The sequence below is a fragment of the Trichosurus vulpecula genome, chromosome 6 (assembly GCF_011100635.1).
Source record: "Trichosurus vulpecula isolate mTriVul1 chromosome 6, mTriVul1.pri, whole genome shotgun sequence".
Lineage (NCBI taxonomy): Eukaryota > Metazoa > Chordata > Mammalia > Diprotodontia > Phalangeridae > Trichosurus > Trichosurus vulpecula.
This window is the reverse complement of record NC_050578.1, coordinates 40,337,410-40,409,498: the sequence shown is the minus strand read 5'-3', so window position 1 is coordinate 40,409,498 and position 72,089 is coordinate 40,337,410.

Here is a 72,089-nt window from a genome sequence, read left to right as displayed (position 1 = left end):
TCAGGAAATCACTTAAGCTCTGTGGGCCTACAGTTCCGCATCTGAATAATGAAAAGGTTTGACTCCTTAATCTTTAAGGTCCCTGACAGTTTTTAATCTTTGATACTATGATCTGTGATCTCATTTATGACTGCCACCTACATAACCCGTTCTCACCCTCTAAACTTTTGGAACTTTTTGGTCCATGACTTTATGTAAACTCTCAACAGAAGATCTAACATGCCACAGACTTTTCATTGTGCTGTTTAATTCTCTGGATACTAATGCCAGACTCAGGTTTTCATTTATTTAGTGTGATAAGTATAAAAATGGAGGCTCTGAGAACCCAATGTAACCCAGATGAGAACAGGCAGAACTGAGATCTGATTCCAAAAACCACTGTCTCTCTTCCTCTGTACTGTTGCCATTCCAAAGGGTATTTTTAAAATAAAGCAACAGATGCACTGAAGTAGGCAGCGACAATGTTTTGATTTCAAAAGCAGATTCTATTAATTTGGCATTTCAACATTCAGTCACTAAATCTCAAACATTCTATCCCTTCAAACTTGATAATTCACTTAGGAATATTAATGGAATTCAAAGTGTATTCATGGTACGTATTTGGTTAGGTTAACCTATACAATGAAACCAACATATCCCCTAGTCTCTAGTGAACCACACTTAGCCACTCATTTATAGTGAACTTATAATCTGCTAAAACAACTAGATATTCTTTTGTTTACCCAGAAAACTATCTATCCACATCTCTTTCTCTGTATTTAGTGAAGTTTATTTTTAAACCCAAATGTAAGACTTTACATTTGTCTGTATTAAGTTTATTCTAATGATTGCATTCAGTTCAACATTTTAGACTATAAGTTCTTTCTAGATTCCAATTTTCCCTAAATTCTCCCTGGGGTGGGGGGAACTTATGCAGATAATTCTAGGTTCTATGAATGTAAAACAAACCTAACATTATTGGCTTACTCCCCTTAACTCTCATTTCAGTTGTTGAGTATAAGTTCATTATAAAGATATTTATTACTTTCCACTTGGGACATATAATTTTAAACATCTAATTTGGCCTATCTAGTATCTGGCATATGAGGAAATCATTTCCTCATATAGTACAACCCTACTTTTCTTCTTTCAGACCTACTTAAACATTCCTTTTCTCTGCCAAGGCAAAATGATCAATTTTTTAAAATGGGTTATTAAGTAAATGATTATTAATTGCAAATTTTTTTTGAAAAGATGATGAAGACATTAGTAATCTTTTCTGAGCTTGTCTAGCCTTGTCAACTTTCTGGCATTTAGCATCTAAATCAGGGAATGGTATTCAGCATAGAAATGGTAATAAAAATCTATGAGATCTGATGAGATCACCAAGTGAGGTCATACACAGGGAAAAGAGAAGAGAGAGGGGAGGGGAGGGGAGGGGAAGGGAGGGGAGGGGAGTGGAGGAGAGAAGTGAGCCCAGGACTAATCCTGAGGAACACCTACAGTTAGAGGGCATTATCTGGATGAGGATTCCGAAAGGAAACAGAAAAATAGTGGTCACTTAGATAGGAAGAAAACAAGAAAAAGAGTCTTGTCCTGAAAACTTTGAAGGAGGAGAGAGTGATTGGCCACGTTAAAGGCTACACAGAGGTCAAGAAGAATGAGGATAGATAAGATAGCTCAGTACTAAAGTCTTTCAAAGTTGTTTATCTTTGCACTGCTGTTTTTGTTGTACAAATTGTTTTCCTATTGCACTCTCAATCAGTTCATATAAATCTTGCTGAAATTATCTCTTGTGTGATTTCTTACAGTAAAATCACATTCCATCACATTCATATACCATAATTTGTTTGATGTCTACTTTTCAGTTTCCAGTTCTTTGCCACTAAAAAAGAGCTGAGTTAGAGATTTATAGATAAGACTCCTTTTCTTCTTTCTTGATAATAATTGTAAAGGACTTAGAATAATACCTGGCAAATAGTAAATGCTATATAAATGTTACTATTAAGATTATTAATAATAGTAGTAGTTGTAGTAGTAGCAGTAGTAGTCTGCTGAATATTTATATCTGAATAATTATCCTGAAACTTTTCAATACCCAAGCTTGTCTCAGGAAGGACATTCAGAGCATCAGAGTTGAAAGGGACCTCATAGGTCATCTAGTCCAACCCCTTCATTTTACAAATGAAGGAACTAAGTAAGGTTCCAGGAGATTAAGTGAATTACTTAAGGTTACAAGGTCAGAATCATGACCCTTACTATACAAAAAACAAAAATCCTTTTGGTATTCATTAGTTTACTCCCAATAACCCCATTAAATGATTAGTACAAGTATTATTTGGCACCATTTCATGTGGAGGAAACTGAGGCTCATTAGAGGTTAAGTTATAATACTAATTCCATGCTCACACAGCTAGTAAGTGTCAGAAATGGGATTTAATCTCTCCTGATTCCCACTCTACTCCTTTTTCTGCCACACTATATTTCCTCTCATTGTGACAAGTCAATAAGCGAGTCAACAAGCATTTATTAAGCACCAGTTATGTGTCCTAGCACTGTCCTGAGTGCTGAAGTTACAAAGAAATCCATGAAAGCATTTCACGCTCTTTAATAGGTTATTGTCTAATGGGGAAGATGGCATGTAAGTGACAATGTACAAGCAAGATATAAAAGGAAATATTGGAGCTAATCTCAGAGAGAAGGGACAAAGGTTAGAGAGTAGCACTCCTCCACTTCTATTTCATAGGATCCCTCATTTCCTTAAGAGACAGTTAAGATTATCACCTTGTATATGAAGCCCTATCCAAATGCTAGTTCCCACAGTACATTGTATTTAGCTACCCCATAGTATTTATTCTGCACCCATTTACTTTGCATATATATATATATATATATATATATATATATATATAAAATCTCTCTATTAGGATGAAAGCTTTTTTTTTTTTTTAAACAGGGACACTTTCATTTGTCCTTGGACAAGGTGGGTCCTTTTGGAAGATTCTCTGTGAACAGAGAAGGGGCCATCAGAGATCTTAATGTTTTAGCAGACTCAGTTGTGGTGAAAGGGTATTGGGCCAGTTTATTATCTCTGGTTGTGATTGAAGGCACCCATACTGTAAATGAATACTTGATATCTCCAAACCCTGGGGTGTGCTCTGTAATATACCCTCTGTCCACATAGAGTCAGGTCCAAATTTGAAGGAGTGAGCACAGAGTAACAGGCATAGACCCTCCTAGCTCATTACAATCCTTGTTTGCTCCTAAATCAATGTCAGTCCCTCCTGAGTCTTGCTTTTCATCAATCATTCTAACACCGGTAGCCAGTCAGCACTAGCTGAGGGTGGAGAACCATTGCAAATAATAGGTAGAAGTAAATGTTAAAGTCATTCTTACTTTGGAGCCCACCTTTTATTTAGCCCAGTAGGGAGGAAGGAAAGATCCAAGCATTATGTGCCAGATATTATGCTAAGCACCTTACAAATATTAACCCATTTGATCTTCACGACAACCCTAGGAGATATATATGATTATCCCCATTTTACAGTTGAGGAAACTGAAGTAGAAAGAGGATGAATAATTTGTCCAGGATTATACAGTTAGTATCTGAAGCTACATTTGAATTCAGGTCTTCCTGATTCGAAGTCTACTATTCTATCTGCTCTGTCTTTTGGCTGCCTCCGTGGTAAAAAGTAATTCCACCTCTTTCTGTGTGAATTGACTGTCAAGTGAATGTGGGACACTGAAAATGAGATGGCTGTAATTATGCTGCAATTGTAAGGCATACAATCGTACTGAACTAAGTGATTTACATTTGGGTCCTTATTTGAGTATTTAATTCAAATCAACATACACTCTATTAGGCAGGGCCTTTCATAGTCTGTTTTTGTTAGTGTTGTACATGCAGCAGCAAAGCGGTAACAGCATCTGGTACTTGAAATCCTTTTCTGTCATTGACCTCAAGAGGTCTCCCTTAATCATGGTAAATATGCACCCTTGGCTCCCAATATAGACACTGCTGACAGGCACTTCTCTCATGGGAAGATAATACTAGGATGGTGATAAGAAGATTGGAAGTTCAAAATCCTCTTGGGCTCTTTGAAGGTCACACCTCCTCCTCTGGCCAAAGAGAGGTAGGGAAGAAGAACCAGGGTTAAAGTTGAGATCTCTCCTTTACCAATTCATTCCCTCCCCTCTCTGCTACCCCCTCTCCACTACACCCTCCCCTCCCTACTCCTCCTCTTAGCAGTTCCTTCCTAGGGGTTTTAGATGGAATACCACACTTGTTCCACTTTCTGGATTGTTTTCAATTCCAACTAAATTTATATATACATACACATACACATACACATACACATACACATACACACACATATTATACAAGGCGTGACAAAATCCCCCAGCCACTCAGAACAAACTTCCTATCTGGCATCATTTCACTTTAACCAAATGGCTTTAAAAGATAGTTATGAATGATTGACTTTCTCTCCTGGTAAAGATTACAAGGCTAAAAGATTTGGGTTTGTCTTTAGCTCACCCTTCAAGTGGCATTTGTATATTACAATCATTTGTATATGTACGATATCCCCCTAATGAACCATAATATTCACAAGAGCAGGAAGTACTTATCTAAACTTTCTATCTCCCTAATACCTAGAATTAGGGTACTGGTTACTGAATAAATTCAGATTGATTGGTTGGTTGAATACAAATTTCATGAAGGGCTTTCTCTGTGTGGAATGCTATGCTAGGTATTGGGGAAGATGCAAAGTTTTGATAAGACGTTTATCCCTGTTCTCATAGATTACACATCATCCTGTCCCCTTCCAGCTCTATCATTCTATGAATCCTTCACCTTGCAGTAACTTTAAACATAATTAAAATGGGTTCTCTCCACTAAGGGGAGATCAAGGTCTCAGGATCTAGTGTTAACTTCCAAGTTAATATGTTTTAGAATTTTAACTAACACCTTTTGTATTTTCATTGAATTTTTTAAAATTAAAAAATACTGTTTTTTCTTGAAGTTAATTCTCATCTTCCTAAGGAGGTTGAGAGGGGGGTGACCTCTTTGGAGGGGAAGATAAGCTTATCTTTGAAAAAAAAAAACATGTGGAATTACTCTGACTTTCTTCACTTTGGGTCTCAACTCCATATAGTTCTAGAATAAAATCTAGCCTCCTTCTTCTCCATGATCTGAGATCACAAATATATGTCTTGTGTCTCTACTGCTGCTCCTACTCAAGCAGCTTATATTCTTAAAACAAAAGTACATAATATATGAATGTATATAATATTATATTCTATAATAATGATATGCTATTAGAGCAATAACATTATATATTAATATTATGTATAACATTCTGAACTTAACAATCAGAAACAAGCATTTCAAAAAACAGAAAACAAAAAATGGATTGTTCATGAAACCATGCATTCTGTTCTTTGCATTTTTAATTTTTAATTTATTTTTGCTTTTCAACATTCATTTCCACAAGATTTTGTTACAAATTTTCTCCTCATCTCTACCCTCTCCCCCAGCCTAAGATGGCATGTATTCTGATTGCTCCTTTCCCCAGTCTGTCCTTCCATCTATCACCCCACTACACCCCCATCCCCTTTCCCCTTACTTTCTTATAGGGCAAGATAGATTTCTATATCCACTGCTTGTATATCTTATTTCCCAGTTGCATGTAATAAACATTTTTTAATATTTGTTTTTAGAACTTTGAGTTCCAAATTCTCTCCCTTCTTCTGTCTCCACCCACCCTCCTTGAGAAGGCAAGCAATTCAATATAGGTTGTACATGTATCATTATGCAAAACACTTCCATAATAGTCATATTGTGAAAGACTAATTATATTTCCCTCCATCCTATCCTGTCCACCTTTATTTGGTTTTCTCCTTTGACCCTGTCCCTTTTCAAAAGTGTTTACTTCTGATTACTTCCTCCCGCAATCTGCCCTCCCTTCTATCATTCTCCCCCCTTACTCCCTTCCCCTCTACTTTCCTGTAAGGTAATAGTCAATTGAGTGTGTATATTATTCCCTCCTTAAACCAAATCTGATGAGAGCAAGGTTCACTCATTCCCTTTCACCTATTCCCTCTTTCCTTCCATTATAACAGCTTTTTCTTGCCACTTTTATGTGAGATAATTTACCCCATTTTATCTCTTCCTTTCTCCTTCTCCCAATATATTCCTGTCTTATCCCTTAATTTTATTTTTTAGATATCATCTCTTCATATTCAACTCACCCTGTGTCCTCTCTCCCCGCCCCCCATATATATGTATATATATATATGTATATATGTATGAGTGTATGTATGTATATTCCCTTCGACTGCTCAAATAATGAGAAAGGTCTCATGAGTTACAAATATCATCTTTCTATGTGGGAATGTAAACAATTCAACTTTAGTAAGTCCCTTATGATTTCTCTTTCCTCTTTACCTTTTCATGTTTCTCTTGATTTTTGTATTTGAAAGTCAAATTTTCTATTCAGCTCTGGTCTTTTCATCAAGAATGCTTGAAAGTCCTCTATTTCATTGAAAATCCTTTTTTTCTTGCCCTGAAGTATTACACTCAGTTTTGCTGGGTAGGTGATTCTTGATCTTAATCCTAGCTCCTTTGACCCCTGGGATATCAGATTCCAAGCCCTTCAATCCCTTAATGTAGAAGCTGCTAGATCTTGTATTATCTTGATTGCATTTCCATAATACTCAAATTGTTTCTTTCTGGCTGCTTGCAATATATTCTCCTTGATCTGGAATTTGGCTACAATATTCCTAGGAGTTTTCTTTTTGGGTTTTTTTTTTTCAAGAGGCAATTGGTGTATTCTTTCAATTTCTATTTTACCCTCTGGGTCTAGAATATCAGGGCAGTTTTCCTTGATAATTTCTTGAAAGATGATATCTAGGCTCTTTTTTTGATCATGGCTTTCAGGTAGTCCAATAATTTTTAAATTATCTCTCCTGGATCAGTTCTCCAGGTCAGTAGTTTTTCCAATGAGATCTTTCACACTGTCATCCATCTTTTCATTCTTTTGGTTTTGTTTGGTAATTTCTTGATTTCCCATAAAGTCACCAGTTTCCACTTGCTCCATTCTAATTTTTAAGGCATTATTTTCTTCAGTGATCTTTTGGATCTCCTTTTGCATTTGGCTAATCCTGCCTTTTAAGGCATTCTTCTCCTCATTGGCTTTTTGGAGCTCTTTTGCCATTTGGGTTAGTCTATTTTTTAGGTGTTATTTTCTTCAGTATTTTGGGGGGTCTCCTTTAGCAAGCTGTTGACTCATTTTTCATGATCATGATTTTCTTTCATCACTCTCATTTCTCTTCCCAGTTTTTCTCTACTTCTCTTACTTGCTTTTCCAAATCCCTTTTGAGCTCTTCCATGGCCTGAGACCAATTCGTATTTTTCTTGGAGGCTTTTAATGTAGGATCATTGACTTTGTTGACTTCTTCTGGCTGTATGTTTTGGTCTTCTTTGTCACCAAAAAAAGATTCTAAAGTCTGAATCCTTTCACTCTATCTGCTTGTTTTCCCAGCCAACTACTTGACATTTGAGCTCTTTGTCAGGGTATGACTGCTTCCAGAGTGGAGAGTGCCCTGTACCAAGCTTGAGGGGTTTTCAACTGCTGTTTTCAGAGCTACATCTATTTTGAGGTGGTATGATACTCCTCTCCTGGCCTGTGCTCTGGTCTGTGAGTACAAGCACTTCTTTCTGCCATGTAACTACCAAGAGGACTCCTTCTCCACAGCCACCACAAGCTTTGCCACATCAGTGCTCCTCCTCCCCTAAGGACCACTAACCAGGACTGTGACCCAGATCCAAGCAGGGCAAAGCAAGAAAATCCTGCCTCAGCATCAGCAAAGAGATCCCTGCACTCCCACTCTGATCAGCAGCTTGATTCCCCCCACCATCTGTGGGCCTGGAGTTCTGAAAGCAGCTGCTGCCACCCCAGGGCTGGGGCCAGATCTTACTCTTCTCTCACCCAGGTCCAACAATTTTCCCACTGACCTGCTAGATTGTCTTTGGTGTTGGTGGGTTCAGAAGTCTGTAAACTGCCACAGCTTAGTGATTCAGTGCCGTTAGGCCTGCTCTCTCTGATCTACTCTGGCTTGGTCTGTGCCAGCGCGGCCCATGCTGGGCTGCACTCTGCTCCCAGCACATTGTGATAGACCCTTCCCAGGGACCATCTAGGCCATCTTGGGTTGCAAACTTGTTTCACTCTGTCATTTCATGGGTTCTGTAGCTCTAGAATTTGTTTAGAGTCATTTTTACAGGTGTTTGGAGGAATATAGAGGAGAGCTCAAGGGAATCCTTGTTTTCATGCTGCCATCTTGGCCCAGGCCCTCTGTTCTATGCATTTTCAAAGGTATATATTAAATTTAACATAGTAATTCCAGAGAGACAGGATAAGTAGAGAGCCTCAAAGACAAACGACTAGCATTCAAGTTTTTCCTTTTCTTCCTTCCTTCCTTCCTTACTTCCTTCCCTCTCTCTCTCTTCTCTTTCTTCCATCCTTCTTTCCTTTCTTTCTCTTTCTTTCTTCTTTCATTGAGAAGTTAACTGATTTGCCTAGGGTCACACAGTTAATATATGCCAGAGACAAAACTTGAACCCAAATCTTCTTAACTACGACCATTTCTCTGTGCAACATGCCAAGCTGCCTCTCTTTATAACACTCTGCCTAGATATTTTATGTAGACCACTATATTAAATGCATATTTTCACCAAATTGTTTTCATTGCTTGAGATTTTTTGTGTATCTAAAAGGAAAGTAGGCTGCCCTCAAAGGAAAGAAAGGGTTTAGGGGTCTGCTTCACAACCAGCAGTCAACTGGTATTTTCAGACAATGTTAGAAGGTATTGTAATCTCCCATGCTGCTTGTGGTGGTTTATATATGTAGTGCTGAGAAAAAGCGGGGGAAGTATCTCAGCTTGTTACATCAAATTGTTAGATGTATTATTGATATTTCCAGAGACCTCCTGTACTCTTTTGTTTTATAAAGCAGTATGATTGTCATTTTGACTAACCCTCTTTGTTTTATTCCTATTTACTCTAAGAGGTGAAGGCTCAGACTGTGTTCTCTCAGACAGAAGTCTGTGATCCAGGCCAACACCTGAACAATAGGTATCCAATCAAGATGTCATCCTTCTAAAGCAGTAATGTTGAAAAGCAAAGATCTCTGCTCAGTCATAGTATATGAATCAAGAGAGGTCAAGTTTTCCTTTAGCAGATACTTCAAACCATCATACCTTGTAACAAAAATGTACACCCTAACTCTATTCACAAGGTTTTTAATTGGAGCAGTCAAGACCTTGACCAACAAAAGACTATCCCTTAGAACTGCAAGTCATTTACACCTTCTTACAGTGAAACCAAATAATGTTTCTATTTATTATTCAATTAAAGAGTTCAGTAATCAATGATTAGTGCCCTCAATAAAAGGAAGTATTATTGCTGTCTTCCAATTAAGACTCAGAGCATATTTTTTGCAATTGAAATATTTGCAGGTTTTCCAACATTTTAGATTAAATAGTCATTGCCTTTACAGATATTTTATTTCCAATTTACCTTAGGATTCTTAACAACTATGTAACGCCACCATCTAACTCCCTAGAACTTTTCTTAAAGGGGATATTTCCTCCTATTACACACCTCCCCCCACCCCCAAGACAGAGGCCATTTGCCCTTATTTTCAAAATTGGGGAAATATAACAATAAGCTCATGATTAGAGCTGTGGAATTTGCCCAGTCATTATGAAAAAAAACATTTGAAATTATGTGACAAAAATTAAAAATTCTAATCTTGGGCATATTTTCCAAGGAGATCCATGACAGGTACCATGGGTAAGAAAAATATGTGAACTGTGTTCTTTGGGCTAAGAAAGACTTGGAAATGAAATGGGTACCAAATATTTGGGCAATAGCTAAAAAAATTAATCCAAGTTTTTTTTAATATTATTGCCATAGAAGAAATGCTGAAATGAGAAAACCAGAGAAAAAAGTGTGAGTTGTATGAAGTAAGGCTGAGCAAAAAAGCCAGATTCAACACATTGTAATCCATGATTACAATTACATAAATGAAAATTTAAAAAAGGAACTTTTACTTTAATTATAATGAACAATCTCCATCTGGGAAAACTGATTAAAGACACACATCTCTTTCCTCTAATAGAGAGATGGGGACTTCAGAAGTGGATGTGGCATGTAGCATAACAGGGAAAAATAAAGAGAAAAGACAAAGGCACTGTGTTAGTTAATCTTGATGAAATGTTTTTTTCACTTTTACAAAGAAGAGTTGGGAAATTGAAGATCAGACAGGGAGGTGTATGATTGGGGAGGGATAGCTGTTGTAAAAAGAAACAAAACAAATAATAACGTGTGAAACTAATGGAAACTTACATTAACTTTCTTTTAAGTTTAAAATAAAAGCATCCATGTAAGGCTACCGAATCTCAGCTCCTAGTCTATCCTATCAAGTTGCTGCAGTATCCTGTCAGGTAAATTGTTTATTGAAATATCCCTTAACCTATTACCCAGCCCTGTATTTTGTGTGTATCTTCCCATTGTTGAATGTTTATTTGCACAGAGTAAGATTGTCTCATACTCCCTACACTTTCCCACAATACAAATGCACTATTTTGTATTGCATTTTAACTTGCTTATAAAGAATCCATAGTTTCAGCACTGGCAACTGGTTCCCCCTCTGTTGTTGTCATAGGAAAAAATTTTATTGCCTATTATTTTAGCACACAAGAACCTTAAAAAACACAGAAAATGAAAAGTTATCTTCCCTAAAGATATTTTTGAGTGACTTTTTATTCTATTTAACAGATGCCTTTGTTTGCTCTTCATTTGGAATAGATTCCAAATTGCTTCTTCTTTTTTTTCTATACGGGGGAGGAGAATATCTCTAGAAGTGGGAGTTCTGAGTGTGAAAATAGATTATTGCTCATTCATATTCTGATTCAATTCAATAATCCAATACAGCCTTTATTAAGCTACTACTGTATGCAAAACACTGTGCTAAGAGACAGAAAGGCAAAACAAATCAAGTTGTTTTTTTTTTCCCTTTGAGAAGCACACATGCTGCTGTGGAAAACTAACACATATATTGCATACAAATAGTACATATATATATTTGCATATACACATACAATATCCATTTATAAATCTTTTTATCTCTCTGTCTGTCTAGAGAGTATTAAGTAATTTCCAGAGAGAGGGTGAGGGAGAATTGTAACAACTAGGGATATTAGGAAAAGTCTCAGATTGAAGGTATTGATAAAATTCCCAAGAAAAAATAGCAGGTGGGCAATTTTGTCGGAATAGCACACAACTGACTCATTCTTGAGAATCTTACTTTTTTTTTTTAACCATACCAGTGATCACTATAGGGAACTCCCACTGAGTTAGTTCCTTCTACCAATGCAGATCAACAGTTACCTAGGGGCGTTATGAAGTTATGTGACTTGCAACATCACAAAGTCAGTCTGTATGCATGGGGCAGGGCTTGACACTGGGTCTTCCTAAATCTGAGGCTGGCTCTCCATCCGTTATGCTACTTTGTGCATCTAGACACACTGAGCTTTCCACAAGAAGGAGATAATTGTATTCAGTCAAAAATCTTAACATAGTGACTTATTTACATCTTCAAAGTACTTCCCTTTCTAAACATCCTTTCACTTTTATACAGCTTCAGTGCTCTGCATGGTTTGCTATTCAATCATTTTACAGTCAGGTCCGTTAGCTATCCCTAAAAAAAAATTTTTTTCTCACAGAAGGTGTTGCAAGTAGAAGCTATGCTTTGTCATAAACAACAGAATTTATAGATCAATCCATATAAACCTTATATCATTTGTTTTAAAACATCTAAAAAGAATTATCAGTTCATAATTGGAACATTGGCTTGGAGACTTCAGAATTCAGCCTTACTACTAAAACTCAAAATTCTTTCTGCCTAATTGAGCTTTTGCATTGAATGATCTTCCCTCTGGTGGTTTAGAATGCATGCTTAGGAAGATGCTCTTACCCTACCAGAAATGTTAACTCCAATTTCTCTTTTCTGAGTTCCTTTAAGTTATAGAACTACTATGCAATTTCCATTCCAACCACATTACACTGAACTTTGCAAAATGCTTAGTTTCCTTAATTTTTTAAAAAAAATTTATAGAATAAAACAAGCATTTCCATAACAGTATAATAAAGATGACTGCACATGAAACTGTAAATCTGTTATGTACCACTTGCTATTCCCTTTTAAATATATAATAAAGTTATCATGTAAATTTCTTTTTTCTTCCTTTCTTCCCCCCTCCCCAAGAGATGGCTACCATTAGACACAAATAGGTGTGTGTATATGTGTATATATATATATATATATATATATGTATATATATATATATATATATATGTATACACACATACATATGGAAAATAATCCTATACCTATTTCTTCTTCCTCTGGATGCAGATAGTGTTTTTCTAAAAGGCTTGTTTTCAAAAACTGTAAGTGAAATCCAATTACAAAGTCTTCTTTCAGGCTTTGCCTTTCTCCAGTTCCAATAAATCAGTTGTCAGATTAATAAGAAGCAAACTAAACTCTAACACAACTGTGTATAATACAGCCTACTATCTTTGCAACAATATAACTTAATTACTAAAGAATAAAATATGGAGGAAAAATTACCTTTAGCTTATTAATTGTCCAGAGTTCAGAGGTCTCTTGTCTGTTTTCAGTTTTGTATAGTATTATATAAATTACCACTTCCTGTTTGGCTCTTAGCCATGAATTTCCTGTCTCCTGCATGTACAATTCTATACAGGCATTTGTGGCTTAAGTGTTTTGGGTTTTTTTTTTTAAGGCCATGTCAAAAGTACAGCATGCGATAAGATAAGCATTGTAGATTAACATGTGTGTGTTGAGAGGAAGGGGAGGACTACTCTCAATTACATCCTTTCCTGTACAGTAAGTGGGGAGCAACCACATATTCTCTAAAATACCTTTCCCCCCATTTTTCCCATAAAAGAACTTTATATTCTCCTATAAAAATGAATAGGAAAGACACATAGCATTTTTAATCATTACTGGAGAACTAGACTAGTGAGAACCTAAAGTAATGTGTAGCCCTCATTCATAATGCAAAATAAAAGAAAACCACAGACTACTATAATTTTATCAGTCTCCAATCACTTGGTGCTGCAGCAATAACCCTTGCCTCTGCAATGTTTCAGACACTTGCCTTACAAAATTTGATCAAAAGGGAATATATTTTCTGAGTAAATGAATGAATAAAGGTGAAGCTCCTAAGTATTCAGCCAGACTTTTAAATTAGAAGACTAGTTTAGGATTTTTTTTAAAGAAAAAAACTAACAAACGAAAAAACAAGGAAGTCCTCCTTCCTGATGGCAAACTTCTCTCAGGTTCTTTTTTTTTTTCTTTTTTTTTTAAGAAAAGACTTTTCTTGATTTTCTTTACTTTTCTGATCACCGTCTTGTAAAAACATGATTTACATTTTAGAAAATATTTGGCTGTCACATTTCCTCCCTTTGTTTTTCCCTTAGATTCTTATCTATTTTCTAACCCCACCAAATTACTTGTATGTAAACCACCCAAACAGTCTCATGATGGAGCTGGCTGCTTTTAGCCTAGCCTCTTACTGGCCAGCTTTTTTATCCATTTCAAGTCCCAGTCCTGGAAGAATAAGGAAGAAAAAGAAGAAAGGAGAGCTTTATAAAGAGGAACTGTGAAGACAAGGGGTGAAATTGAATGAGAGACAATAGCTGCATATATCGGATTTGCATTTAGGCCTCCTTGCTCTTTTCACTTTTAATACCAAACTCAGGCTCTTGAGTAGGTTGAGGAGTGAGATGGCTGATGCTAGTGCTGGCAGAGCAGGGGGATCCCAGGCCTGGAAGGGCCCCATAGCAGCGCATTGATCCTGCCCAAGAGAAACTGAGCCCACCCCTGCTGGATCTTATGCAGCTCTCACAGTGGAAGAAACACTTCTTCTTCAGCGGGGCCAGAATATCTTGACCAACCTGAGCATCTGGGCCTTGGTGTTGGCCATTTGTAGCTATACATTCCACTCAGTGGCCCAGGTATGGTTCCTAGATGATTTGGAAGACAAGACCAAAGCTGCTAGAGTGAAAGCTGCTGGGACTAACAGCTCCTAAACTTCAGCTCCCTCCAAGAAAAAGACTCTTACTGGAATAAGGAGTGTTTTGGCCAGTCTGACCTTGGGATGTTGTTTGGTTATGGAGTCCCACCCTACTTGCGGAATTGTGTATCCAGCCAGTTTGATGGGAACACCTATTCCTTCTCCCCTCCCCCCCAAAAAAACTGAGCCTTTGTCACTACAGTGGGGAGGCACAACTAGGTCACCCCCAGCTTTTTCAGTAGCACCATATTCGTGTCTTCATAGCTTCTTTCTACCCTAGAGATTTAAAGCCATTGTTGGGAGGCAAGTATGGTACAGACTCTTCTCTTTGTTGAAACCTGATATTGCAATGATGGTGATCAAGATGAGGGCTGATTCATAATAAAGTGAATCCAATACTAAACTCACTTTTTCCACTTAGTATTTCTGTAGGAGGGACGTACAGGGGAAAAGGCATTGTCCCTGCTCTCCAGATCTTAGTTGGAGAGGCAGTTTGAGTACTCAGAAGATCATAGACTTAGAGCTACCAGGGATGCTAGATACCAATGATTCTAAATGCCAATCATTTCCCACTGCATCCTTCTTTAGTCTCTGATGAAGAAATGTCCCTTCTTGGGGTCAAGACCAACCCTTCTGTACATGCCTTTCATTTTGTCCCCTCCTTTCCTTATTTCTATTTCTTAGAATACCTACCTTCATTCAAGTCTCACCTCTTTGGGAAACCTTTCCTGATCCTACAAATTGTCTGGTACTTATCTATGTACATGTTGTACCCTGATCCCCTCCAACTACAATATGAGTTCCTCAAGGCCACCTCATCTTGTTTTGATTGTTTGTTTTTTATAACTGCAGTAACTAGCAGTAACTAACCTCGTATATCATAGGTATTTTTGTTGGATTGGATTAAATGATAGGATCAGAATCAAAAATGATCTGGAGACCACTCCACACTAGTCCCTAATATAGATATTTTCCTTTGGCTGTCTCCCATCCCTAAAATTCTCTCCCTCCTCATCTCTGCCACCTGGCTTCCCTGGCTTCCTTCAAGTCCTAGTTCTAATCCCATCTTTTACAAGAAGACCTTCTTGGGGTAGCTAGGTGGCACAGTGAGTAGAGCCCTGGAGTCAGGAGGACCTGAGTTCAAATAGGGCCTCAGACAATTGACACACTAGCTGTGTGACTTTGGGCAAGTCGCTTAAGCCCAATGGCCCTGCCTTCCCCCTCAAAAAATAAAAAAGAAGACCTTCTTGATCCCTCTTAATGCTAGTTCCTTCCCTCTCTTGATTTTTACCTGATTTATCTGCTATGCATCTTGTTTATGCACAGTTGTTTTCATGTTATCTCCCCTATCAGAGTGCTTGCTCCTTGAAAAAAGGTATTGTCTTTTGATTTTCTTTGTATCTCTAGTGCTTAGCACAGTGTCTGGCACATAGTAGGTGCTTAATGGATGTTGGTTAACTTGTTGACTAGAGGCTGGAAGAATGGACTAGATATAACAAGATGATTTTTTATAGATATAAAAGTGAAGTCCTACTTTTGACTTGAAAAATCAATTATATATGAACAGCATGGGGAAGATATAGCTAGACGATAGTTTATGCGAAAAAGACTTGAGAGTTTTAGTGAATGACAAGCCCAGTATGAGGCAAGAGTGCATTTTGGCCTGGTAAATAAGTAATTTAAACTTAGGCTCTGTTAATCAAAGGATAATATTCAAAGGGAAGGAAAGAATTAAACATTGCATTTGTTAATTCATTTAGTATCCTAGTTCAACTACTTCTTCCCCTTCCTCAGGGCAAGATCTTTCCAGAGAAGAATTGAGGAAACTTCAGTGTCACTGTTGTTACTGTAGGACTAATGATATCAGGAGGGTGATGTCTTGACTTGTAAGTGAGGCAGGGCTGTGCAAAATCATCAGCCTCGCTCTCTCCTCCAGAATCATCAGGTCCAGTGGCAAGACACAGGGCAGGACAACTGGAGATGGACCCAGATGCAGTGGGGGATCTTGGTCTTTTTAAACTAAGGTCTTTCCTAGGTCTCGGTTTGTCTGGGACAGCACCTATTCAGTAGTTAAGGGCTAGGTAAGAACTGAGGCAAAAGATGGTATAGTTTGCCTTCACAAAAGAATCAGTCTGGGAGGAGAAGATCCTCAGGGTTTCTGGCCAGGGCATAAACAATTGCTATTTATACTCACTGGAGCCATCTCAGTCCAAACAATGAGCAAGGGAGGCTTGGGCAGGGACCTCTTATTGGCCAATTTAGTGAGATCCAGAGTGATTTGAGTTTAAAGGCATAGTCAAGTAGCTCCATTTGAATATCAGTTAACTTTATCAAAGCCTGGTTTTTCAGAGCTACATTTCAAGACATCATAAATAAAAAAGTACCTATGACAAAAGAGTTAATTGTCCCAGTTTTGTTTTGTTTTGTTTTTAATGATAGGGAGGAAAAAAAAAATCTAGCCTCTAAAACCCAAGCTATCAAATTTATATTCCTTGATCCAGATAGTCTGTGTTGTGGTCTAGGTGTGCTAGGAACCCCAAAACATAAGGGTACAGTCAAGTCTTTCAGTCAGAGACAAGGTTTATTTTGTGGCCAGTAGAAGTGGGTCAGATTTTAAGAATCTGTGCAACTTAATGGGGGCAAGATTGATATTTTACACAGAAAGACTGTGGGAAGATCTGGATGGGATCTAGGAGTGGCAAGTAGGGAGGTAACACAGAAAGGGGCCTGGGTGAAATTAAGGAGCATCAAGCAAGCTAATTAATTAAGTAATCCAGGTAAGCTGGGGTGGGCCAGATGCCTCACGCAAATGCCAGGGGCTGGGCTGTTGGGAAAGTCCAGGGCCTTTTAGGGGTTCATCATTAGCACTCCATCAGTCGAAAAAGACAGACTCTGATCTAATAGGATCTTATCATCTTGGTCTTTTGGTGTCTAGTCTCTCCCTAATTTGTAAATCAAAGGCTCACTAAACCAACTTTTTCTCCCACACATTAGACATTCTCTATCTCTGTCAGGCCACTCCCTAACATAACCCATTATAAACAGCCTCACTTCAAGCATATCTCTTTTTCAAAGACAAAGTATATGAGAAACACACTTTCACTGAAAACCACTTCCTCTCTTAAGCTACTGTCATACTTACAGTAACCAGGCCATTCTCCAAAATACCAATAACATACACTAGTCCTGAGAATTCTTGCCATTTATAAATACTCTTCCCCTCATTTCTGTTTTTCTTTAAAAACATATGTATAATGGTAGGAAAAGCAAAGAAAATTTTCCAAGAGCCTCTCTCTCTCTCTCTCTCTCTCTCTCTCTCTCTCTCTCTCTCCCTCTCTCTCTCTCTCTCTCTCTCTCTCCCTCTCCACCAGAGAACAGAGCAGAACTAGGAGTGTATGGGTAGAAGAGGCAGAGTAGAAGCCTTAGGGCTCAAAATAGAATCAATTTCTTCTAAAGATAGTGGATTCCCCATTCCTGGAGGTCTTCAGGTAGGGAATAGATGGCTATTGGTTGGGTAAGTTGTACAGGGGATTCCTAATAAGTTATAGGTTGGACTAGAGACTCTCTAATTCCATGCACAGAACATATGTGAGATAACAATACAAAGCAGTAGATGATGAATAATAGATGAATGAAAGATATGAGGGCTAAAGGAATTTTTGTGTTTTTTTTTAAAAACTCTTTACCAAAAAGATAGCTACTGGTCAAATATTTTTTAAATTCAACTACTTGGATATGTTGCTGATCAAATGACTATTTAATAACAGGGATGTAAGGGATGGAATTGAATCTTCTTTCCTTGAGGTTATGTGCTCTACAACAGGGGCTCTCTGGGGTAAACAAGAGCTATCTATGCCTCTCAGAGAATTGAGTACTCCCACCCCCACTCCCTTCCTTGACCTCGTTATGAGCAGAAGTGTTAATCTTGCTGGTCTAAGCATTTATCCAATTAGACTCTTGATTCAGCCTCCACCTGCCAGAAAAGTACTGCTCCTACTATGTTTCTTTTCATTTCTTCCTCTCTTCATTTTTTTCTTTGATTTTTTCCTTCCCTCCCCTCCTCTTTTTTCCTCTTCCCTCCCTTCCCCTCCTCTCTCCTTCCGTCCCATTTTCTGCCCTCCCCTCCCTTCTCCTTCCTTTCCCTCTTCTCTCCTTCTCTCCTCTCCTTTCCAACCTAGGGCAGTCTGTCCCTCCTTAGATAGTCTGATGGACATAGTGTGGACACCAGATTCAGAACCCCTATACTCATTCTAGTAGCATTAGCCTTCTCAGTAGCAGAGATTACAGGTGTATGCAACCCTATCCAGCCATGTTTCAAAGGACTTAATACACACAAACTTGGTTTAGTGGTATACATATACATCTCTAACCATAGCAATAGAAGAAAAGGAATGAAAATCAATGTATTAAAAACTTAAAAGCCTGTGCCTCCTTCCTAGGCCAAGTAGAGCCAAACTAAGAAGTTCAAAGAAGCCAAGCTGGTTGAATAAGTCACTACCTTCCTCTTGAAACTCTTTATAGTGCCCCCTATACTACTGATATTTGATGTAGGGTAGAGAGATGTGATTCTAGCACAACTCTATAGCAATAGGAGAAAAGGAATAAACATCAATACATTTGAAACTTAAAAGACTCTGGCTCCTTCCTAGGCCAGATAGAGTCAAACTTAGAAGTACAAAGCAACACGCTTTGGGTGCTCAGATTCTAAAAACCCCTCTCGCTACGGCAGGAAGGGAAAAGCATTAGCTACCTATGAAGTCCCACAGCAGGGCACAGCTCTCGATTTCTCAGCTGGGTCCTAGCCTGAATCTCACTCCAAACCTCCTTCACCTACTAGGGCAATTCCAGTTAGGGGAAAGTGGCTTTGAGAGAGGAAGCAGGCTTCCTCTGGCATATGGCTACTTTATCCTCTATAATTCACAAAATTTTGCAACTCTTTTATAAATTCTCTGCCCTTTGAGCCTTCTTACTTTGGCAATTCAAGCTTTTCAGTGTGGTCTCACCCTAGAGTTACCTTAAAAATAAAGCAAAAATAGAAATATATGCCCATCTGAACATTAAGGCTGGACCTAAATGATGCTCCATAGATTCAGTGTCACTGTTGGTCGATTCACTGGTAAAACACAAACAAGACATTTCACAGAATTTACCAATCGACAAGCTTATAAGGGCTTATAACTACAATGCCTTATCCATAAGGAAAAAAAAAAACTACAGGTACACACACACGTATATGTATATATGTGTGTGTGTATATGTATATATATGTATATATATGCGTATATGTATATGAATATGGCTATGTATATCACAGGTCTGCATGTATGCCTGTGATAAATATGCTGGCATTCTGGTTTTCTCAATTTCATTACAGATGCAAAACCTCTGCTCACTGCTCATATGCATTGGACAGTTAGTTCCCTGAAGGTCAGCATTATAGTCCTGAGTGTTGTATATCTTCAAGGAGACATGATTCCTAATGAGCAGAGTATTCTCTGGGCCAATGGTGTTGAAGGATAGCTGCCTGAAAGGGAATAGACATGTGACAAAAGAAGTTCAAGAGTCAGGTGAAGACAGGAAAGCATGGATTTCTGATTGGCCAACAGGAGATTTCCTTGGAGCTGCAGATATATGAGGGAGGTAGGCATTTCCCTCGACTTCCAGTAACTGCAGCCTTACATACTGCTCAGAGTAGACCGTCCTGGCGAGAGCTTTCACCAGGAGAATTCATTTACTCTTGTGTGTTCACTCTTCTACTCTAAAATATATAGCTTCTCTGATTTCTTCTTGCTGATTGTTTTGTTTTTTTTAAATCACATGCTATTTGAAGGGGTTTATTTTTGTTCTTGTTTTGATTTTCGATCCATCATTTATTGAAGGGAACCAAGCTGATGAGAGTAAACTATTATCTTCCTCTTGCAAGTTATCAGGCATTTTTTTTCCTTCTCTGAACACTTTATTGTATCCCTGATAGAAAGTTGGCATTGGAGCCAGGGTTCATGCCCTGCCTCTGACACTTATTGGCTACCTGACCCTGGGAGGGTCTATGAATATTCACGGAGAGCTAGCACCTCTGGTTTGAGGGCTGGCTGAGCTCTTTTCAGGGACGCTCATCTGCCTTGGGCATCTATCTTGCACTTAACTCTCACTTGTGGTTCCACTTGCTGTAGCACGCTCAATGGCCACACCCTGGTAAAACATCTTGGCAGATGGGCTAAACCAGGTTGAGGGTAATAGATGGACTGCAAACCTGTGGGTGAGTTAGGATAGTGTATACCCCAAGCACATGAAGACTTCCCCAGCAGAAGGGGTGAGTGGGAACAATTTGATCTAATGGCCATAAAGAGAGCTAAAGTAGGCACTATGTACCGCTTAGAACTTGGTCAGACATTGATGACACAAAGACCATCCAATGAATCACCCATCATCTCCAGTTGCCTTAGCTTTTTTCTTTCCACTGGACTTTGATGACTCTCGAAGAGAGAGTGAGGCTGATGACTTTTTGCAGTTCTGCCTCACTTAAATCCAATTCATGCTTAAGTCAAGACATTACTCCATGATGTCATTGGTCCTCTTTGAAAACAAAGGACAAACAACCTGTGTGGTGTGCGTGTGTGTGTGTGCGTGCGCGCGTGTGTGTGTGTGTGTGTGTGTGTGAACAACATTTTGTATCCTTATACTTCCGATATTTGTTGTATGGTCAATAGATATAATTCTAGGCAGCTTGAGGCCCAGCAGATAAAGTGCTGGACCTGGAGTCAAGGAGACTTGAATTCAAATCAAGCCTTGAACATTTATTAGCTATGTGACCTTGGGCAAGTAACTTAACTTCTGTCTGCCTCGGTTTTCTTCTATTGTCAAATGAGGCTAATAATAGCTTCTACCTCCCAGGGTTGTGAGGATTAAATGAGATATTTGAGAAGTGATTGGGACAGTGCCTGCTACATAGTAGGCGCTACATAAATTTCCCTCTTCTAGCCTTCTAGCCCTCTTGGAAACAGAAGAAGGAAGGAGAAATGGCCCAGCTTTGGCTCCTGATGGTGCCAGTACAATCTTCCTCCCACTCTCTGCAAAGATTGAAATTGTAGTCTCCCTGGGAGACAGAGTGGGCCAGATCCCACATTATTTCCACGTCCTACACAGATCATGTAGAATTAGAAATTATAAGATAATTAGAAATATACACTTTGAAGTAAGGAATACAGTTTGTATGGAATAAAGAATCACACCTGGTATTTAGCACCTATTTTGCATAGAGTTCTATGCTGGGTGTTGGGATATATGAAGAAAATTAGACTGTCTCAAAAAGGTTATAATCCAGTTGGGGAGATAATTTGGGAAGTGGATAGTGACTTTTATTCTGGAGTAGGGAACTGCTGATGAGGATAATTCTTTCTACTAATACAGAACTATCTATTCTTAAAAGTTACCAGGAATATTGTAGAACTTAAGGGATTTTTCCAGATCACCCAAACAATGTGTCTCAGAGGCAGTACTTGACTAGAGGTCAGTTCTCAAAAACGCTTGTCACCATACTGCATGGGCGGTGTGAGGTAGTAAAAGATAATAAACACAGAAACAGCTGGAAAAATGACTATGATGTATTTAAGAAGACTACACATTAGGGGCTATAAGAAATCAGAGGAGAGAGAGAGATTACATCTGGTTGAGGGGAGCAAAGATAATGTCAAGGATAAGGTGGCAGTTTCGCTTGGTCTTGGAGGATGGGAAGAATTGCAGCAGAAAGAGGTACGATGTGGGAGTCAGGAATGAGTGATTACATGAGCACTTCTGCCTCACCTATACTGACTCTGACTCTCCACCAAGCCATTGAAGCCCTTCACCTTAGACACTTAGACATTCCACCAATGGATTACTACTCACCCAGAACCTCCATTTAATCTGGAGACCCGGGCCAACTATGTCTTCATTCCTCTCCAGGCTGTACTTCTGAATTGTCTCCACAGAACTCTCTCTACCATACTGCATCTCCCCACTGAAAAGAGGGTGCCTTTTCAACTGCCTTTTATATGATGTCTTTCCCTTTTAAAATGTAAGCACCTTTGGGCAAGTGCAGGCTTTCTTTTTGCTTGGATTTGTTTTCTAAACACTTAAGTACAGGCCTGGGACATAGCTTATTGACTTGATTTGACAAAGGTACAAGGTGGAAAGAGTGGAACAAGAACAGAGAAAAGTTCTAATTTGACTGCAACAAAGAATATGTGAAGGCAGAATCAATTAATTTTTTAAGAAGGTATATTAAAGCCAGTTAGTAAAGGACCTTCAATTTCCAGATAAATATTTCTAATACAAGTTCAGTTTAAGATAGATTTTTTCTAGTTTTGATGAGATAAGACAGGCTTCTGAAAGATAGTTTGGAGTTGGAGGGAATCAAGAGGTGGAAACTAGGTAGAAGGTGATCACAGCAGTTTAGGGAAGAATTAAGGAGTGCCTTTAACTATAATAGTGGCAGTGAGAATGAAAAGAAAGGTGGAGATGGGCCAGATATTACTTAAGGAACATGGAAAGTACTGCTTGGCTGGAGGTAGATGTGCCTACAGAGATCTCAGTGCACCAGGCATGACAACCATAAAATACAGATGAAGTAAGTCCCAGAGGTGCCAATACGCATCAATGGAGGGAATTTATAAGCTAGGAGTTCCTCACAACGATGAAATCATAGATCAGGACCTTTTTTACTACAAGTTAAAAGATTTAGAGCATTATTTTAAGCCCTTGGAAAGATATAGAAATCATTAAGATATGATCCTTACCCTCATGGAACTTACAATCCAGTATAATAATATATATGTATATATATATATATATATATATATATAATACATGAATTTATTTATATATACATATATAATAAAAATATAACAAAATAATAGTAATACGATAATGATAATAGTTGTAATAGCAGTAATACAACCAATGGTAGCTAGTTGGTACAGTGGATAGATAGAGAGCCAGGTCTAGAGTCAGAAAGACCTGAGTCCTAATATGAACTCACACTTACTGGCTGTTGGGACCCTGGGGAAGTCATTTAACCTTCCTTTATCTCAATTTCTTTATCTGTAAAATGAGGATAATAATAACACCTACATCCCAGGGTTGTGAGGATCAAATGAGAGATTTGTAAAGGTACAGAGAACAGTGACTGGCATGTAATAGTTACTATATAAATGTTACCCATTATCATTACTTTTACTACTACTACTACTACTAGCATTACTTTGGTTTACAGCAAAATTAGGATTTTTCTGATAATCTCCTGAATTCTTCTGTATACTTTGGTCAGTCATAGACTAGGTCAGTAAGTATACTGGAAAAAAATAAACTACTTAGCAAGTTGTGAGACAGATGCCAGGATGCCCCCAAATAATTGCTTATGAAGAAATGCACCAATGGGTACATTGAATGTACCTCCCAGCAAGCCTGACAGAACATAGTGTGAGTTGTCAGGACACTGAGGGAGATAACCCTAAGAGGCATATAAAAAAGAATTAAGGGAATTTTCCTGTGTTTAGATCAGAAAGTCAAATCTGTGACCATTTATTACAAGCCATCAACAGATCCACGAGGACCTTGAACTCTCTCTGAAAGCTTCATTTATCGTCCAAGGAACACCAAGTTAGAAAAAAAAAGAGGTAAAATGAAATGTTCTTTGTCCTGCTGTTTTCACAGACACATGAATTAACTCATCTGGAAGAGGGTAGTTGCTAATTCACTCAACACAACAGTATCTTGAAAACTCTCAGCTGGGAACAAAAACAATCTTTTCCTGAACCTTTGTTCCTGCCAGCCACAAAGAGATGTGAAGTTGAACTTCACTTTTAATGGGAAGTTAATCATTGATTTTAACTTCTCATTTTCCATCACCACACTAAGGAAGCATATTGAATTTGATCAAATGCATTGTTTTCCTGTCCAGGAATGATTATTTAAATAGCTCAAAGTGAGAAAATAAATAGCATATTGCATTCCAACCAATTTGTAATGGAATGCTAGTTTGTCTCCAACCATCATTATCAACCCTGGCTGGACCTTATTCCTTAGAAGTTTTTTTTTCCTCTGTTCTCATAAAACTGGGCTCAGAATTAATGAAACTAGGATAAGAGGGGAAGTGGTCCACTGGGGCACACTTTAAAATAAAATCAAATTTCTCATTTAAGGTTTTGGCATCCAAGACAGCTAATAGAAATATGGAAAACAAAAAGTCATTACCCAGTAGATAAGTGATCAAAGGATATGAATAAACAGCTCCCACAAAAAGAATTATAAGCAGTCATATGAAAATAACCATATGAAAAAAGAGTTATAGGAAAATACTTCCCTCCAATCTTTTGGGGAGGAGGGAAAGACAAGTTATTCTTTACTTTTTTAATTTTAAAAGTTATTTGCTCTAAAAGATATTTCTTTTTCATAAGAGAGAAGGAAGAATACAGGAAAAAATTTAGATGGAACTAGAAAAAGATAACAATATATATTTTTAAAGTGATCAAAATAACTGTCTTTATGTTTCCAATACTAGCATTCTTATGTAGCATCCATTCAAATCCAGTTCATTTCAACATATTCAAGCTAACCCCCAAAGGATATGCCACAAACCCCTACAAAAATGGGGAATTACATTTTGAAAGAAAAATGTGTGACTGAAAGAGTGCAAACAAGCCTTTATTTCCATCTGATCTTACCAACTTCCTTATAAAACTTATTAATATTCTTAACTTTCCTGCTCTGGAGCCAATTGACAGGTTCAAATCCAAGCCACTCATGCTTACTACTTCTATGACCTTGGACAAATAATTTAATCTACCCAAGTGTTATGGTAATTAGGGTGGGACTTTGGTTTTTTTTAATGTTTTCTCTTTTGGAATGCTGAGGGAATCAAGTACCTTCCATGAGTTTTGCTTTTCAAATGTTTTGACAAGCAAAGTGGACTTTTTGTTGTCTTTGTTTTGGAGTGCTTCTCAGCACTAAGGAATCTTTTATTGAATCTGGAGTCTTTGATGAACTGCTTAAGTCAAGGGAAGGCCTAGTTCATGTGAGTTTGAGTCGCTTGGTTGTGTAGTCCTTTGACCCTGAAGACCCTAAGAGGTTAGGAGTTTGCCTTTGGGGGCACACTCATTGGAAGAGTTTTGGTGATTTGGGAAGACAAGACTCTGGGTAGCCATTGAAGCACCACCACTCCCCACCAGTTTTGAAAAAGCCAGATGTTGTTACTTCTCTCTCTGGTAACTATGTATGTATTGTGATTTGCTTCAGGCAGATCAAAGCCTGTCTGTTGATCTGTTTGTAATTTGTTTGTATTTGCTCTGAAGTTCAGGATGCTGACTTTTTTCCCCTGAACTAAGTGAATGGTATATGTATGTTTAATTAAAGTAAGATTGTTAACCCCTTAAAGTTGCTTTTCTTAGAAAAGCAGATCAAAGGAACTGTGCTACCAAGAAATAATTTTACAGAGCTGGATAAAATAATAACAAAATTCATCTGGAAGAACAAAAGGTCTAGAATATCAAGGGAATTAATGAAAAGAGATGCTAGGGAGGGCGGCCTAGCCATACCAGATATCAAACTGTACTGTAAAGCAGCAGTCATCAAAACTGCCTGATACTGGCTAAGAAACAGAGTGGTAGATCAGTGGAATAGGTTAGGGACACAAGACACAGAAGTCAATGACTATAGCAATCTACTCTTTGAAAAACCCAAAGAATCCAGCTTCTGGGCTAAGAATTCACTATTTCACAAAAACTGCTGGGAAAATTGGGAAATGGTATGGCAGAAACTGGACATAGACCAATATCTTACACGATATACCAAAATAAAGTCAAAATGGGTTCAAGATTTAGAAATAAGGGATGATACTATAAGCAATTTGGGAGAGCAAGGAATAGTTTACCTCAGATTTATGGGAAAGGGAAGAATTCATCAACAAGAGATAGAGAGCATTACAAAATGCAAAATGGATAATTTCGATTATGATAAACTGAAAAGTTATTGTATAAACAAAGCCAATGCAACACAGATTAGGAAGGAAGCAGAAAATTGGGAGAAAATTTTTACAACCAGTGTCTCTGATAAAGGCCTCATCTCTAAAATATACAGGGAACTGAGCCAAATTTATAAGAATAAAAACCATTCCCCAATTGAGAAATGGTCAAAGGAAATGAACAAGCAGTTTTCAGAGGAAGAAATTAAAGATATCTTTAGGCCTATGAAAAAATGCTCTAAATCACTATTGATTAGAGAAATGCAACTCAAAACAACTCTTAGGTACCACATCTGTCCTGTCAGATTGGCTAACATGACAAAACAGGAAAATGATAAATGCTGGAGAGGATGTAGGAAAATTGGAACATTAATACATTGTTGGTGGAGTTGTGAACAGATCCAGCCATTCTGGAGTAAAGCTTTTTGTTACCTACCTCTTCCCTCAGTCATTATAAAAAAAAACAATAAAACAACAAACAAAATCCTTTATCATTGCTTTTCCTGTTTCTAGTCTCTCCCTCCTTCAATTCATCTTTCACTCCCTTATTCAAAAACCTTCAGAAGTTTGTGTATATAGGACAAAATGTAAAGTACTTTTACTGTCATTCATTGACTTCTATAACCTGACCCCAGTCTCCATGTCTAGACTTTTTCACATTTCTCTCTTTACACTTTCTATGTTTGAGACATTTACTGTTCTTCAATCTTATCATGTGCCATTGCCTACGCCTAAACTAGATTTCCCCCTTATCACCACTCGTTGACAACCTTCCTTGTTCTAGACTGAGCCCAGGGGTCAGCTTCTTCATAATGACTTCCTGGATCCCCTGAGCTAAATGAATATGTTTTTTGACTTGAATCAATAGCACCACTATCCTAGACCTCTCTTATCCACTTATATCCTAATTTTTAGTAATAGCTATTTGTTTAAATCCTGTATCCCTCTAAGAGACTGTAAATTTCTTGAATCATTTTTCATCTTTGCATCCATAATCTAGCATGGTCTCATGTACATAATAGGTAATTAACAAATGTTTGTGAGAGGGGGTGGAACCAAGATGTCAGAGTAAAAGCAGGGACTTACTTGAGCTCTCCCTCAAGCCCCTCCAAATATCTGTAAAAAATGTCAAAAATTGTTTTTACATGCAGCTGGGAAATAAGATATACAAGCAATGGGGTATGGAAATCTATCTCACCCTACAGGAAAAGAGCAGGGATGGGGATACAAGAAGGGGGACGGTGGTGATAGAAGGGAGGGAAGATTGGGGGAAAGGGTAATCATAATGCATGCCATCTTGGGGTGGCGGAAGGGGAGAGATGGGGGAAAACTGGCACTCAAAATCTTGTGGAAATTAATGTTGAAAAGTAAAAGCAAATTAATTAGTAAAAAATAAAAAAATGTTTGTGATTAAATTTAACTAAATTTGATAGGAAACCTCACTGTCTCATTTAGATATGGAGACAACCCTAGGGTTCTGAAAGCTTTCCCAATGGAACCAACAAAGTCAGATCCTACCAAGCTGGAAAGATTTTGAACATTCCTCATGGGACAGACTTCATATAAGTATAAAGAGACTCCTCACCAGAATGTTAGCCATGAGAGGATGACTCTTGTGGGGACATTCTGACCCATGGGGGAAAAAATGCTCAGAGGGTCCTCAGTCATGTGTGTCTCTCCTTCCATTGTTTTACTAACAGTGGCATAAGTAATTTTTTTTAAAAGCATGAGTGGGGAGAGAATACTAAAAATCTCTTAGCTCTTAGGTCTTCTATGAAGATCAATTTATGATTTTAGCTGTGTTGCTGATTAAAAAACTAAAAATGACAGTGAGTTTTATTTGTTGTCATTTTAAAGAAATGATAGTGACAAAATAGAAGCAAAGGGGACAAAATGTGTCATCTTTTGCTGCCACCAATCCTGTAATCATGATCTTAAGAAGTTACATGGAACCCTAAATACCCAAAAGAATGAATCAATGAATGTGGAAAAAAAAGTAATTACTATGTGCCAAACACAGTGCTGTCTGATGTAACAAACATAGGTAAGAAAAGTAGTGCCTGCCTTCAAGAAGCTTAAATAAGATAAGACAAGACAAGACAAGACCTAAGACAATAAACTTAAGTAAAACAATACAAAAAGGAGCTAAAATAGATGGCAGGGTGCCTCTACTTATTTGATATTCACCTCTTACTATGTACGAATTGGTCAGCACATGCTCCCAGCCACAAAATCAGCTTTGTTCATCCAGGTAGGGACCTGTATAATATTGAACACCACCCCAAGCACCTAGAGTTGATCTGTTATGTTTTTTCCTCCCATCCCTTTTTGTTCTAATTAGCTGAAGAGGCAAAGAAAACTAATTTAATCGGCTGATCAATCAGTCAACAATCAGTCAAGTATTTATTACATGCTTACTATGTGCCAGGCGCTGTGCTAATAAAAGGATCAAATGCCTTTGTAAAATTATTTTAATTTTATTCTGTCAAAAAGTAGGTTCTCATGAATTTAACAATGTGGAATATAAGTTCATTTAGTGGGACACATCATTAAATTTGTGTCTTTGGATCCTTAGTGCCTTATTCATAGCGGAAACAATAAATATTTGCTTGGTTGTAGCTGTAGAATTTAATTCTTATGAGCCTTAAGCTTCCTTATAAATAGATATGGAAAGCAAAGGGTAACTAATGATTGATAATCTCTTGATCATATTTGATGTAGAAGGCTTCTGCTTTCCCTTTTCATAGCCCCAACCCTTTTTCATTGATGAAAAAAGATAAATCTCCATAGGTTTGAGGTCCATATTCTCTCCTAAATTTAGAATGAAGCTAGATGCTATAAGAGCTGCTACAATGTAGGAAGAATAGCAGTTAAGATGCCCAATAATTTGAGGGTGGGGCTTTAATCCAAAAATGATCCGGTAATAAAAAAGTAGTTTTAAATATCTATACGAAAATGCATAAGCTATTGGTAACAGGCAAGTTTCACTAAATATCCTAGACAAAGGGAAGGGACCTCATAATCTTGGCAGGATGTCATTTATAGTTGAAATTTGATTTTGGAAGGGTATACATTATTTTTTTTAAAAGACCAAGATGATAACAAAATATACTTATATTAAAGAGCATAACACTGGACAAATAACTTTTTTTGGCATCAACAGTTTGTTTAATTAAATAGGGCCATTTGGAACTGCCTCAATTATACTCTGTTAACTTCTCATTTTTATTCTTTTTTCCAATTTGGTATTGATTTTTGAAAATATTTTAGCATACTTTGATTAGTCCAAATCCATTGTAACCAATGTGCACAGTCAGGCAAAACATCCCCATATTAGGTCCAAAAATCTATGTTTCATTTTATATACTGAGCTGATAAAGTTTGTCTTGAGATAGTCGGCATCCTTCATCATTAGTCCTCTGCAATGATAATTGCTTATGGTGTTGATTGGAGTTTTGGGGTGTTTCAAAGTTGTTGATCTTTACAATGTTTTATTGTATAAATTTTTCTTTTGGTTTGGTTTATTTCACTTTGCATCCATTCATACAAGTCTTCCTAAATTTTTCTGAAACTGTCTCATTTTTTTAAAATTATATTCATTATGTAATTCACATGTCATTTTTTTCCAGCCATCCCCCATTTGATGGGGAGCTCTTAAGTTCTTTGTTCTTTGTCACTACAAAAAGAACTGTTATAAATGTTTTTGTATATACAGGTCCTTTTCTTCTTTCTTTGATCTCTTTTGGGCTTTGATACTAACTTTTATCTTTGTACTATAAGTCAGTGATCTGCACACAGATAGCAGACTCAAAAATGACTCCCAACTGATAGCTTCTTGCCTGTTTAGATATAATCAATCTAATCTTGGGCTGTAATTAAGAGGCATAGTGGCCAGAACAAGGGAAGTAATGTTCACATTGGATAGTGTGGCATATAGCACACATACCACTGATTTTGAAATAAGAAGACCATGGTTTGAATCCTGGCTCTGACTAGTTGTGTGTTTGTGCAAATCACTTAAATTTGCTAGAATTCATTTTCTTTATTTCTTGTAACACAAGAAAGACTGATGTCAGGTGTTCTTAATCTTTTTTTTTCCTATCATGGACCATTTTGGCAGCCTGGTGAAATCTATAGACTTCTCAGGATAACGTAAAATTTATAAAATAAAATGCGTAGAATTACAAAGGAACTAATTCTATTGAAATAGTGATAGATTCTTTTAAGTTTATGGAATCCAGGTCACAATCCCCTAATGCATATTATCTCTAAGATTTCTTCCAGTCTTCTTCAGTGAGCCTATTCTGATCTGATCAGATACTTTTGAAATATTGTGTTCTGTTCAGGGTGCCACATTCTAGAAAAAACATTGACAAGTTGGAGAGCATTCATAAAAGAGAATTCAGAATGTTAAATGACATTTAAACCATACTATATGAGGACTGGCTGAAGAAACCACAGATGTTTAACTTAAAAAATTGAATACTTATGATGGGGGTGGGTATTATGGAGATGATTGCTGTCTTCTGAGGGAGTTGAAGGACTACTTTGCAGAAACGAGGTGAGCTTTTTTATCTTGGTCCTACAGGATGGAACCACACACAATAGGTAGGATTTGAATTAGGGGCAGATAAAGATTTGATATAAGGGGACATTTCTTAATAATAAGAACTATCTAAGAATGGAAAGGAATGAGTTAGGAGGCCATGAATTGGCCCTCACTGGAAGTTTTCAAGTGAAATCTAAATGACTGTTTTTTGGTGGAATTGTGAAGGGAACACCTGATCATGCAAAGGTTGAACCAGATCGCCTCGGAGGTCCTTCTAATTCTAAGATTTTTTGATGCTGGGAAACACCCAATTTTTATACTGTTTACAAGAAATTAGTTTAACTTTGGCTACTTAATGTTTAGTATTTGTCCTACGACCGATTGGTACCTGAATATCTTAAATATTTTATTCCTGAAGAGGACAGGAAGGTATTGGCTTCATTAAGCACAGAGTATCACCAAAAAAGAACAAAATAAACAAAATAAAATAGATCTTCATGAAGACTACTGATTATAGACATAGCAATCATTTCAGATTCAACCATGAGAGTACAGCCAGATGATCATTTGGTAAGGATAAAAGTCAACCTCAACATCAAATTCCACAATATGAATTATGAGAATGTGCAATTATGGAAGTTCCAATTTTTTTAATGACTCCAAGTATTATGCCTGGTTTCAACCTCCTGTGGAAAAATCATTCCATCATACCAACCTCCCATGGTTGAGATGACAGTACAGGTTTCTACTCCTTCCATCAAGTCTCTAGCCCGGTTTCCTATTTTGATGGAAGGTGAGTAACACCGTTCTTTTCACTACAACAACTTGCTTCCTCCCTGAACTGTCTAAAGCTCTAAAAGGACTTCAGCCTGAGACCAAAGTCATTAAAAATCTGTCTAAAAATCTTCCCTTAGTGTTTAAAAATCCCCTCCTTGGTCATATTCTCCCATTTCAGTGATTCTAACCTCTGATGGTCTGACCATGTTCAAACCTCATTTCCCATCTTCTATTGCCCAAAGTTTACTTCCATTCCATTCCCCTCCCCCCACTTCCTCCCAGTATTTACCCCCAAACTACCCACTCTTCAGCTATGCTTTCTAGAATACCTACTCCATAGGCAGCAGACTTGCTTTCATCTTAAATCTTTTCCTTTTTCTCCCTTTTCAATTCTAGCTCTCACTGAGACCTGGTTCTTTCCTGATGACACAGCTTCCCTGGACACCTTTTAGAGCACTGGCTGTACTTTCTTTTTCTTTTTTTGGAGAGGGAAAGGCAGGGCAAATGGGGTTAAGTGACTTGCCCAAGGTCACACAGCTAGTAAATGTGTCAAGTGTCTGAACTCAGGTCTTCCTGACTCCAGGGTCGGTGCTCTACTCACTGCCCCACCTAGCTGCCTCCACTGGCTGTATTTTCAATAATTCTGCCAATTCATAGGTAGAGATGAGGGAGATGGAATACTTCTTTGCTACCCATTGTAACTTCCAGGTTATTCCATTACTAGGTAACCTCTCCTCTTGTGAGGTTCATTCAATCCACAACTATCATACAATCAAAATTCTGGTAGTTGTAGTCTACCAACTTCCAAAAACCTCCCCTTCTTCCCTCAATGAGTACAGTGCTTAATGATCTTTCTTCCTCAATTTCTGCACTCATACTAAGGGAATTTAACATAAATACTGATACAACATAAATACTGATACAACATAAATACTGATCCCCGAATTCAACATAAATACTAATACAGTAAATATCTTAACCTCCTCATTCCTCCATTTACTCATTTCCCATGACCTACTCCTTCACCCAACCTCATCCACACACAAAGATGGTCAGCCATTTGATCCTATCATAACCAAAAGATGCATGGCCTCCATGTTCATGAACTCAGTAATTTCCTTATCTGATCAAAACTGATTTTTATCCCACCTCTCCCTCTTTCTTTGTACTCCAAATTCTGCTCTTTGTCCACACCATAGCCTTCAATTTCCTGACCCTTCAGTTCCCTCCTCTATATTTGCTATACTCTCTTTCTTTCCCCATATTGACCCCTTGTTGATCTAGTTCAAGTCTGCACTGTCCTTGAATTCCGTGACCCATTATCATATAAGCAAACTTGGGCTCCCAGGTTTCAGCTTTAGAACACTCCCACCACTGGCTGCCTTTGGTCTTATGCATGTGCTTATGAATAAAAGGGGAAGAAATCATTAAAACGTGCTGACTGGATCCACTACAAATTTATGTTAGATAATCTAAACTGAACCTTTACTGCTACAGGGCAATCCTTTTACATCTCCCTGATTGACTCACTATCCCAAGTCTTTTAAACTTTTTCATTCCTCCTGAAACCACTTATAGTTTTCCTTTTCCCCACACTCTCAGCTGAGAACTTTGACTCATTTTTACTGAAAAAAAGTGAAGCCATGCACAAAGTGATACCTGTTCTTCTTTCCTGTTCATCTCACATTACCCAGATACTATCTCCTTTTTTATCCCATTTCAGATAAAGAGTTTGCACTTCTGGCCAAGGCTAATTCCTTTTACATACACAGATGATCTCATTCCACTCATCTTCTCCAACAGATTACTTCCCCTACCATTTCCATTCTCCCATTTATTTTTAATCTCTCCCTATCTGCTGGCTGCTTCCTACAAACATTCCTGTTTTTCTCCTATCAACAAAAATCCCTCATTTGATCTATCCATCCCTGTTAACTATCATCCCATATTTCATTTGTCTTTTGTGACAAAACGTGAAAAGGTTTTCTATAGTAAGTGCCTCCATTTTCTTTTCTCTCGCTCTTTTCTTCTTTCCCGATAGTCTGGTTTCTGATCTCATCATTCTACCTAAGCTACTTTTTTCAAATCATGTCTTAATTGACAATTCTAATGGCCTTTTCTCAATCCTGATCCTTTTACAGCTCTCTGAATCTTTTGATATTGCTGAACACATTTTTCTCCTTGATATTTTCTTCCAAGTTTTTTGTGACACTAATTTCTCCTGATTCTCCTCCTGTCTATCTGACTACTCCTCAGTCTCCTTTGCTCAATCTTCATCTAGACCATACCCAATGATTGTCAGGTTTCTATCCTAGCTCTTACTGTCTACTATTTCACCTGGTGATCTCATCAGTTCTTATACATTCAATTATTACTTCTACACTTCTGATTCTGGAATCCAGCCCTAATCTCTCTGCTGATCTCAGCTCACATCTCTAAGTATCTATTAGACATCTTAAAATGGATGTCCAGTAGACATCTTCAAGTCATCATGTCTAAAATTAAACTCATCCCCCCCCCCCACCGCCAAACAAAAGGAAAACCCTTTCCAAACTTCCCTACAACTGTTGAGAATAATACCATTCTTCTTGCCTTCAAGGCTTGCAAACTAAGTGTCATTCTCAACTCCTCATTCTCCGGCCCCCCCCATATAAAATCTTTTGCTAAGGTCTGCCAGTTTTGTAACATCACTCAAATATACCCCCTTTCCTTCTTTGACACTTCTAACATCCTGGTGCAGGCTCTGAACACTTCACCCCTGAACTATCGCCATAGCTTGCTGACTGGTCTGTCTTTCTCCATACTAGCCCATCAACCATTTGGGCTCTCAATGTTATTTTCCAAAAGCTCAGATCTGACTGTGAAACCCTGCTACTCAATAAATTCCAATGGCATCATTTCACTTCTACAATCAAATCTAAAATCCTCTGACATGCATTCAAAGAGTTTCATAACTTGTTCCTCACCCCACTCATCTTTCCATTCTCATATAGCTTACATGCTACCATATCCAGTGACAATAATCTCCATGTAATTCCTCGAACAAGATTCCATCTTTTGACTTTGGGCATTTTCAGTGACTGTCTTCATACATAGACAGCTCTCCCTCCACATCTCTGCCTTCTGTCTTACCTGGATTCCTTCAGGTCCCAGATAAAATTCCACTATTTCCAAGAGCCTTTCCAGATTTCTACTAATTTTGGTGTTTTCTATCTGTTGACTTTTTCTCCCTCAATTAATCCAACATATAGCTTGTTTATACGTAATTAGTTGCACGTTGTCTGTCCCATTAGATTGTAAGCTATCAAAAAGCAGGGGCTGTCTTTTACCTTTCATTGTATCTCAGTGCTTAGAATAATGCCTGACACATAATAGGTTTTTAATAAATGTTTATTTAATGAGACTGCTTCTCATTAAAATTTTAAATTAATTCCACATATATATGTGGAAAAAGTAGAAAATATACATATATGTACATATGTATATACACATTCCATTTCCATTTTAAAATATTAACTATAAATAAATATTTCATTTCCATAGTTGAGACACATAATCAACATAAAAAAGTCATAAATCTCAAAGATTCTTAAGATCTCAGCTTATATTGACATTTCTGTATTTCAAATACTAAAAAATAAGTTTCAAGTGTGAAAAAAAAAACTAACTTGTTATTATTTTATTTTGGGGGGACAGGATTAACAATTACTGCCTCTAATATTAAATGGTATAAATTTCTGTTTTGAAATCTTGACATGTTCAATTGTTATCATATTGCTAGTGAACACCACCATATAATTTGATTTAGATAAAATAACAAGTAGATGTTTTCAGGGTAGCTTAAATATATTAACAAAATGCATTGGCCCACAGTCAAGTGTTCAGGGATCCATTTCAAAATATAACAGAATCAGCAGCAAAAGTAGAGAAAAAGAAGGATCAATTTTTATAAGATTATCAGTAAAAACCCAAACCTGGTTTCCACTTAACTAGATGGCTATGCTGACTGCCACATAGTTCAATATTGAAATACAAATTGTGTGCTTTGAGCTATAAACCTTGTAACTTGCAATGGCATATTTCAGGTTTTCTAAGGTTATATTCCTTAATATTAGTGTTTTGAGCATGGTTTGATTTAGTATTCCACATAGCATAGAGTCTAAATTCCTATTTGTGTTTGCTGTCAATTTAAAAAAAATGTACATTTGCGGGCTTGATTTGCGGCTTATCATGACTATTAACTGTTTGATGAAATGAGTTTTAAAATTAATAATTGCTTTGTCAATACTTAATAGTACTTCAGTTGTCTGAAAAAAATAATAATGTCTCTCCTGTGTGTGAAACTCATAGACCAGTGAGTAACTTAGGACTCAATAATAAAATTTCTTTGTGTGCAGATCTAGACAAAAGAAGCATTCTAAGATTAATGTTCCATTCACATCCCAAATGCTTCCTGCTTACAAACTTAAGAAATGTAGCAATTTGAAAGAGCTAAAAGTATAACTTCATCGATAATATATCTGAGAGACAGGGATACATTTGGGTCTTGGTACTATAATTGCTATATTTAATTTTTATTAATCACAGAATCTCAGATTTAGAAGGGACCACAAAAACCCTGCAGCCCAATCTTTCCTTGACCAACAATTGCAGACACAATACCTTTAACATCCTCCAAAATTTGCCATTCGGCTACTGCTTGAAGTACCCCGATGAGGGTGAACTCATTCCTTCCTAAGGGAATGCATTCATTTCACATTTGGATGACTCTATTAATTTTTTTATGTAAAGAAGTTTTGTTTGCTTCGTTTGTTTCTCCTTACAATAAACATATCTCTTCTGTAGCCTATGGCTCAAAGCTCTACTCTCCGGGCACAGAAGAACAATTCCTACATGATAACCTTTTAAACACTTTAAAGACAATTCTCACATTCCTTCAAAGTCTTTTTTTCTCTAAGCTAAATCCTCCTGTTATTTCAGTCTGGCTACAGTCACTGACAGGTCTAGCTGCTAGATTCTGGCGCGTTATTTATATGCTTCAACCTCAGCTTGCTCATCTGTAAAATGTCATTAATTATAATAATACCTTCTTCAGAGAGTTGTTGTGAATACCAAATGGTGTAATATACTTTTAAATACTCTTCAAACCTTAAAATGCTATGTGAACACTAGAAATTATTATTCATTTCTATAAGTATATAGTTTATGATAATGATGATGGTGATGAAGAACAGCCAGTGGTTCTATGGTACGTTTTCTAGTCTTTTCTCAATTTTGATAGCCCTCTTCTGAACATGCTCTGGCTTAGCTATGACTTTCTTAAAATATTGTGTTCAGAACTAACCCCAATTCTATAGATGTGGCCTGAACATAGATTGTTACTTCTGCATCATCATTGTGAAGATTATTGAACTTGCTCCATTTTCATTAGAGGGGACCTTAAAGAATTTGTTGTAATCTTTCACTTTACTCCAGGGATTTTTATTCAATTTCCTTTGTTGCGAATTACTTGCACATCGAGACAGGACTTTCTCTTTTCATTGTTTGTTCCAATTGTTTGTTCATTCTCCTTCTCAATCAGCGTTTACAGGTCTTTATCAGTCACCTTGATGATATTCTATGGTGCCTTTTCTATAAAAGTTCTTCCTACAATCCATCCTTTCCTTTTCATAAAGCCAAGTATTGTTGTGCCCCTCTTCTACCACTCTTTGTGGCCTATTCTTTGTTTTCTCATACCACCTCAGTTGGGCAAAATCTGTTACCTACCTTCAAAGCGTTGATCATGGCCTTTTAGGCTACTATCTCAGATAGAATCTGATAGACCATCATAGCTGCAAGAATTCTCCATCTTTTCTAGTCCCACTCTTTTCTTGGCTCAATCTTCTCCATGACTAATTTTCCTCAGAACCTAGTCAGACTCTGGGGGTGGGGGAGGGGCATCTTGAAGGTATTGAGGGGAGGGTTTCCCTGGGGACATTGCTAAGGAGAAATGCTTATAAGCTTCTGTAAGTGAATTGTTTCTCCACCTTGCTCTGACTCCTTCAAATTATTCAACATTCTTAAACAGTGTCATACTTCTGATTGCCTCTCTCCTTCACAATCTTTTTTCCCTACCCACAGGCTCTAGATTTCTCCATAGCCCTTAAATTTCTTTTTTCTTAACACTCTGGGCTGATAGGGATGAATCTGCCCTAGGAATGCGATTCCTTCCATATGTTGTCAAGAGGCAAAAAAATCATTACTTAAAGCTGTACATACTCATGTGGACACAAAAATGCCCTGGGCGTGCTTAGCTTTGGGTGTGGGGGGCTGGAGATGGAGGAGTAACAGGAGCAAATACCTGGTGAATTAGTCTTTACATATTTTTTTCTGTAAGAATTAATTTGTATTGAGTTCTTTTTTAATGCTTCCTTTCCCCATATTTGTTAAATTCTGGCTGTGTTTTTTATCATGTTTTTAATGTGTTTGTGTGTGAGCATGTGTACATGAGCTATGTTACACTCTTCATTTAATGCCTTCTTTTTTGATTCCAAGATGGTTTCAGCAACATTTACTAAATTAAATAGATAGATAAAACATTTATTAAGAGCTCACTATACACCAGGCACTGTGCTAAATGCTGGGGATAAAAGTACTGGCAAGCAAGGTAGTTCCTGTCCTCAAAGAATTTACATTTTAATATGAAAGGAAACAACGCATAAAGAGGAAGTAGAAGAGAGAGGGGTATGGCTGGAGATGTCTAGGCACATAGTGGGATCCTAAAGTGAAGTCAGATAAGGCTAAAATTGGCCTATCAAAGCCCAGGGTGTTTCAGGTGCAGAGTCAAGTTTTCCACAGTGGAGTAAATGGAGATAATGGTCTAACTGGAAAGAATATAACCGGAGGTGTCTGGCAACTTGTGTGGAGGCTTGGAACCAAGTATGAAAAAGCCAAAGAAAAGTCAAGGATGGTGAAGTCTCTGCTGTTTGCACGAGAAAGTATTGATGTAAAATATAGTCACTGTTCTCAGATAGCTTACTGGATAACAAATTGATAAGACCTAGATAAGGAGACTATAATGCACAATATCAAACAGGAAGTGTGTTACAGACCAAAGTATTTCAGTGAAGGGAACAAGCATTTATTAAGTGCCTACTGTAGTCACTGCTTTACAAATGTTGATTCATTTTATGCTCACAACAATTAAGGAGAGTAGGTGTCATTATTTATTATCCCCATTTTAAAGTTGAGGAAACTAAGGCAAACAGAGGTTAAGTGATTTTTCAAATATCACAGAGTTAGTAAATGTGTCAGTCAGCATCTGAACTCAGGTGTTCCTGTCTTCAATCCCAGTCCACTATCCAGTGTACCATGGGATATAAAGGAGAAAATTCTTACTGACTTCTGTAAATCTTCAAGACTCTTTTGGAGGAATTTTTTTTTAAAATGATAATGAACTGAGAAAACAAAGTGGAGCTGGGAAGGTACTCTAAGCACATAAAATAATATGGGCACAGGAATGAAGGGGAGGGAATAATATCACCAGTGTTTCTAAAGCAGGGGGTGTCCAAATTGATTATAGTGCACAGAGGCAAATAAGATCGAATAAGATTAGAAACACAGGGTAGTGTCAGATTATGGATATCCTTACATGCCAAGTAAATCAGTTTGAATTTTGCTTGGTGGTTGATAGAGAAGTATTAAAAAATTGGCAACAGAGGAATCATGTAATCATATCTACGAATACAAGAGATTATTCTGAATAATAATGATAGTAATAATAAATAGCTAGTATTAATACTTCTCTCTGTAATGCTGTGGCTCTACCAACAAGATCACAGTTATGGTCAAGACTCAGTAATAAGGTGATTCAATACTCATCCAGGAGAAATAAAATAAAAATAATATTATGAATAGGAAATATTTATGTCTAATCTGAATTGGTTCTTTCATTTATCAACTTTAGCCTATATTTTTATTACTATCTTATTAATTCACTAGAAACATGTTCTAGTTTTTGTTGTATGGGGCACCAACCCAAACTAATAAGCTTTTCCATCAGATTCCATGTTAGTAAAGGGTGAGCTGAGGATGCAGAGTATCAACTGGGCAATATGTCACAGCTCCAACCTGTGTTTCTTGCTGATTTTTCTTGAGCCTCCTTATTTGATTCTGCTACTCATGCACACTTCTTTGATATCCAATTCTATTGGAAATACAAGGAATAACTGAAACTTGGCATACATTATCTCATCCATTCCTTAAAATACCACTTGTAAATTAAGTATAGCAGGTAGCATTTCCATTTTTCAGATGAGGAAGGTAAGGCTCAAAAAGGTTATATGGCTTGCCAAAATTTATATTAGCAATAGTTATCAGAGGTTGGATTTAAATTCAGGGTTCTCCTGGAACCAAGTCAAACGCTCTCTTTACTGCACAGTTCTGCTTCTCAATCATAGGTACCTAAGGCAAGATATATTTATGGGCATTTGAGATGGAGGTTCTGGACTGTTTAATTCTCCAGCTTAATATGTCATTTGTTTCCATTAATCTACATTAGTGTTCATTTCTTTAACTCATCCATCTTTAATCCACCATGATAGTAGAGTCCTCTGTTGCTTGAATTCTATCAAAGACCACTCATGTTGCCAGGATCTTTCAATGACTAGGATGTAAATGTTATCAGGTGATTATTGACTTTGGACCATAAGCGTCAGCCCTGTGGCAAGAATATCACTACTTCACAATTCATTGAATTTGCTATTGTCAACTTGGTGATTGGCACATTTAAAAATTCAACATGACCTCTTCTGAATCCATCACTCAAGACAACAGGCCACAGAGCCAACCTCATGGAATAATGGAATCGATGAAATATGCTATGCTGGGTCAGGAGAGCAAATGTTTTGTCTCTGACAGTGGAAGCAAAGATATGAGAGAGAGGGCATAGTAGCTTTTCTCCCAGCCATCAATAATACAAGCTTAATTTAGACTCCAAACAGCCCATTCCTTGACAACTTTCTATGGACTTCTCATAAAAAAGTAGGTCTTAAATTATACCTTTGAGTACAGGGTATCCCCAAAATCTTAATGCAGTTTTAAACCTAAAACAGCATTAAGACTTTTGGCAAACTAGGTATATATGTATTCAAATCCTACTTCTGACACATGCTAATTATTTAACTACCAAAGTGGTAAATAATTTAACTTCTTCATGTCCAGAAAACTCTCCAAGGTTAGAAGCTGCTGATAAGCATTGATAGGTAGGCTTTCCTTATCAGGGGATTACTTGTATCTCTAAAAACATAAATCTGAACCAAAATTAAATTTTAGATTACATTTTAATTCAACATACACTTGTGTATGATTGATAGAGCCCTAAAATATATGGATGTTTCTATGTGTATATTTCTGTATGTTTATATGCATATATGCACACATGTTTGTGTGTGTATTTTGTAACCATTTGTTATTGTTAAAGTTTTGCTTGCTGAGAGATGCAAACAAAAGATAATTCCTGCAAACATAGAGGCTTGAGATATTCTGAGGACCTGAGAGAAAGAAGCCCCACAGATAAGTAAACTGAGAGAATTTGTTTGAAAGCAACTCAAAGGCAAGGCCTTTGACTGAGTGTAAAGGTGGTTTCAAGGCATTGCTGTACAGCAGTTCATTTCTCTATGACTGCTGGGAGTTTGGGAGGATATGGCTGAGAAACTATAAATCAAAGGGACTGTTTAAATAGTATGGGGGAAAAGTCATTGCGTTATACCTGATATAAATGTCAACTGTGGGTTTCTCAACCAAAGTTAGAGATAACCCTGATTGAAGCAATAGAAATCAGATGACCAGATGAGAAAATGACAAGCCAGAGATCAAAATACTATGGAGAAATGATAGCTGCCTAAAGAGAGAAGCTGATGATTGAGAGAGAAGCAGAGTTCGGACTGGCTCCAGCTGTTTGAAGTAGATTAGAAAAGTAGAAAGCATCATCAGCTGCTTCAGACTGAGTTACCTGGAGAAAGCTGACTGAAGCCAGTTAAGTTCTACAGTCGCTGTCCAGAGCTCATGGGAGGGATGCTCTGTAGCTGCTGAAAACTAGACAATGAAAACACACAAGCTCTACTGATCATCTGGGAGCTGTTCTTGCTGGAGAAAAGCTCTGTCCCCACTGGAAACTTACTGGAAACAGCAGAATCCTCCTGTGAGGGAGCCAGCAAGGCTTTTCTGACTTACCTTCCCCCACCTTTTACAGTTTAATAAAGGGGGGAAATACCCTTTATTGCTTGCTATCTACTGCCCTATTTGGGGAGAGAGAAACTCTTCAGAGAGTTATTAAGTGTCAAGTACTGTGTTCAATGCTGTAGATACAAAAAAAAGATAAAAAAAACCAATGAACTAGTCCCTGTGCTGAAGAAGTTTACAATATAATGGGAAAGACAGAAAGTAAATAATGCATATACAAGATACATAGAGAGTAGACGGAAGATAATATGAGAAGAGAAAATGCTAGGAGCTGGGAAATGCTTCCTGTAGAAGACTTGACTTCATTTAATTCTTGAAGGAAGCTAGACAGAGGTACATTTGCAGAGCAATTTAGGCATAGGGGCAGCTAAGTTAAAGACAAAGAAACAAGAAATATAGAGTCATGTTTGAGGAGCTATAAATAGGCCATTTTAGCTGGATCATAGGGTGTGGGAAGATGAGTAAAATGCAAAAAAATTGGAAAGATAAGAAATGTCCAGGTGCAGAGCTAAGATGGCAGAGAGAAGCCAAGGAAGTTGCCTGAGTTCTCTCCCATTTCCCTCATAAACAATATTAAATCAAGCCTCTAAAAGAATTTTAGAGCAAAAAAAAACCACAAAAAGACAGAGTGAAACAATTTTGTAGCACAAGAGAATTTAGAAGGACTTCAGAAAAAGTCTGTCTCACTTAGATAAAAGGGGAGTGCAGCCCAGCTCAGGTGGTTTCTGGGCAAGCCAACAGGACACTCTTAGCCACAGCACAGATCAGCAACAGAGGTCCTGCAATTCTAGCTCAGCAGGACAGTGGCACAGCAGGCCAGCTGTGAGGCCTCCAGCCCCAGCTCGATGGGCAAACTGCAAGCTGTGGGACCCATGGCACCACAGGCACACCTAGGATGGGCTATCCTACTACAGTGGGCAAGACACCAACTCCAGAATCCCTGGTAAAGAAAGCCAGAAGCCAAGCCCCAGGGTACCAGTGCAAGAAGCTTGGGACAATGCCCCCTGTACTGCAGAAACAAAGCTCAACTTCTAAAAATGAGCAAAAACCAAAAAAAAAAAAAAAAAAAAAAAAAAAGAAAAAAGCCCTGACGATAGAAAGCTACAATGGTGACAGGGAAGATCAAAATGCAAACCCAGAAGAGGACAACAATGTTAAATGCCTACATGCGAAGCCTCAACAGGGAACATGAACTGGTCATAAGCCCCAAAAGTCCTCTTGGAAGAGCTCAAGAAGGATATTAAAAATCGAGTAAGAAAAGTAGAAGAAAAAAATGAGATAACAAATGAGAATTATGCCAGAGAATTATGAAAAAAGAGTAAAGAGCTTGGAAAAGGAAGCACAAAACTTGACTGAAGGAAACAACTCATTTAAAAGTAGAATTGGCCAAATGGAAAAGGTGGTACAAAAGCTAACTGCAGAAAAATAATTCTATAAGAATTAGAATTGGGAAAGTGAAAGCTAATGATTCTATGAGACATCAAGAATCAGCCAAATAAAATCAAAAGAATGAAAAAAAATAGAAGAAAATGTAAAATACCTCATTGGAAAACAACTGACCTGGAAAATAGATCAAGGAGAGAGAATTTTAGAATTAGTGGATGACCTGAAAGCTATGATGAAAAAAATAAAAGAGCCTGGACAGCATCTTTCAAGACTTTATCAAGGAAAATTTCCCTGATATCCTAGAACCAGAAAGTAAAATAGTCATTAAAAAAATTTACCAATCATTTCCTGAAAAATATCTGAAAATGAAAACTCCAAGAAATATTGTAACTGAATTACAAAACTCTCAAGTCAAGGAGAAAATACTGTAAGGAGCCAGAACGAAACTATTCAAATATCAAAGAGCCACAGTCAGGATTGCACAGGACTTAACAGCTTCTACATTAAAGCACTGGAAGGCTGGGAATAAGATATTCAGCAAGGCAAAAGACCTTGGATTACAACCAAGAATCAATGACCCAGCAACACTGAACATAATCTTTCAGGGGAAAAGATGGATATTCAATGAAATAAGGGACTTTCAAAATTTCCTGATGAAAAGACCAGAGCAAAACAGAAAATTTGATATTCAAATACAAGACTCAAGAGAAGTATAAAAAGTAAATAAGAAAACAACAACAACATGGTATTCAATAATGTTTAACTGTTTACATCATCACTACATGGGAAAATGATACTTGTAAATCTTGAGAACTTTAATTCTAATATGGTAGTTAGAAAAAGTATACTTTAATGGAGGGTGTGGGTAAAAGTTGACTTTTATGTGATGATTTTTAAAAAAAAATTAAGGGGTTAAAAAAGGAATTGTACTGGGAGAAGAAAAAAGGAGGAGGCAGAAGAAGATAAATTTTATCGCATGAAGAAGCACGAAAGAACTGCTACAGTAGAAGGAAAGAAAGGAGGGGGTGAGCATTGCTTGAACCTTACTCTCATTGGATTTGTCTCAAAGAGGGAATGCCATACACACTCACTTTTGTAGAAAAATCTATCTAAACCTATAGGGAAGTGGGAAGGGAAAGGGGAAAGAAAGGGGAGGAGGGGATGATAGCAAGGAGGGCAGTTTGGTGGAGGAGGTGGACAAAAGCAAAACACTGGTGAAGAGAGACAGGGTCAAAGGTGAGAGAAAAATATAAAAAGGGGGAAATAGGATTGAGGGAAATAAATAGTAATCATAACTGTGAATGTCAATGGGATGAACTCTCCCATAAAAAGAAAGCAAATAGCAGAGTGGATTAAAACCTGGAGTCCTATAATATGCCATCTACAAGAAACAAATCTGAAGCAGAGAGTAAAGGTAAATGGCTAGCAGAGAATATTATGCTTCAGCTGAGGAAACAAAATGGGGATAGCAATCCTCATCTCAGATAAAGTAAAAGCAAAAATAGTTCTAATTAAAAGAGATAAGGAAGGAAACTACATCCTGCACCATAGACACAGAAGAAATATCATTGTTAAACATATAAGCACTAAGTGGTATACCATCCAAGTTCTTAGAAAAAAAGTTAAGGGAATTACAAGAAGAAATAGACAGCAAAACTGTACTAGTGGGGGACCTCAACCTCCCCCTCTCAGAACTAGATAAATCCAAACACAAAATAAATGAGGAAGAAGTTGAGAATGTGAATAGAATTTTAGAAAATTTAGATATGATAGACCCCTGGAGAAAAATGAAAGGGGATAAAAGGGAATATATCTTCTTTCTCAGTTGTACTTGCCACCTACACAAAAACTGACCTTGTATTAGTGCATAAAAACCTCACAATCCAATGCAGAAAGGCAGAAATATTAAATGTATCCTTTTCAGATCATGATGCAATAAAAGTTACATGTAAAAAGGGCCTTTAAAAATAGATTAAAATTAATTGGAAACTAAATAATCTACCTAAGGAACAAATGAGTGAGACAACAAATCATAGAGACAATCAATAATATCATCAAGGTGAATGACAATAATAAGACAACCTACCAAAATTTCTGGGATTCAGTCAAAGCAGTTCTTAGGGGAAATTATATATTTCTAAATGCTTCCATGAATAAAATAGAGAAAGAGAAGATCAATGAATATGGCATGCAATTTAAAAAGCTAGAAAAAGAACAAATTAAAAATCCCAAATTAGAAATTCTGAAAATCAAAGGAGAAATTAATATAATTGAAAGTAAGAAAACTATTGAACTAGTAAATAAAACTAAGAGCTGGTTTTATGTGAAAAACAATAAAAATAATAAAATAAAAACCAGGCAATTTGATTTAAAAAAAGAAAGAAGAAAACCAAACATAACCGTATCAAAAATGAAAAAGATGAATTTGCCATCAATGAAGAGGAAAGTAAAGCAATAATGAGTTACTTTGCCCAACTGTATGCAAATAAATCCAACAATCCAAGTGGAATGGATGAATATTTACAAGACATAATTTGCCTAGATTAACAGAAGAGGAAATAAAATTTTTATAAAACCCTACTTTAGAAAAAGAAATTGTACAAGCTGCAATGAACTACCTAAGAAAGAATTTCCTGGGCCAGATGATTTTACATGTGAATTCTACCAAATATTTAAAGAACAATTAATTCCAATACTCTATAAACTATTTGGGAAAAAAATAGGCGAATAAAGAGTACTAATAAATTCCTTTCATGACACAAATATGTTTCTGATCCATAAACCAGAAAGAGCCAAAATAGAGAAAGAAAATTATAGACCAGTTTCCCTAATGAATATTGATGCAAAGATTTAAAATAAAATAGTAGGAAAGGGATTACAACAATTTATCATGAGGATCATACACTTTGACCAAGTGGGATTTATATCAGGAATGCAGGGCTAGTTCAATATTAGGAAAACTATTAGCATAATTAACCATACAGAAATCATATGATTATCTCAATAAATAGAGCAAAAGCTTTTCACAAAACACATCACACATTCCTATTAAAAACAGTACAGCGTATAGGAATAAATGGAGCTTTCCTTAAAATGATAAGTAGCATCTGTCCAAAACCATCACCAAGCATTATGTGTAATGGGGATAAGTTAGAAGCCTTCCAAATAAGATCAGCAGTGAAACAACGATGCACATTATCACTACTATTATTCAATATTGTGCTAGAAATGATAGCTTTAGCAGTAAGAGAAAAAAAAAGAAATTGAAGGAATTAGACCAGGCAATGGGGAAACAAAACTATCACTCTTTGTAGATGGTATGATGGTGTGTGTAGAGAATCCTAGAGAATAAATTAAAATAAAAAACTACTCGAAATAATTAACAACTTTAGCCAAGTTACAGGATATAAAATAAATCCCTATAAGTCATCAGCACTTCTATATAGTACCAACAAATCCTAGCAGCAAGAGAAAGAAAGATAAATTCCATTTAGATTAACTTCAGACTATAAAATATTTGGGAGTCTACTTGCCAAGACACACCAAGGAATTGTATGAAAACAGTTACAAAACACTTTTCACACAAATAAATTCAGATCTAAATAATTGGAAAAGTATCAATTGTTCACAGGTAGGCCAAACTAATATAATTAAAATGAGAATCCTACCCAAATTAATTTATTTACTCATTCAGTGCCATACCAATTAAACTACGAAAAATATTTTAAAGAGCTAGAAAAAAATAATAAAATGTCAAGAATATCAAGGAAATTAATTTTAAAAATGCAAAAGGAAGTGACCTAGTAATACCAGATCTTGTATTATATTATAAAGCAACAATCAGCAAAACTATTTGCTACTGGCCTAGTAATAGAGTGGTGGATCAGCGGAATAGATTAGGTACACAAGACGCAGTAATTAATGATTATAGTAATCTACTATTTGATAAACCCAAAGGCTCTAGCTGCTGGGATAAGAATTCATTATTTAAGAAAAACTGCTGGGAAAACTAAAAACAAACAAACAAAACAGTGTGGCAGAAACTAGGCATAGATCAACATTTTACATCTTATACCAAGATAACATCAAAATATGTACATGATTTAGACATAAAGGGTGATACCATAAACAAATCAGGAGAGCAAGTAATAGTATACCTGTCAGATCTATGAAGAATGGAAGAATTTATGACCAAACAAGAGACAGAGAAGATTATGAAGTGCAAAATAGATAATTTTGATTACATTAAATGAAAAAGTTTTTGCACAATAAAAACCAATGCAATGAAGATTAGAAAGAAAGGAGAAAGATTGGAAACAATTTTTATAGCAAGTGTTTCTGATAAAGACCTCTTTTCTCAAATATGTAGAGAACCTAGTCAAATTTAGAAGAATACCTAGACAGTTTTCAGATAAAGGAATTAAAGCTATAGTCGGATTTTAAAAAATGCTCTAAATCACTATTGATTAGAGAAATGCAGATTAAAACAACTCTGAGACACCACCTCACACCTATCAGATTGACTAGTATGATAGAAAAGGAAAATGATAAATATTGAAGAGAATGTGGGAAAATTGGCACACTAATGCATTGGTGGTGGAGTTTGGGAAAATTGGAACACTAATGCATTATTGGTGGAGGTGAGAACTGATCCAACCATTCTGGAGAGCAATTTGGAACTAAGCCCAAAGGGAAATTTAACTGTGCATACTCTTTGATCCAGCAATACCACTACTAGGTCTGTATCCCAAAGTGATCATAAAAAAAGGGAAAAAGACCTACATGTACAAAAATATTTATAGCAGCTCTTTTTATGGTGACAAAGAATTGGAATTTGATGGAGAAAGCCCATTGATTGTGGAATGGCTGAACAAGTTGTGGTATATGAATGTAATAGAATGTCCATAAGAAATGATGAGCAGGCAGATTTCAGAAAAAAACTGGATATTACAAGAACTGATGCTGAGTGAAGTGAGCATAACAAGGAGAACGTTGTACACAGCAACAGCCACACTGTGTGATGACTGACTTAGATAGACTTAGCTCTTCTCAGCAATACAATGATCCAAGACAATTCCAAGATTCATGATGGAAAATGTTATCCACATCCAGAGAAAGAACTATGGAGTCTGAATGCAGATTGAAGCATAATATTTTTGGTTTTTTGTTACTGTTTGTTTTATGTGACTTTCTCCTTTTGTTCTGTTTTTTCTTTCACAACATGACTAATGTGGAAATATGTTTACATGATTACACATGTATAACCTATATCAGATTGCTTGCCACCTTGGGTAGGCAGATAGTAGGGAAAGAGAAAAAAAATAACGCTCAAAATCTTATATAAAGAATGAATGTTGAAAACTATCTTTACATGTAATTGGAAACAAAAAAATACTAGCCCCCTTCCCCCTCCCAAAAGTGTCCAGGTTATGAAGAGATTTAAATGACAAATAATGGGATTTACATTTGCTGCCGGTGATATTAGGCATCCACTGGAGCTCATTGAGAAGGGGTGGGACATGGGGAGACCTATACTTCAAAAAAAGACTCTTGGCAGCTGAGTGGAGGATTGATTGGAGTGGAGAGAAATTTTAGGCATACAGATGAGGTTGTGGCTATGTGAGTAGAGAGAAGAGACAAATCAAATCTGAGCTTGGTACCACTGATGTCAAAATTGTATTTTCGTTATTGTTGCTTTTGCCTTTCATTTAATAAATGCTTCATGTTTGACAGTTACTTACGTCATCACTGATTTGTTTAAATGAGAACACTGATGGTATCTCGGCAACTATGGTACCCTGGCATACCAGAGTTAACCCTATTACCCTGAGCATTGAGCAGTGATGGAATGGCCATAGTCCTGGCTACCCTCCTAATTTGGAACTCCCCCGAGTGGGTTGAGTGAACTTGCTGAAAGGAGGATTAAATGGTATCATACTTTGGTGGCATTCACAGGTTTCATGCCTGGGTCATCATCATTCTCTGAGCTATACTTATAAAAATTTTTCCTACTGCCAGAACCAGGAGAAAGGAAGAGACGGTATCAACTGCCACCATGAGACTGTCTATATTGCATTGGTCCTAGGTAGATATATCATGGTATTCTAGATTAAAATTGTCTCAGTGATGCAGATTTTAGAGGAAGTTTCCATAGCACAGTTTCAATTAATACTTAATTTTTCACAGCCAGTAAATTCATGAAAATTTCATTCTTTAAGCTAGACATCATGCTGAGCAAAGGAGACTCATTTATTTTATTTTCCAGTGAGCTCAATATGAGGGATTCAGACTAGCAGAGATCATCACTGTACATTTGTATGTTAATGTTCCTAGGTAATCATCTTTGAAGACTGAATATGATTAACACCTCACACCATAAACTAGCGAAAACGTTCAACACTTGATAGAGATGGAAACATCTAGTACAATGCAAAAACATCTGCCCAGGAAATTGTTTTCCAAATACCGAAAATTATAAGCAATTATCAGGAATTTTACCTTACTATACTCATAACTCTGCTTTAGTGACAGTTTAACTTGCAGTAAGGTTCATTTTTCAAAGCTTTGATTTTTGGATAATCGCCCTATGCCTATGATTTACATTACTTCAGCTTCCTTCTTGAGACAGGTTGAAAAAACTTCAATAGTTTTTAAGAAGGTAATGAAGTCGGAAGATAAAACAGTTTTTTAAACTACTGAAAAGATATTTATTTATTGAACCATTTCAAACTTTGAGTCATTTAATACATTGCAGGCTTTTAGCTGCTATTAAAGGAATTTGTCTGAGGCAGCTTGACCTGGCTGAAGTATCTAATTGTTAAATTTTTGTGTGAACACTTATATAGGACATGGCAAACATTACAGAGCCAGGCTTGATTTGTTATTTTGTTGGTTGTCTAAACTTTACAAAAAGAGGGAAAAAATGTTAGTAATACAGATAAAATTTAAAAGTGTGTCATGCAAGCTTTCTTTTTTTCCCTGGAGAGCTGGTTGTTAAATATTTACTAATATTAAAAGTCTAAATGAAGTACTTAATAAATTATGATGATTCAAATAGGACTGATGTAGAAACTTGAAAAATACATTTGATTATTAACAGTAAGCATAATTTGTGTAAATAATTTTTGAGGTTCTCCTCTTCATGTACTTTTGATGGACCCAGCATTCTATCTCCTTATCTCAGTATACAAGCTGTCTTCTACACCTCCCTCCTCACCTAGATCTTTTATAATCCTTAGCTTCCTCAATTCATGTACCACTTCTTGAAGTCTTTTCTTGTTCCTTTTTTTTGAGAAAGTCTCCCCCTTCCCTTAGAATTATCTTGCATTTACTTATCTGATTAAATGTGGGTCATTCCTGATGAGGATGTGTGATCCTGGGGGGCAGCGGCTATTTGTTTTTTATTTTGTCCGTAATCCCTAGCATCTAACATAGGGCCTTGCCCACTGTAGACATTTAATGTTATTGGGTTGAACTGCTTTTAACTACTCCTTTCCCACACTTAATTTTTTTAGCTACTAATAATTTGCATCCATTCCCCAAAGTAAAAGCAAAGATAAAAGATAATCAGTTTATAAAAAAATCAGTGCAATAATGCTTATTTATAAAGAAATATAGCAATACTTACTAGCTATATGTCTCTCAGCTATTCATTTAACCTTTTGGATCTCAGTTTTCCCCAGTATAAAATGGGTAGAATGATTATAGCTACCTCCTAAGATTATTTTGAGATTCAAATGAGATAATGCATGTGAAGAGCTTTATACACTTTCACTGGCAATGACTGTCAGTTTTTATTATTTATATGGTATTTTAAGGGTTTTTTTATGTAGCAAGGCCTACATGTTTCTAGGACTATCCCCCGTATGTAATATGGGAATGCTATTGTGTAACTCAAAGAAAGTCAGAATAGACATCATTAGCCTCTTCTAACCCCCTACCCTTCTTTAAGGGAGACTTTAATTCATGACAGGAGGGGAAGGAGGAAGTTGGGGCCAGAGTCCACTCTGCTCTCCTCAGAGAGAGAAGGCATGCTGGCTTAGAATTAAATCAATCCTTCATTAAATATGGTCAGTCTAAGAGCAGTGATTCCCAAACTTATTTGGCCTACTGCCCACTTTAAAAAAAATACTCAGTGCCTCCCCCGGGGATTAGGTTAGCTTAACCCTTATTTTTATTCAATGCCCTCCAATTGCACCTGAGGCTACCACTGCCTACTGCCCCCCCGGATTGTTCCAGCACCCCCCCAGGAAGTGGATCACCCATTTTGGGAACCTATGGGTGGGAACGATGTTTTCCCATTCAAAATAACCTCTGATTTCATTATGGAGGAAAAAAAAGACCTCAAATTTTGTATCTAAGGCTTGTTTCCTTTCCCACCAAATACCAGTTCCATAACATAAACTAAGCCCATTTATCCAAAACAGCAGCAAAATAGAAGTCAGAGAAAGTATAGATAGCATAATATCCACCAGACAACACAGGGTGAAGGAGCTTTCCCACTGGGAGCAAGGTAACTCAGAGAGCGTCCTAGATCTCACACAAGAGGAAGTTCCCCAACGTCTCTAGTGTAGGGAGCAGGAGGTAAGTAGATGATTGAGACAAATAGTTCCTCTCTTGTTTTCCCAGATTCTTTTCCTTCAGTAATGTGAGGTGGGGTTGGCTTCTTCCATCTTCCTTCTTGAAGCTGGAAGCCACAAATGCCCAGAGTGACTAAAAGCTTTAAGATATTTCAGTAAGGCAAAATGAATGTTGAAGAGACAGAAGCCTGCTCACGTTTGTCAACTCTGCCTTTTCCCTCACACCGAGCAGGACAGGCATCTCCATCAACGAGGAGAGAGCCTCAACCAATAGGCTTTGGGCATGGGGTTACATTTATGAGGTATTTTAAGGGTTCAATGTTTTCCATAAAAACTTTGATATAGGGAGTGTATGTACCATTATCATCATTTTACAGATGAAAAAACCAAGCCTCAGAAATTAAATGACCTGCCTGAGGTCACACAGCTAAAAAGTATCAGGAGCAGAATTTAAACCCAACTCCCTCTTGCCTTGATGTCCATTATGCTTTCCATTAAACCATATTGCCTTTCTACTTGAACAGAACAAATTATTTTTACAGGCATGTCAAAGCCCCTGTGATTGGCCTGACCTGAGTATTCAGCTGTAAAATAAGCTTCCTTTCCAAAGGTCTGTTTCCTCACCTGAATTTGGAGGTTGAACTACAGAGTGTATGATTATCTTTGGCACTGAACTATTTATTGTTTTTATCCATTTGAACAGAGTGAGCTAAGTGTCCAGTTTCAGAATGAAGACAGTATCTTAGAGGTCACAGAAAGAATTTGATGCTTTTATACATTTTAAAAATTTATATCTCAGTAAAAGGAAATTCCCATTAAGCTTTAATATTAAGAAATCTGATCAATTAATACAACTGCACAGAATGTCTAAATCTGTCATTCTTTATGTTATTTTTCACAAATTCACTGTTTCCTGTACTTAGTTTCCAATAGTCCAAATGCAATCTATCTAACCTTAGACTAAACTGCTACAGAAAAAAAATAAGGTGACCTCTAAATACTATTCCCATAGAATCTTAAGAGTATGACATTTTAAACAAGTGACAATCTAGTCTTTGCCTAAAAAAGTCTCTATTGAGGGGGAACCCAGTACTTCATAAGGCAGCCCATTCAACTTTTAAATAGAAGTAAATTCCATTTGAGGACAGATACCAAAAAGTAAAAAAAAAAAAATTCTTCTTATATAGGTATTTTACATATTGCGTGTGGCTACAGATGAGATTGGACAAGATATCAACACAAACACAAATATTCAGGTTTTCTTTGTAAATATTTCTTCCTAAATATTTCCAGAAACTTCTACAATCTGAAGCTAAACAGCTTCCATTACTTGATTCTCACCCCCAATGCTCTTTCTTGTTCTGTATTAACTTAAAGGTAATTTCTAATTCATTGCTTATTTATATTATTTGGAAAACAGCAACATCAATAACTTTATCTATGACCTCATGGAATAGACTTTAGCGTCTCTCAGGGTTGTGACCCTCCTAGTTCAGTACAACGTCAGTCACAGACTGTCCTGTTTACCAGAGAATATCTGGAGTGTGTGTCTGAGAATTCTCTGGGAACTGATGGGGTTGGGAGGATGTATATCTAACAGGACAAATGCAAAACATGACAGGCATTCTCAGACTGGACATTACTACAGTGATGACTTGTAGATTAATTTTTAAGGAGTGATCATATAATTTCCCATCCCCCCTCTTTAATAGGCAATGGTAGGTTTGTTATACCTTTAAGTGAAAATAGTATTGTACAAAATTATTATTAACAAGTCCATCCCTCACTTGCTTCTCTGTTTTTCAGCTCACTTTTGCATCCTTTGCCCCCTCCTCCAATTAGAATATAAGCCTTTTCAAGTCCATGATTGTCTTTCTTTCTCTTTGTATTTGAATACTTAGTGCCTAGCACAGTGCTGGGCATATAACAATCACTTAATGAAGGCTTGTTGCCTTGCCTTATAAATACAGTTATCCCTTCCACATTACAGGGGCTTGCAGGGGGTGGGGGTAGATGGGATGTTGTTAGGAGTTAGATTCCAAAAGAAATAGAGGAAACAGCTTAGCAAAACTAACCGACACATGAACTAAAGTCTATGTTATCTTCAGTGTTCCATTCTCATAGAATCCCTCCTACGAAAAAGAGGGAAGTAGATTCATTCTCATAGCATTTCTTTATGGTCATTAAAAAAAGCAAAACAAAGCAAAACTTGCTGATTTTTTTCATTTAAAATGTTTTTATTATTTTTGTATTATTTTCCTTTACTTCACCTTGCATAAATTTATGCCTTCTATGTTACTCTGTATTTGTCATATTTATTAGTTCTTACAGCAAAAGGATATTACATTACATTCATCTTCTGCTATGGTTGTTCAAGAATGCCCCAAATCTATGGGAGTTTACTTTCCAGGTTTTTTTTCTGCTAAAAAAGTATTATTACAAATTATTTTGCTGTATATGGAATCTCCTTGGGGTGCATGCCTAGTAGTGGCATCACTGGGTCAAAAGGTCTGAACAATTTAATAGCTTTTCTTACATAATTCTAAATTGTTTTCCCAAACTAATTTGGAAATGGACATATTCACAGCTTCCTGAACAGTATATTGGTAAGCTTGACTTCAGATGGCCCTTCTGAAATTGACTACTGTCAGTTTTTGTCAGCTATGATCTGCTTGAGGTGAAACCTGAATTGTTTTCATTAGTATTTCTCTCATTTTTAATGATTTCGAGCAATTTTTGCATTTTTAAGAGTTCACAATCCTCCTGAGAAATGTTTTTCATATTTTAATGATTTATCTTTTAGTAAAAGACTTTTGGTTTTAGATGCTCATGTTATTTTGCTATCTATCCTGGATAGATATTTGATGCAAAAAAATCCTCAATTTTTAGCCCAGTTTTATTATGTTATTTTTACAAAATCTTTTAAATTTATTTCAATCAAAATATTTATTTCATTTTTATGATATCTGTTTTTCATATGATTAAAAAAATTGCCTTAACCATCAGTTATGAAATATATCTGCTATGGTTGTATTCTTTGTTTTTTGTTTCTTTATATATAACATTTCTTTCCTACTTTCATTAATTTCTCTCAAGATTATAGATCTTTTATTCCCCTAAATGAATTTTATTATTTTGTCTATCTCTACAAAGTTGTTTAGTAGTTTGAGTGATAGCACAAAATCTATAAATTAATTTAGGTAGTATCGTTTATAATATTTTGCTGTAGTCTAGTCATGAGCACTGAAGAAATGTCTTTATTTCTTCAAGAATTCTTTTCTTTTTATTAACTTTATACTTCTGCCTGGCTGAAATTGAAGCACTTCTTGGAAGTTCAGTATTCACCAGGGTGTGGTGGTACGCAGCTGTAAATAACTGTTAACTGAGGAGGTCATGGATGGTGCATCATTTGAGTTCAGCAATTCTGAGATGAAATATATTTAAATTCTAATAAATATAATGCCCTGCTCATTGTGAGAAATTGGTTACTTAATATAAGTGTATGGATTTTGAACTTGAACCTTTTTCTTAAGAAATATCACACTGAAGAGAAAGCAGATGGTGACTTAAGAAGACTGAAGGAGCTCCCTTTGGCAGCACATATAATGAAATTTGACTGTTGACATTAGAAAGTAGATAAAGTGAACAAACAAGCAAGTAAGATTTTTTTAAAAAGGAAATGAATACAATACCTTAGAATGTGCTAAACCCAAGAAAACAAGTATTAGCTAAGAACAAAACCTAGAAGTAAAATAATTTAGAAAGAAGTTCACTAAGTTTTCCAACAGGGAGGAGAGACAAAAAAGAGATGACCCAATCCCAGTGAATGTCTTTATAGGATTCAAATAAAGGAACAACAGAACGGTAGCTAATTGGCCAGTATGGAGGCAGTTTCCAGATAAGACACATGGGTTGCTTGAGATGAATAACAGCACAAAACTTCTCACAGGTACTATTTCCTAACTGGTAAGTAGTCAAAGGATATGAATAAACTGTTTTCCCCAAAATAAATAAAACTATCAATAACTGCATGAAAGATTGCCCCAAATGCATGTTGAAAAAGGCAGAACTAGAAGAATAATGTAAACAATTACTGCAATAATATAGATGAAGACAACATTGAAGGATAAATGTATTCAAATTAAATATGATGGTCAATATCAGTTTCAATATTAGTTAATGATTATACGTAGCTTACTCAGTGGGAATCTAGAGAGGGGAATTAGAGCTACTGAGTGTTTCACATATGGGAGTACAGTCACAGTGTTGGTTGGATTTGCTTTTCTTTTATAAGCAAAGATTTTTTTCAAAGGTAAAATATATTGAGAAATCCTATAATGTAAGAAACTAAAGGCATAAATGATACCTTAACAAAAAAGAAAAAAAGAAGTGACCCACATAGCCATCTCATTACATATCACAATAATAGTGATGATGATGTGATAATTATAATAACGTTTATATAATGCTATATAAATTTATATAACATTATATAAATTTATATTTTGTATATATATATATATATATGTATATATAGTTATATAACACAAAGTACCAAGTAGTTTTATAAATATTTTCTCATTTAATCTTCATAACAACCCTGGGAGGTAGATGCTATTTTTCCATTTTATAGATGTAGAAATTGAGATTAAGGGACTTGGCCGGGGTCACAGAGGTAATTAGTATCTGAGGATGGATTTGAAATCAGATCTTCTTGGTTCCAGGACTTGTTACTCTATCCACCATGCCACGTAGCTGCCCCCTCTTAAAAGAAAACAATTTCTATAACTAAGTAACTCCTTTTCTACCAAAAGTAGAGAGATTTTTAAGATTAGCCAGCGATCTGCTCTGCAAGGTTGGAATCTTATGATCAGCCCTCTAGAATCAATATAAAGAAATAACCTTGGTATATGACTTCAAGTAGGTCACCTGGTAAATTAAACAGCACAACTGGAAAATTTTCAATTTATATCTTTTTTGAAAGAAATCGAAGATTTTTGCTGAATTCCACAGGCTGGTGTAACTTAATACCTATTTCTCGTTCACAAATCTGTGGTATGAAGGCCTGGGCCAGAAAAATAGCCATCAATGTCGACTTCATCTAAGGTCATTCTTTTTTGGTGACAGACAAAACAGGGCTTATTTCAGAGGACCTAATAAGTTGCAAAAGCAAAGGGAAATCTGGTATTTCATGAGATATTTTTTATTTCATAAAGTTTAAGAGAACTGTTTCTTCCATGGTCTTCAATCATTAAAGAATTCAACTTCTCTCTGAATACATGCTTTAGGAAGCAGCAAATCATAGCAATATATCATAGCCACTGTATTGTAAAGAAACCAAAGAATGAGAAGGGAAATTGAAGAAATTGCATTTTTTTCAAAGCTATGGAATGACTTTTCACACTTAGTGTTAGGTAACACATGTTGTGTAATGAATTAATTGCTTCACTAGTACTTTATTTTCTCATTAATGATTTATCTTTAGTGTAACTTTTCAAAGTTATGCATTATTAACATTTTGTAGTAATTCATCTATCTATCTATCTATCTATCTGTCTATCTATCTATCTATATCCATCAAATACTTCTGCTAGATTATTAATTCACTGAGGGCAGGGACTGTGACTTTTTTTGCCTTTATTTTTGTTTTTGTCAAAGGTGTGCAGGTAGTGAGGTAGACGGAGTGCTGTGCCTGAAGCAATAAAGACTCATCCTCCTGAGTTCAAATCTGACCTCAGATACTTGCTAGTTGTGTATCCCTGGGCAAGTCACTTAACCTGATTGGACTCAGTTCCTCATTTGTAAAATAATGGCAAACTAGTATCTTTCCCAAGAGAACCCCAAATGGGGTCACAGAGAGTTGGAAACAACTGAGTTTTTTTGCCACTTTTTTTTGGGGGGGGGAGAGGGATGTGTTTATTTTATTTTTTGGTTTCCATGATTTTACCAGAGCTGAACTTTTTGCATGGTTGTTGTTCAGTAGTTTTGCAGTCATGTATGACTCTTCATGACCCCATTTGGGGTTTTATTGGCAAAGCTGCAGTGGTTTGCCATTTCCTTCTCCAGCTCATTTTACACATGAGGAAAATGAAAGCAAACAGAGTTATGTGACTTGCACAGGGTCACACAGCTAGTAAATGTCTGAGACAGATTTGAACTCAGGAGGATGAGTCTTTCTGACTCCTAGGGTTTATCACTGTGCCACCTAGACACCCCCTGGACCTTTTTTGCCGTTTAATAAATGCTGGCCAGAGCTGGGATTAAAGACTTAAAAGTACAGATGATTTGTTACCAATTCCTCATTCATAGTTCTCTGGAATGAAACATTGGATATATGATTTGCCCATGAGAAATCGCATAAAACTTAATGTAGTTTAATCTTTTCATTCACATCTAAGGAGGTAATAGGAGGGTAGTGATATTTGATTCCTATATTTGTGGCGATGCCATCTTACCAACAGTGGTAAATGCTATTTCTTACAAACTAATGTCTATAATACCAGCCCCAATTATCTTACAGTTTTTGTAATTAGTCTTAGTTTATTTAAAAAAATAGAATGTTTATTCTTTACAACTATTTCATTTGCCATTTTAACACATCACATGATAAAGGAGTCTTGGGGAATGAGAAGCACTGAGGAATCGCGTAATTGGGGTTCCAGCTTACTATTTCCCTCATATCAAAAATGAAGGGCTAACATTATAACCTATCCAGTTCTGCTTTGATGGATCCATGATCTCTCTTTTTGAGTACTCCCACTGGTGATGAAGATATAAGTCTATCCCTATCCTCTTTTTCTGTGACTCTTCTCCTGTTTTTTTTTTCATTCATCCTCTGAGTGTTCCACATGTTATACTTTATACTGCTTCTCTTGCACATTATTAATAATATGCTACAATTTATTTGTGCCTACCTGTGACTCTCCATTGTCCTTTGGGTGACTTTCAACTTTAATTCTCCATATCTCATGGCATTCCATGTCTCACAGATAGACATGCATAGAACTAGAAGAATATTCATGTTAAAAATAGGTTTTGGGGACTTCTGGTGCCCACACGTAGGTGAGGAAGGAACCCTCTGAAGCATTCCCAAATTCCCTTTCAAACAACTTGAAAACCGCATAAGAATTTAGCAGCAGGGAAGCAGCTCACCAGCGCCGCAGGAAAGGTATGTCTCAGGGTGGGAGGGAAGGGAGATCCGAGAGTTGCAACAGCTAGTGGCCCTCACAGCACGGTGCCTGATCCACCAGGTTGATGCAGCCCTCTTGCAAACCAAAAGCACCCTAGGCTAGCGAGCAGTCTGTGCAGCACGGCGAGGTCCCACCCTAGCAATCCCACCCCCAGCACAAACCACGAGCAAGGCCTTGACCCCTCTGCTAACCAATAGTAAAGCCCTGTCCTGGGAGTGGCCAAGGTGAGACCTTGTTTCCATAGCAACCGGACAGCAGGGCCCCACCCCTGGGGCAGGCCAGCAGCTAAGCCCCACCCAGGGGAGGCCAACGGGGAGGCCACACTCCCCAGCCGGAAGGATAGCTTCCCCTCCAGTGAAAGCAACCCACTAAAGCCTGAAGCCCAGTGAAAGCCAGCGGTAAGATCCTGAGCCCCAGCACAAAAAAGCTTGGGACAATGCAGGACCAGAGTCCAAATGTCACATAAAAACTAAGTCAAAAAAATGTAGAAAAAAAATAAGAAAAAAAAATAAGAAAAAAAAACAACAAAAAAGGACTTGACTAGAGAAAGTTACAGTGGTGACAGGGAACATCAAGGCATAAACTTAAAAGAGGCCAATAGTGTCCTTGGGGAGCTTCAAAGAAAAAATGTAATTTAGTCTCAGGTTCAAAAAGAATTCCTGGAAGAACTCAAAAAGGATTTTAAAAAACAAATTAGAGAAGTAGAAGAAAAAATGTTGAAGGAAATGAGAGTAATGCAAGAGAATAAGAAAAAAGAGTCAACAGCAAGGGAAAAGATATACAAAAATTTACTGAGGAAAATAACTCCTTAAAAATAGAATTGGTCAAATAGAAAAGGAAGTACAAAAGTTCACTGAAGAAAATAATTCCTTAAAAATTAGAACTGTGCAAGTGAAAGCTAATGTTTCTATGAAACATCAATTTATAATAAAACAAAATTTAAAAAGTAAAAAAAAAAATAGAAGAAAATGTGAAATTTTTCTTTGGAAAAACAACTGACCTACAATACAGATTTGAGTTTGACATCATTAGTCCAGTTTTTTCATCTTGGTTTTGTTGTGCTATTTTTTTTCCCTATGTGTTACAGTTGGGCCAATTTCTTCTGAATGATTATAGATAACAATAAGTATACCCTGCAGTGCTCCGGGACTTGAGGTAGTAAATATGATATAATCTACAGACAGAAATATTTGAAAGACCTTTTCATTAAGGAATTATTCTTTTATTTAGACTCTGAACTGAACCTCTGTTATAACATCTTTCAAAGAACTTTACACCAATACGTACTTACTATGTGCCAGGCATTGTGCTAAGTGCCAAGGATACAAAAAGAGACAAAAGAGAGCCCTTGCCCTCAACATATTTACGATCTAACGAGGATCTTAGAATCTAATGCATTTCATGCAATGTAATTTTTGACCTATACATGGGAAATTCACTACTGCGACAGAATCCTTAAGGTAACGTTTTGCTCTTCCCAAACCAGTGCTTTTATTTATTTATTTAATATATTTAGTTTTCAGCATTGATTTTCACAAGAGTTTGAATTACAAATTTTCTCCCCATTTCTACCCTCTCCCCCACTCCAGGATGGCGTATATTCTGGTTGCCCTGTTCCCCAGTCAGCCCTCCCTTCTGTCGTCACCCTACTCCCCTCCCATCCCCTTTTCCCTTCCTTTCTTGTAGGGCAAGATAAATTTCTATACCCCATTGCCTGTGTATCTTATTTTCTAGTTGCATGCAAAAACTTTTTTTTTTGTTGTTTTTGAACATCTGTTTTTAAAACTTTGGGTTCCAAATTCTCTCCCCTCTTCCCTTCCCACTCACCTTCCCTAAGAAGTCAGGCAATAGAACATAGGCCACATGCGTATCATTATGTATAACCCTTCCACAATACTCATGTTGTGAAAGACTAACTATGTTTTGGTCCTTCCTAACCTATCCCCCTTTATTGAATTTTCTCCCTTGACCCTGTCCCCTTTCCAAAGTGTTTGTTTTTGATTACCTCCACCCCCATCTGCCCTCCCTTCTATCATCCCCCCCTTTTTTTATCTTCTTCTTCCTTTTTAACTGTGGGGTAAGGTACCCAATTGAGTATGTATGGTATTCCCGCCTCAGGTCAAATCTGATGAGAGCAAGATTCACTCATTCCCCCTCACCTGCCTTCTCTTCTCTTCCTACAGAACTGCTTTTTCTTGTCACTTTTATGTGAGATAATTTACCCCATTCTATCTCTCCCTATCTCCTTCTCTCAATATATTCCTCTCTCATCCCTTAATTTAATTTTATTTCTTTTAGCTATCTTCCCTTCATCTTCAACTCACCCTGTGCCTGCTCGCTCTCTCTTTCTCTCTCTTTATATATATATATATATATATATATATATATATATATATGTATGTATATATATATGTATATATACATATATATATGTACACATACATATATACATACATACACACTCACATATACATACATATATACATATATGCATATTCCCTTCAGCTACCCTAATACCGAGGTCTCATGAATCATACACATCATCTTTCCATGTAGGAATGTAAACAAGACAGTTCAACTTTAGTAAGTCCCTTGCAATTTCTTTTTCTTGTTCTTTTTCTTGATTACCTTTTCATGCTTCTCTTGATTTTTGTGTTTGAAAGTCAAAATTTCTATTCAGCTCTGGTCTTTTCACTGAGAAAGTTGAAAGTCTTCTATTTTATTGAAAGTCTATATTTTGCCTTGCAGCATGACACTCAGTTTTGCTGGGTGGGTGATTCTTGGTTTTAATCCTAGCTCCATTGACCTCCGGAATATCATATTCCAAGCCCTTCGATCTTTTAATGTAGAAGCTGCTAGATCTTGGATTATTCTGATTGTGTTTCCATAATACTCAAATTGTTTCTTTCTGGCTGTTTGCAGTATTTTCTCCTTGATCTGGGAGCTCTGGAATTTGGCAACAATATTCCTTGGAGATTTCTTTTTGGGATCTATTTGAGGAGGCAATCGATGGATTCTTTCAATTTCTATTTTGCCCTGTGGCTCTAGAGTATCAGGGCAGTTCTCCTTGATATTTTCTTGAAAGATGATATCTAGGCTCTTTTTTTGATATTGGCTTTCAGGTAGTCCAATAATTTTAAAATTATCTCTCCTGGATCTATTTTCCAGGTCAGTGGTTTTTCCAATGAGATATTTCACATTGTCTTCTATTTTTCCATTCCTTTGGTTCTGTTTTATGACATCTTGATTTCTCATCAAGTCACTAGCTTCCACTTGCTCCAATCTAATTTTTAAGGTAATATTTTCTTCAGTGGTCTTTTGGACCTCCTTTTCCATTTGGCTAATTCTGCCTTTCAAGGCATTCTTCTCCTCATTGGCTTTTTGGAGCTCTTTTGCCATTTGAGTTAGTCTAGTTTTTAAGGTGTTGTTTTCTTCAGTATATTTTTCAGTGTTTTTTTGGGTCTCCTTTAGCAAGTCATTGACTTGTTTTTCATGGTTTTCTCGCATCCTTCTCATTTCTCTTCCCAATTTTTCCTCTACTTCTCTAACTTGCTTTTCCAAATACTTTTTGCGCTGTTCCATTGCCTGAGACCAGTTCATGTTTTTCTTGAAGGCTTTTGTTGTAGTCTCTGTGACTTTGTTGACTTCTTCTGGCTGTATGGTTTGGTCTTATTTGTCACCAAAGAAAGATTCCAAAGTCTGAGACTGAATCTGGGTGCATTTTCACGGCCTGGCCATATTCCCAGCCAATTAACTTGACCCTCGAGTTTTTCAGCAGGGTATGACTGCTTGTAGAGTTAAGAGAACTATGTTCCAAGCCTGGGGGGATGCACCAGCTCTGCCACACCAGCACTCCTCCTTTCCCCAAAAACCCCCAACCCGGACTGGACTTAGATCTTCAGCAAGCTCTTCACTCCTGCTCTGATCTGCCATTTAATTCCTCCCACCAGGTGGGCCTGGGGCCGGAAGCAACTGCAGCTGTAGTTCTGTAGCTGCCCCACCTCCGCTGTCCCCGGGGCGATGGCCAAACCACGAACTCCTTCCGCTCCCACAGCTTTTCCCACTAACCTTCTCTGTTGTCTTTGATGTTTGTGGGTTGAGGAGTCTGGTAACTGCTGTAGCTCACTGATTCAGGGCGCTACGGCACGCTCCACCCGGCTCCTGGTCTGGTTGGTCTGCACCGCCCATGCTGGGCTCTTCTCTGCTCCGCTCTGCTCAACTCCCAGCTCCATGTGGGATAGACCTCACCCAGAGACCATCCAGGCTGTCCTGGCCTGGAGCACTGCTTCCCTCTTCTATTTTGTGGGTTCTGCAGTTCTAGAATTGGTTCAGAGCCATTTTTATAGGTTTTTGGAGGGACTCGGTGGGGAGCTCATGCTAGTCCCTGCTTTCCAGTCACCATCTTGGCTCTGCCCCCCCAAACCAGTGCTTTTTAGTGAGCAGAGTAGGATTCTTCATACCTTTTAATCAATTGTGAGACTCTAAAAGTATTATATGTTACAGAATTTGTTGTTATTCCTTTTTCTTGTGTCCAACTAGGATGTCCTCTATCTGGGTAATTAATTATTCTCATTAAAAAGTTTTATAGGGATAGGAAAGTAAGCATGCAAAATAGTAGTTGTTGATATTCTATTGTTCATTCAAAGGTGTAAAATTCTATTTTCAATCTTAAAGCACTAGTAAATAAGATAAATATTTACATAAACTATTATTTCCAATATTCTCTTCATTTCAAGTCATTTTTCTGTGTACTGTATCATCAGAAGATATATCTGGAAGGTAAAGGACCACAATCAACCATAAAAGCTAAAATAGTGAGAAACATTAAAGACATCAATGGCTGTAGCCGAAAGCATGTTGCCAGCAATGACTTGTTTAGGAGAAGTAGCATAAGGAACAATTGTCATCACGGACATGTCATGGGGAAAGGAGGTGGTTCAGTTATATGGTAAAAATGAGCAATAGGTCCAGCAGTGGGGATCTGTATTTCACTGTGATCCATGAAATATTAAAAGAAATAGACAAATATTTCCAATGTGTCGGGCAGATCCTTTATGGACATATAGAATCTTTATGTAGATATGAAAAGTCATGAGGAAAAAAATAGATACAATATGAAGTCAAGGATGAGTTTTTATATGTGCTTAAGGAAAGACTAATCATGTCAATGAGATCATTAATCCACTGGTGTATTAGAGTGTGCCATCAGAAGTTAATATTGTACATTTTTAAATAAAATTCCCGGAGAAAAATCTACATTTTTCGTCAACTATTCCTCTATTTCATAAGCAGAGATTTATATTTTTATCCTTTAAGACTATCCTACCTACTGCCAAATGGGAAAAAGAAAAAAAAACATAAAGTCTTTCATATTTCTTAGATTTCATATTAACTTGGAATAGACTGTTGAACGCTGTATTTGATCACTGGGATCTGTATATTTAATTCATTTCGAAATCTTTCTTTGTAGCTTTCAATATCAAAAACTGTGCTAAAATTCTTCAACATTCCTGTGGTTGAAAATCCACAACTCACTAGCCGTGGGCAAGTATGTAAATTACATGGTTACAAAAGTAATGACAACTTGAAAGTATTATTTCATTACTTTTACAGCACAAGTCTAACAATACACATAGTTATTAGATGATAGATCCTATAGGGATATCTGCATAAGCATATTTATACACATGCACATGTATGATATATGTGTATATGTGTATATATATACATATACATATACATATACATATACGGTATTCATATCCATGAATGTTTTTAAGAATGGGAGTAAATCTGGGAATATTTACGGACAGTTGGCAAGGACCTAGTAGGTAAAAAAAAGTGACCAGAAATTAGAAAGAGGGGTGAACAGAGGAAGATGAGCTGAAAGGCATAAATACAGGGGTTGGTTTTCACCAGAAAGATCTACATCTCCCTTAGAGAATGCAGAAAATGGAGGAAGGATGAGAGATGGGGGGTGAAGATGAGAGGATTTTAAGTGAAAAATTAGAAGAGAGAATTCATGGGGGATAGCGTTATTCCTTAATCATAGGGGACATAGTTTACTTTCAGATTTTTGCTATTTTTCTTACTGTTCTAATAATTAATTTCGCATTTAACCTAGTGGCAAATAGAATGGCTGCTCAGGTTTGTGTGGTTCCCTCCTCTGCTGCTTTAGGGAGCTTATATTAAAATAAATGTTAGGATTACAATCATACTTTTTCTAAGTCCTCAGTTAAGAAAATTCCTAAAATTTTGGCAATAGTTTGGCTCTCTCTGTTAATTTACATTTAAATCTATTTCTAAGTAAGCCCTGGCCTCTTTGTAGTAAAAGCAAAATTCAGATTACTCCCAGTAGATGTCTAAGTAGTTAAAATTCCATGTTGGTTTCAAGGAGGCCTCCAAGTCTAGTGCCTTAATGGGGTTAAGACAGGATACATGGGGTCAGCCCCATGAATGATTATTATATCTTGCTTCTGTGAAAGTGTAACTTCATCATGAATTGATGGTAAGAAGTATGAGGAAAATGACTTGATTTTAAATGACTTCAGATTTAGTTGGGGGCAGGGTAGTGCTTTGGTGATGCTGTTTGAAGGTGAATATGGATTCAGAGGCCATCTAATCTAATGCCCTAATTTCATAGCTGAGGAAATGAAGGTCTAGAAAGGTGATATGTTTCTTTTTTTAAATTTTTTTTTTGTTTTTTGTTTTGGAGGGGGGAAGGCATGGCAATTGGGGTTAAGTGACTTGCCCAAGGTCACACAACTAGTACATGTGTCCAGTGTATGAGGCTGGATTTGAACTCAGGTCCTCCTGACTCCAAGGCCAGTGCTCTACTCACTGAGCCACCTAGCTGCCCCAAATACGTTTCTTTAAAACCAACATTACCAGTAATTGGAAGTAGCTGGATCAAAACGAAGGTCCTCTCACTCTATATCAAATGGCCTTTCAAGGACACCTAGTTGCTCGGAACTGAAAGATACTTCGTAGAAAAGAACAAGATTAGCACAGTTTTTGATATATTAAATTTTAGATCAGAGTGCTTTTATTTATTTTTTTATTTGAGTTGTAATTCGTTAGGCTCATCTTCAAAATGAGAAAACTCCTAAATGTATCTACATTTCATAACCTTAAAAAATTGGAGAGAACTGTGAAAATGTGCTCAACAATTTTCTGTAACTTCTTGTACTCTGTAAGGAAAACACCATGTTTAAATTTATTCAAATGATCACTCTGAAAAGCATATGAAAAATTTTCATATTATCATTCATTTCTTTGGTTTCTGCATCATTTTAATGTTTTGATGAAAATCAGCTTACTTGGAGATGAGTTAAAGTTTGGAATCATCTATGTAGCTAAAATATGGTTCATCAGAGATTTCGTTTTTCCTTCTTACAGATTCACAGAAAAAAGATAAACAAACTCTACTTATGAGGTAAGCTTAAGAGCTGAGGCTTTCAGACTACAGGAAATCATACCTCAACGAACACCTGCTATGGTTAGTCTGTTGGGGTTTAGTATACTTGTACTTGAAAATCTTAGTCTTCACTTAAGCTGTTTAGGAAAAGGATGAAGAATACAATTATCTTGTTCTGCAAACCAGTAGGGTTTGTAAAGTTCAATAAAACATTTTAAAATTAATTACTTTCAAAATATTTTGTTCTTACAGAATAATGCAAATAATTCCTTCAAAATGCATTATCTTTATTCTACAGAAAATTTAATGTCCTTGAAGTTTCAAACAGAAATGGAACAGTTTTTAAATAGTCATTCATGGAATTCTTTTGTTAAAATGTATTATTTAATTTGTCTTCATACTAGTCTTTTCATTCTCCCTTCTTTCCTTCTTTCCTTCCTTCCTCTCTTCCTTCCTTCCTTCCTTCCTTCCTCCCTCCCTCTTTCCTTCTCTCCTTTTCTGCCTTTCTTCCTACCTCTGGCATGCCAAAGCAGGGGGATGGGAATGCAAGGCAGGCTGCCACTTGGAATCTCTCTATAATGTATCTTTCCCCTAGATTAAAACTGAAAAGGCTTGGGGAAAGAAAGGGTGGAGCTAGATTAAGAATATAAAAGAAAATTAGTTGGCTCTGGGTAATTCATGAAAGAAAATATATAAAAATCTCATGGAAAGGTGAAAGTGTTACTGCAAACCTTTGAAAATGAGCTAATTGTTAAATCTGGCCTCAATTTTAAAACACAGGTGCCTAATAGCCTAGGAACAATGAAATTTTGATTTGTGGTTGTAAATCCAGATTTGATTTAATTGAGATTTTGTCCTGTAAAGAAATTATGATGCAAAAAAATTCTTGAAAAACATATGGATCAAGGAAGCCTGAGTTACACTTCTGATCTCAGAAATTTATCATCTGTGTGATAAGTTATCTTATCCCTGTTTGCCTCATTTTCCTGATATGCAAAGAGGAGAATAATAATGGTACCCATCTCCCAGGGTTCTTGTGAGGATCAAATTGATATAAATATTTGAGAAGTATTGGGTTTAGGTAAAGATAAAAACAGTAAGTGGTAGATAAAAGCGGAAATTCTCTGAAATTTCAGGTTTGGAGTACTGAATTTAAGAGATTGTACTAAGTTGTACTGAGTCTTGTTACTGACAGATTTTAGCAGAATTACTTAGGAATTTCTGAAAGTGACTTGGAATTGGAGAAGAAGAGCCCCCGTCAGAGCTGTCGTAAGAATGAGGCCTGTTCCAGAATGTCCAAGAGAAGATAACTAAGGACCAAATGACTACATGGGACATCTGGGACAGAAGACAAAAATGTGATGATTAAATGGCCATTGGGAGTGTTACTAGGACACAGGGAAACTTGATGTTAATTAATATTGATGATCTTTATTGCATTACTTTGACTTTTTGTTTCACAATGATTATGTTTGCTGAGTTTTCTTGGTTGCCTTGATCACACACACACACACACACACACACACACACACGTGTGTGTGTGTGTGTGTGTGTGTGTGTGTATCTTCATCCATCCATCTATCTATCTATCTATTTATCTATCAATCCATCTCTCCCCTTTCAAAATTAGTCCATTGTGAACCCTCTAAGTACTTTTATATGTAGCCTGACTTAGTTTACCTATCGAGTTCATTTAACAAGATTTCTGTATCATTGTTGTTCTTAGGCTTTGTACTAAGCTATGTGAGAGGATACTTACCAATGGTCTTTTCTTGGTATGTAATGTTGATGGTGAGCCCCTTATAAATTTGGCTTGTAGATAAATAATCCATGGGGGTGGAAGTGGTGGCTGGCCTCCTCCCCCCACCATGAATCAAAACAGGGTAATTGAGAGAATTATGGGAATTGAGCAAACCACCCTGACCCCATCTTGTGACTCGATTCCAGATCTAGCTCAATTCCCTTTCTATTCAATTATAGACCTATTCCAATTTCTGTGTTGTGAGAATTTATTGAAAATGGAGATAGTAAGAAAACTTTATTGCATTTTCTGAACCGAGCCCTGAATGGCTGGGAAGCCTCTACCTGTTAATTAGAGACCCTTAATTAACGATCTAGATTATGCTGAGAAGAAATGCAGTCACAACTGAAGAGTGATGCAAGGAATTGTATCACAGTTATAGATCTCAAGCAACCATGTCTCTTTTCTGAAAACTGGTCCCTTATTTGTCAGTCAGTTACTGTTTCCTTGTTCCTTTGATCGAGTACAGACACTTGAAGGGAGTGGGACACTTCTTTATCTGATTTCAAGAAATTGAACCTGTTTGCTCTCCCTTTCCCAATAGAGTAAGTCCCTCATCTCTCCTCTAATTAGAAATCAGATTACCTAATCTTGTATACTGGTTTGTATTCTGTTAATTGATTTCTGTTAATGCATAAAAATCTTTCTCCCCCTGTACTTGAGGTCTAGTGTAAGTTGAGGAGGCCTAGTACTGATTTATTACATAATTGGCATGCATTTCTTAATAAACAGATAAGCTGGGAAGCTTGAAGCTTTGTTTCCTCATTTCAGATTTTGCCTACCACACTTCTTCCCTCCCTTTCTTTCTTTCTTTCTTCTTTCCTTCCTCCCTTCCTCCCTTCCTTCCTTCCTTCCTTCTTTCCTTCCTCCCTTTCTTCTTTCTTTCTGTCCTTCCTTCCTTGCTTCCTCCCTTTCTTCTTTCTTTCCTTCCTTCCTTTCTTCTTCTCTTTTTTCTTTTTTTCTTCCTTCCTTCTTTCCTCCCTTCCTTCCTTCCTCCCTTTCTTCTTTCCTTCCTTCCTTTCTCCCTCCCTCCCTTCCCTCTTCCCTCTCTGCCTCCCACTTTCCTCTCCTCTTCTGTCTCTGTTTCTCTTTCTTTTTGATGCTGCTGTTGTTGTTTATCCTTCTTCTCGAAAAGGACCATAACATCAGGGAGTCAATGCCATAACATGCAAGTGAATTGGAGTTTGGTGAAGGAGGGCTGTGCAAAAATCACCAGCCTCACTTTCTCTTCTGGAAGCATCTGGGACCAGTGGAAAGATATAGATTAGGACAACTGGAGATGGCCCTGAATACATTGGGAGATCTTAGTTTTCCCCTTCGATGCAAAACTTTGTTGAAAACCTTTTCCTGTAAACCTTTTCTTAACTGTGAGTGACCTATAGCAGTGCTAAAAATTCAAAATACAAATGAGTCCTTGCAGGTGCATATTGATAGAAAAAACACAAATTAACATTATGTTGCATTTAAAAATTTTATTTTGTTTAACATTTCCCAGTCACATTTTAATCTGGCTCTGGCCCACCCGGGAGTTTTGCTGGCTGTGAGTTTGACACCTTTGCCCAAAATGGTTTATTTCAGCATTCTTCCTGAGTGTAGGAACTATTTCTACCATGATGTCTTCTTTCCCTGGAATAATTAGCAAATGAAAATAGTTTGTTCCAAAGGCTATTAAGGCACCTGAGAGAAGGTGCTATGGAGTTCTTGGAACTTTGAACTATATATATCTACAAACAAGGTTAAATCCCATGAGAAGAACGTACTAAAAATGGATTTTGCAAATGTGATTGATTTTTGTTTTGTAGTCCTTTTTGAAAGCAGCATGGTATTTCATAGGGAAAGGCAAATTTCTGAAAGTGGGATACACAACCGTTGATTTTACTCCTTCTTGTACAATAACAAGCTCAAATTAACATCTATACAATGGACAATATAATACTTCCATTATCTATGTTAAAAAGTTGCTATAATAAGTATTTATAAATCTCTAATGTTTTCTGTAAATGTGAGATGTCATGATGATGATGATGATGATGATGATGATATGGGACATGAGTAGGCGATGTGTTGGTGGAAGGAAAGAACAATGTCTTTGGAGTCAGAGCATTTAGTTTACTACTTTTAACATCTTGATCAATTACCAGCAATCCTTGGACCTCAGTTTCCTTATCAATATAATGGATGTTGAACTAAGTGGTCTTTGAGATCCCTTCTACCTCTATATCTTTGATTCCAGGACTACTGCTCTCCGGTGACCAATGATCATCTTTCACCAAATGATTACCAGATCTATACATCCTGCCCTATGCTGAACTCTAGTTGTATTCCCTAGATATCCCCAAATGGATGTTCTGTAGGTGTCTGAGACATTTTCAAGTTTAAAATTAATTCATTATACACTTCCTGCCCCCCATACACACCAAAACAGAATTATCATTCCTCTTAATTCGATCTGCCATTCTTTCCGACATTCAGATTCAGAACATTAGAGTCAGCCTTTACCCTTTTCTCTCTCTGACTCCTGATATCCAATCAGTTGCCAAGTCTTATCCATTCTAATTTCACATTTGTCACACTCATCCCTCCATTCACATGACTACCACACATGTTCAGGATTTCATTACTTCTCCCCTGGATTATTGAAACAGGCTTCTTGTTTTTTCTGCTTCAAATCTCTCTCTACTTTGTCTCACACAGCTTCCAAATTGAAATTCATAAAAAAATCCACAAAACTTTTTAGTACTTTATTTTCCCCCAATTACATGAAAAACATTTTAATTTTTTTTTTAATTTTGAGTTCCAAATTCTCTCATTCCTTATCTTCCCCCCTCATTGATAGGGCAAACAATTTGATATAGGTTATAAGTGCATAGTCATATAAAACATATTTACATGTTAGTCATGTTGTGAAAGAAAACATAGACCAGAAAAAAGAAAAATGAAGAAAGTTTAAAAAAAAAGTCTATCTATATCTGCATTCAGACTTCATTAGTTCTTTCTCTGGGGATGGGTAGCATTTTTCATCCTAAGTCCTTCAGAGTTGCTTGGGTCATTGTATTGCTGAGAATAGCTAAGTCATTCACAATTGATCATTGTACAATATTGCTGTTACTATGTACAATATTCTGTTTCTGCTCACCTCACTCAGCATCAGGTCATGAAAGTCTTTTCAACTTTTTTTTCTGAGAGCATCCTGCTTGTCATTTCTTATAGCTCAATAGCATCCCATCACACTCATATGCCATAACTTGTTCAGCCATTCCCCAATTGATGGACATCTTCTCAATTTCAAAGTCTTTGCCACCAGAAAAGAGGTACTATAAAAATTTTTGTACATGTAAGTCCTTTTGCTTTTCCTTTTTTATCTCTTTGGAATACAGACCTAGTAGTGGTATTGCTGGGTAAAGGGTATGCATGGTTTTGCATCCCTTTGGGAATAGCTCCAAACTGTTCTGCAGAACAATTGAATCAGTTCACAACTCCACCAACATTGCATTAGTGTCTCAATTTTTCCATGTCCCCTCCAACATTTGTCATTTTTTTACTGTCATATTAGCTACTCTGATAGGTGTAAGGTGGTACCTCATAATTATTTTAATTTGCATTTCTCTAACCAATAGTGATTTAGAGCAATTTTCATATGGCTATACATAGCTTTGATCAGTTCATCTGAAAACTACCTATTCATATCCTTTGACCATTTATCAATTAGGGAATGGCTCTTATTTTTATAAATTTGACTCATTTCTCTATATTTGAGAAATGAGATCTTTATTGGAGAAACATTTTGTATTAATTTTTTAATGGTTATGATTATTAATTTTGCTTCCTTCCATCCTATTTCCCCCGTTTATCCTACTCTCTCTCCTTTCACCCTGTCCATCCTCAAAAGCATTTTGCTTCTGATTATAGCCTCCCCCATTCTAACCTCCTTTCTATCAGTGCCCTTACTCCCTGCCTTCTAGATGTTTTTTTTGAATCACGGGGCTGAATTGTGTTTAAAATCTTCCACTGATATAAAGTAAAAAATAT